General features: G+C 38.0%; 2 protein-coding genes across 8 annotated transcripts; both read left to right on the top strand.

Moving 5' to 3' along the window:
• The first annotated feature begins 19,407 nt into the window (after window positions 1-19,407).
• On the top strand, window positions 19,408-50,681 carry LOC107785912 (3-dehydrosphinganine reductase TSC10A). Of its 7 annotated transcripts, none has more exons than XM_075256297.1 (6): window positions 19,408-29,574; window positions 45,235-45,382; window positions 46,608-46,860; window positions 47,619-47,982; window positions 49,065-49,184; window positions 50,190-50,681. In XM_075256297.1, the coding sequence occupies exons 1-4, from the start codon at window positions 29,311-29,313 to the stop codon at window positions 47,734-47,736; spliced, it is 783 nt and encodes a 260-aa protein (XP_075112398.1). In that variant the 5' UTR covers window positions 19,408-29,310; the 3' UTR covers window positions 47,737-47,982; window positions 49,065-49,184; window positions 50,190-50,681. The 7 variants fall into 7 exon arrangements, with proteins under 7 accessions (XP_075112398.1, XP_075112399.1, XP_075112397.1 ...); XM_075256296.1 differs by having other exon boundaries at window positions 19,423-19,916; window positions 22,969-29,574; window positions 47,619-49,184; XM_075256298.1 differs by having other exon boundaries at window positions 46,608-46,979; window positions 47,619-49,184.
• A 6,778-nt stretch (window positions 50,682-57,459) lies between these two features.
• Window positions 57,460-59,183, top strand: LOC142181532 (uncharacterized). The gene is made up of 4 exons (XM_075254448.1): window positions 57,460-57,534; window positions 58,072-58,259; window positions 58,367-58,469; window positions 58,944-59,183. Exons 1-4 carry the CDS (start codon window positions 57,475-57,477, stop codon window positions 59,166-59,168), a joined length of 576 nt encoding a protein of 191 aa, XP_075110549.1. The 5' UTR covers window positions 57,460-57,474; the 3' UTR covers window positions 59,169-59,183.
• Window positions 59,184-72,089: the final 12,906 nt, after the last annotated feature.

The raw sequence follows: 72,089 nt of genomic DNA, 5'->3' as shown, positions 1-72,089 counted from the left end.
ACGGGCACAAATCCTGAAATTACCAAAAACCCGAGCCCCCTGGCCCACTTCTCGAAACTCAGATATTTTTACATCAACGGGTTCCTTATCCTTCCACGAGTTTATACATATTACATCAAAATCGGAGTTCAAATGACCCCTCAAATCCTCCATTAAAGGCCTCTTAAACTCAAACCCTAATCCTCCATTTTTAGCCCTTTAAACCCATTAGTTACAGCCCTAAATTCATGAAATTCTACTATATGAATGTGTTTTAAGTCCAAAATCCTTACTTCAACGAAGTCTCTTTGATTCCTCTCTTCAAAATCATCCAAAGCCCCAAATTCCGAGTGCAAAAATGGTTAAACCCTTCAAAAATCGCGAAGGAAGACATATATACATTCTGCCCAGACATGACCGCTTTTGCGGTACCGTATATGCGATCAACACATCCGCTTCTACGGAGTTCATTAAACCGGCCTAAGCCACATCTGCGAACCACCTCCGCATCTGCGCTTCCGCAGATGCGATCCCTTTAGCCGCTTCTGCGGTCCAGCTCGCTTGACCCATTTTCGCTTCTGCGATGATACACCTGCATCTGAGGCGCCGCATCTACGGTCCACAAATCGCATATGCAGAAATACCAGAAGTAGCAAATCTAAAGGTGCAACACAAATTCCAATTTCCCTGCCAACCATCCAAAATCACCCCGAGGCCCCCGGGGCCTCAACCAAAAGCACGAACATGACCCAATACCTTATTCAAACTTGTTCTAATCATCAAAACACTTCAAACAACATCAAATCCATCAATTCACATCGAATTCAAGACTAAGTTTTCTAAAAACTTCTGAAATACCTTTTCGATCAAAAACTCAACCAAACCACGTCCGAATGACCTGAAATTTTGCACACACATCACAAATGACATAACGAAGCTATAACAACTCTCGGAATTCCATTCCGATCCTCGGATAAAAATCTCACCTATCAACCAGAAATCGCCAAAATACTAACTTTGCCAATTCAAGCCTATTTCTACTTCGGACCTCCAAAACCAATTCCGATCACACTCCTAAGTCATAAATCACCCAACAAAGCTAACCAAATCATAAAAACTCCGATCCGAGCTCATATACAAATAAGTCAACTCTTGGTCAAACCTTTCAAATTCAAAGCTTTCAACTGAGACTGTTCTTTCGAATTCATACTGATTTCCGTGAAAACCAAAATCAACGATTTACATCAGCCATAATATATCATACGGGGGAAGTCATGCTCGAGAACTGGCGATCAAAGTGCAAAATCTTGAAATGACTGGTCGGGTCGTTACATCCTCCCCCACTTAAACACATGTTCGTCCTCGAACGTACCCATAGTTGTTCTAAAAGCCAATCCGTAGCTGAATAATTTTACCATGCATATACCCGGGGGTGATCCCACGTCACCCTATCTCATATAGGTCCGATAACACATTGCAACTGAAATAGCACAATCCAATCTGGCCCATAAGCCATAGAACCACATTTCTACTTCTGAAACCATCAATACGATCAAAACCTCACACCTATACTCTGAATAGACCCGAACCAGCTGTAATAACCCATGCCTGCAACCTCGGGAGCAATCCCATAATATACCACATAACTCAAACACTCATAGCGATAACTTTTATTCACAACAGCTGCCCACAACAACTGAATACTGGTAGAAAACCTCTTATCAACTAAAGTCTCATTCCAACACTTTCATATACTGCCAACGATAAATGAAATACGCACTGAACCATAACCATTTCTGAGATCGACTATTCATGTAGACACTTCTCCTTTGGCAAATACCATAGCAAATTTCCGAGCCGAACCTCGACATTATCCTCCCAACATGCTGAAATCGAATCCGTTCGTATTCATTAATGATCCCAACGATCTCCTCTAATCCAACACATCACTCTGGTAATATGACGCCTCAATAGAGGCCTAAGCCACAACTGGCATAATACGCGCGCCAATAAGCAACGGTCCTAAAATGACTCAATGAAGAAGTTGTACCTTAAGCTCACCCGTACCACCACAACACAAGATTGAGGACCTATCTCACATCATAGAAATAGAACACCCGAATCTAACCCACAAGGTCATATCTCTACCTAGCTTTACTGCAAAAATGCGCGATTCTATCCAAACACTGTTCCACATAAAACACCTCAAGTCACTATGCTCGAAATTGACAACCACGTACAATTTGACGCCTGTAACTAAAGCAAATCACTACACCCATGGTGAAACAAGGAACACATACCACGCAGACTCGATACGACGTAACCGATACGCCATCCACCGAGCAACACCCAATTACTTTTCTCGCTCGACTTCCACTATGAATCCCAATAGAACCGCACCATATGTGCCCATAACCAACAAATCATAACGTCTCGCAACACAGAAAGGCAACTCATAGATCTCCCAGATCACTAGTAAGCTCAATAATGGTCGAATCAACCTGTCCCTCAACAATATAGCTTGGGGCCAACTAAGCCGACTCAGCTAGAACACGCATCCACATTGGCCTGCCAACGAACTCCTTATCAAAGAAGCCCGAAGGTGCTCCTTCCACTACTATAACTCCTGCCGGAGCCATACGATACGGTGCCCGGTGCCAAATCAATACCGAAATCAACAACCCTGCCCAGCGATATGCCCGGCCACAAGGAACACATCCGGAGAGTTCCTCAACACCGGAACTGAATCAGTGGTAGAATCCTCTGCACTGACATCCATCACGAAGGCTCAATTAAGAAAGGTAATCTTTCCCAGCCATTCGCTGGGTCTTTGAAATATAAACCACCCTACTAGAACATAATTTGTTGCCCCTCGCCACTCAACCTGTGGCATTTCTGGCATAGCCCATAGCGTAATAGCCCAGAATAACCCAACATTGAGACGACCAGTCTGAACTTTAACATCACATCCAACATCTAACATACCAACAAAGAAAAATCCACTCGAAACTCCAAATCCCGATAGTTGCTAAACAGTGCTGATACACACGATCCACAACCACGGCATAGCCTGAATATGAGAAATTCTGTCTCCAAATCCACACGGCCCATGAATCACCACATCCAATCCCAATTTCGCTGTCCGAATACATGCTACGCCTCAAATACCCAATCATTCCACGATAGATACTCAAAAATTTCCATGTGCCCCCAAGCAAACTCGAATATCACCAGTCAATCTAACAAGAAAGTGCCACAATACTACTGAAGTACCATCAACTTAATCACATTGTCTTTTCTGAAACACATACCCTCGTCAAATCACCCCAATTAGCACTACCTCTCCCTTAATCATCTGAAACTACTCGTGCTGCCTAAGAATTCATGACTTCCATTCAGAACTGAACCGTAACCTTCCACACGCAATTGTCAAACCTCCACAACCCACCGCATATACCATACCATCTCAGGATAACATGAGAACTTCACCTTCCTTCCGAGCCACAAACATCTACGTACTCAATTGGTCAAGAACTTTCCATTGGTCCCAATCTAGAAGTTAAAACACTATACATCCCATGCTCTGCATGCCCACAGAAAATATACATCTCCAAACCGTGGTAAACCATCAAGAACTCTCCGAGTTCCCTTTGCACAAATCAGACATGTCAGGACTGAATCCTTCTAACTCGATCAAGCAAAGCAAGCCATCAAAACCTAAGAGCCTCACCGTAAAATACCTGAAAGAACTCATTACCTCGAGCACACACAAGGAATTAATCATATCCTTATCATACCGATTCAGTCTACTATCAAACTATTCCATCTATCTAAATTTCTTCTGATTCATTTTCAACTTGATATTCTCTCTTGCTGTAGTACCACAATTCCTCAACCCAGGCTCACCACACGAGACCCAAGCACAAGACCACACTATCTAAGACCTATAAGCCGTTGAATACTCACTCGATTACTCCCAAAAACACCACATTCCAGAACACTTTACTCTGAGGAACTTCCTGCGAATCTAAATCCGTTACTTTTGCTTTCCTGATACTGATACATAGAGTCCTATATTCAATATAGAAATATCACAAGTCTTGACCATCTTCCCATGAAAACACAGTTTCTAACCCCATATAGAACTTTAAGATACCCAATTGTTACATGTAGAACCTCGAACACATTAGAACCATTCTCGAGAGTCACTCACTCTATTGAAACTACAATTAGCCTGATCAAACGAACAGAACCACCCGTGCCTCATTAGCACTCTGACACCGCAAAATGAAATCCTCATCCCAACACATCTAGGCAACTTCCTGCTCTATGCACCGAGCATTCCTTACCAACAACAACTTAATACATCCCGTGATTTTTCTTACTCTATGAATCATAAGATAACCTTTGTCAAAATTTTGTCCTCTACTCGAATCATCCTCGGTCTCAATTTCCGCAAGCCATAACTGATTCGCCCGTACGCCTCAAACTGGAGCCAATATAGTGCCTAACCGTGCAACCAACTACTCACAGCAGACTCCCCCACTTGGCTCGGTGCCATAGATCAAAATACACTCGATAACTCATAACACTTATACTCTATTGATGCCACAATACCATAGTGAGATTAAGCTCAAATCCTTTTGTAAGCTTGTGAAAACACAGATCATCTAGTATTTTAAATCTTCTGCAAATCTCGTATTCATCCCCGCAATAGTTAAGCCCACTCTCTTAAGCGACCCAAAATTTCAAATTTGAACACGCACTTTTCACTTACACATGAGATCTTCTAACATACACATAAGGATCACACCACTTCAGAACACTCCGCAGGAGATAACCCACCTGCTTCGCCTCAATCTAACATTTCTGTATACCTTCCACCGTCATACACATTACACAGTCGCTTGGTCTTGCTAAGTCTGAAATCGTACCGCAACATAAAATTTACTTCACTCTCAACTGGAAAACATGAAAAAATCCTTCATGCGCCCATAACTTAGGGCTATACTTCGAATCAAGATGGAATTCAAGCACCTAATAGTTCTTTTATCCTCCAGCCGACCTTCCTCGTTACTTCCAAATCGCATAGATACATCTCGCAGTACTAACATACTCACCACACAGTTATCTAGCCGTCACTTCCAATAATAGGGGCAATACTGAATATATAAGTACAACATACTTGTTCACACAATCAGCACCTCGGTGCTCAAGCCACAGGCAAAGATCCGACCTCAAGTTCTCCAGACTGGCCCAACATCAAACTCACAGAGATCACATCTCGCCCCTCGATCAGGGAATCACCAGCCATCAAGGCACGTCTGATACTGAGCGCTCATGCGTGCATGCGAGCGCGTAGAAGGAATTTCAAGAGTTACTTTTCAAGCTAGATCAAAGACGCACGATAAGAATTCAAGAATGTGAAGTTTTTCCTAAAGGTTCTGCAGCCTCTCGAGAACAAATACAGACGTCTCAGTACCGATCCGCGAGACTCTACTAAATCTGCTCATGACTCGTGAGACCTATGTAACCTAGGATCTGATACCAACTTGTCACGACCCAATCCCCGATCCGGTCGTGATAGCGCCTCTCGTGAAGACAAGGCCAGCCAACTAAACTCAATACATCATATTTAAAGCGGTTAAACAGTTCATAAGCAGTTTAAATGTGATTAAATGATAATAATTAGCGGAAGTACAACCCGACATGCCCAAACCAGGGTTTCACAAGTCACGAACATCTATTAGAGTATAAATACAACTGCAAGGCCTGAAACATATAAAATAGGACTGATAAACAAAAGGAAGAGATGCGATGCTGTGAACGCTGGTACTCACCTCACTAAACTCCGATAACTTAGCCTCCGACCAGCTCAAAACCCGCTACTGGGTGAACACCTGCATCTGTACACGAGGTGCAGGGAGTAAAATGAGTACTCCAACTCAGTGAGTAATAAAGGTAAATAATAACTGAGCAGTAAGAAATCACAAAAAATGCATCAACATGCTGTATAGAGCAGTCTAAAACCCTTTGAATAAAAGCAGTGAAACTATGAAATCCTTGGAAAAACATCTTAGCTCAGGTTAAACCTCTTTTAAAAATGACTTTTTCAACTGTTATGCAAATGAATGCAAACAAATAGTGCAGATAAGCACGAAAATCTGCCCCTGGGGCACAACCCTCAATTAACAGATAAATGCTAGGCGATCAGATAGATATCACATGAAGTAGCACAAACAACAGATAATGGCAGACAGATGAAGTAAAGTAAACACGTAGAACAGTACCAACACCACTGTGGCGTGCAGCCCGATCCATATATCGCTGCGGCGTGCAGCCCGATCCATATATCTCGTCGACGGCGCTCACTAGGGGTGTGCAGACTCTAGGTGGGTCCCCTTACGGCCCAAGCGCAATATCAAGCAATCTTGTGGCATCAAATCTAGGCCATCGACCTCATATCAATATCGGTATAACACTGTTGCGACACGCAGCCCGATCCCATAGTATCCTCACATCTGGCCCTCGGCCATACTCAGTTCAGAAATCACATAAGCCCCTCAGGCGTTAGTAAAAACAGTAGTTCTCATCCTTAAAACATCATTTAATATATCATTTTAGTTTCAAAATCGAGTAAAAGTGGCTGAGTTGTACAACAGTGGAAAACAATACGACTGAGTTCAATTAGTAGGTCAAGACAGTGAGGAAATAGTGATAAAAATCCTCGGAGGATTCAAATAGTTGACAAGAAGCCAAAATATGGCAATCAGTCCAAATAATGATGATAACAAATAAGTTTCAATCAAATACGCGATAAAAGCGTCAATCGGGACAGACCAAGTCACAATCCCCTACAGTAAACGACCCCACACTCATCATCAAGCGTGTGTCTCACCTTAATATAGCACTACGATGTGCAAATTCGGGGTTTGAAACCCTCAGGATATCATTTACAATCATTACTCACCTAGAACCGGTGACAACTCTAGCTCACGACACCTTTGCCCCTCAAATCGGCCTCCACACACGTCGAATCTATCCAAAATCAGAACGAATGCATCACATTATGCTAAGGGAATAAAGCCCAAGCGAAAACAATCAATAACGGGCACAAATCCCGAAATTACCAAAAACCCGAGCCCCGATCCCACTTCTCGAAACTCAGAAATTTTTACATCAACGAGTTCCTATCCTTCCACGAGTTTATACATATCAACAACATCAACATCGGAGTTCAAATGACCCCTCAAATCCTCCATTAAAGGCCTCTTAAACTCAAGCCCTAATCCTCCATTTTTAGCCCTTTAAACCCATTAGTTGCAGCCCTAAATTCATGAAATTCTACTATATGAATGTGTTTTAATTCCAAAATCCTTACCTCAATGAAGTCTCTTTGATTCCTCTCTTCAAAATTGCCCAAAGCCCCAAATTCCGAGTGCAAAAATGGTTAAACCCTTCAAAAATCGCGAAGGAAGACATATATACATTCTGCCCAGACATGACCGCATCTATGGTCCAAAATCTGCTTTTGCGGTACCGCATATGCGGCCAACACATCCGCTTCTGCGGAGTTCATTAAACAGGCCTAAGCCGCATCCGTGAACCACTTCCGCAGATGCGATCCCTTTAGCCGCTTCTGCGGTCCAGCTCGCCTGACCCATTTTTGCTTCTGCGATGATACACCCGCATTTGCAGCGCCGCATCTGAGGTCCACAAACCGCAGATGCGGATATACCAGAAGCAGCAAATCAAAAGCTGCAACACAAATTCCAATTTCCCCGCCAACCATCCGAAATCACCCTGAGGCCCCCGGGGCCTCAACCAAAAGCACGAATATGACCCAATACCTTATTCAAACTTGTTCTAATCATCAAAACACTTCAAACAACATCAAATCCATCAATTCACATCGAATTCAAGTCTAAGTTTCCTAAAAACTTCTGAAATACGCTTTGATTCAAAAACCCAACCAAACCACGTCCGAATGACCTGAAATTTTGCATACACATCACAAATGACATAACGAAGCTACAACAACTCTCGGAATTCCATTCCGACCCTCAGATCAAAATCTCACCTATCAACCAGAAATCGCCAAAATACTAACTTCGCCAATTCAAGCCTATTTCTACTCCGGACATCCAAAACCAATTCCGATCACACTCATAAGTCATAAATCACCCAACAAAGCTAACCAAATCATAAAAATTCTGATCCGAGCTCATATACAAATAAGTCAACTCTTGGTCAAACCTTTCAAATTCAAAGCTTTCAACTGAGACTGTTCTTTCGAATTCACACCGATTTCCGTGAAAACCAAAATCAACGATTACATCAGTCATAATACATCATACGGGGCAAGTCATGCCCGAGAACTGGCGATCAAAGTGCAAAATCTCGAAACGACCGGTCGGGTCATTACATAGTATTTGAATGATAACTGTGAAATTTGGTGAAAATGGAGTTTATTTGACGTAAGTTGGACTTCCGGTTGAAGAGTTATGAACTTTGAGAGTTCTTGATGAAAATGTTGAGTTTTGAGGTTTAATTCATGATTTTACATGATGTGATCTCAGAGTAAGTCCATATGATATTTTTGAGTTAGAATGCACACTTGGTTTGGAGTTCCGAGGGCTCGGGTGAATTTCGGGTAGGTTTCGGGATGTCTTAGGCTTAAAAATATAGTTGTTGCAGGTTCAGAGAAGTGGAAGGCCTTTGAACAGACCAGTGCGGTCCGTACAAAAAGGAATGCTGCCGCGGAGGGGCTTGTATGGCCGCACTGGATTTTTTGCGGACCGCGGTGAGGGCTGTGCAGCCGCACTAGATTCTGTGCAGTCTGCGGTGAAGAACATTTCACTGGTCCGACTTTGGAAGCTTATATCATTTGATCTACAAGGAATTTTGAGATGATTCAAAAACTAAAGTTATAGCCCTTCGTGTCTAGTTTCCAGAAAGGTAAAGAAATCACACTTTGGACATCTGTAGAGAAAGTTATGGCCAAAATACTAAAGCATATCACTGCAGTCCACAGGAAGGGTTGTGCTGCCGCAGTCGATTTTGTGCAGTCCGCATAGGAGGTCTGATAGGGATATATTTAGGCGAGATTTTCAGTTATTTTTCCTTTTTCAAAACCCCAAAAACATAAGAGACGATTTTTCAAACAACCTTTCTTCTCCAAAACGTTGGTAAGTGATTTCTAACTCATTTTCTTTACTCCTTAACATTTTTTAACATGATTTCAACTCAAAATCAATGATTTTCATGGGGGAAATTGGGTGTTTTGGGTAGAACCTAGGTTTTTCAAATATTGGGGATTTGAACCTCGATTTGAGGTCAGATTTAAAAACAAATTATATATTTGAGTTCGTGGGGGAATGGGTAATCGGGTTTTGATTCGAACCTCGGGTTTTGACCATGTGGGCCCAGGAGTGATTCCGACTTTTTGGGTAAAACTTTAGAAAACTCATTTTCATGCATTCAAATTGATTCATTTAGTGTTTATTGATGTAATGAAGTAACTTGTGACTAGATACGAGCGAATTGGTGATGGAATCAAGGGGTAAAGCTATAATTGAATCGTGAATTGTGTTTGTGGCATCGAGGTAAGTGTTTGGTCTAACCTTAGCTTGAGGGATTAGGAGTCGAGTCCTATTTGCTATATGGTAATTGTTGAGTACGACGTATAGGCATGGTGACGAGTTTCTATATGTTGGTGTCTAGCATGTCCGTGAGTCTTATATTTTGATTTTCATGACTTCGTTGTATTTTTCATGCCTTAATAATGGTTTCTACTTGTTGTGTAAAGTTTGTGGAAGGAATTGTGACCTATGAACATTGAGGAGCGTTGGCTCAAGTTGTATAATGAATTGTGAAAGTATAAGTGATAATTGAACCTCTAGAGCATTGGCTCGAGTTGTGAAGAGAATTGTGAAGTAAAAGTGAGAAAGAGAAGAGATCATTATGTTGTCGCCCTTGCCGGGCTATTGTTGATTTATTCGTTATCTCCCTTGTCGGGATGTTGAGGTTATTGATGATGTTCCTTTATCGGGATTTATTTGTTGAATTGTTGTTCCTTTGCCGAGATCTTTATTGCAATTTCATTTATTCCCTTGCCCTATTGTTTGTGATTGTTGTTTGGGTGAGGAAGAGAGTTAAAGCATGAAGGGTGATGTCGTGCATTGTTTGTTTTTGTGAGGAAGGAGTGTAAAGCACGAAGGGTGATGTCGTGCCACATGATGTACTATTCCGTGCTGATTTTATTGATTATATGGTGAGGAAATTGAGTAAAAGCATGAAAGGTGATGCTTTGCACCTTTTTATTATATGATTGCTTTGGTGAGGACGAGAGTAAAAGCACGAAGGGTGATGTCATGCACTTGTTGATTTCTGATTCTTTGTTGATATCCGAGTTGTATTATTTCTTTTATTACTTGATGTTTTTTTCTATTAGGAATTGTTATCTCCCCCACAGCGTGCTCCCCCTCCCATATTGATTGGTTATTTATGTATTTCTTTCCGATATATATGTATTTGAACTGCACAGGTTATTTGGTAGTCTGGTCCTAGTCTTGTTACTACTTCGTCGAGGTTAGGCTATACACTTACCAGCACATGGGGTTGGTTATGCTGGTACTACACTCTGCACTATGTGCAGATCTCGGAGCAGCTTTTGGACCGTAGTGCGGAGGCTACCTTCAGTCCATGCGGAGATCCAAGGTAGACCTACAGGCGTCCGCAGGCCCTGGCGTCTTCCTCTATCCCTATTTCCTATTTCATTTTCCTTTTATTCAGAAACAGTATACTGTTATTTCTTCAGACTTTGAATGTAGCAATCTTAGACAGTCTGTGACACTATGACACCAGGTTTTGGGTACTTTAGGTTTTAAGAGTTATAATAGATGCAGATTTCAGATATTTAGTTGTTATCTTCCGCTTGATTATTTAAAGTTCTGTTGTTTTCATGTTATCAACTTATATTTGTTTTAAAGAAATAATTGGTTAATGAAGTAATTAGATTAAGGGTTTGGCTTGCCTAGCTCACATTAGTAGGCGCCATCACGACTCTCTAGGGTGGGAAATCCGGGTCGTGACATAAACCATTCCCATAATCAAGATAAATTACATCTAATCTTGTGCTACAATCATTCCTTATAGGTTGTCCAATTCCATCATTAGATTGTGACCTCAAACTTTATACTTATAAGAACCGATGATTTAATCTTTTGTGTATAAGCTAAACTCTATACACTAAATCATCTACTATATAAGCAAAGGATACAGACTAATATACGATCTACTTAAAACTTTATTAAAATCGAATAAACAATTATTCCATAATAAATACTATATCTAAACCAAACCCATGGTTAATAGTATATATCCCAACAATCTCCCACTTAGACTCATAACCATGCATCTACAACTTTTTTCAGGCATTCTTTTACATGACTATTAAAAGTATTCACCAAATAAGGTTTTGTTAAAGAACCTTGCCAAGTTATATTTGATGCAATATTTTTCCAGTAGTACTTTGTCGTAACTATCTAGTTCGGTATTAAACTCTTCAGGGATCCTGTTGCCGAAACTATCCCAAGAGTGTGCACCGAACTATGATTTTCTTTAGCATTCTCCCACTATGACGAAGTACTACTAATATTACCTTCATTACCTTACGACATTGAAATATTAGTGACTTCTACCATAATGTTCATTATTCAAACATCACTCCCACTCGATAAAGGCATATCATGTCTATTAACGTTCTCCCGCTACTTAAATGCAATGGAACGTCAATTCTGACGTGTGTGTTTTGATGTTCTTGAGCATCTAGTTATTTCTTTGCCCAGTTCCTGTAAAAAATAGTTTACTTCTAGGAACATATTTTATTAGACAATCCTTATCTAGAAAAATGCATTTGTTTTAACAATTGCCTTATTTTCTTTAGGACAATAAAATAAAACTCCATTTGCTTTTTTGGATATTCAATAAACATGCACCTATCCATTCTTAGTTCCAACTTACATACCCGCTTTCCCTTTTAGTACATATGTGAGACAATCCTATATCTGAACATGCCACTGACTGGGCTTACATTCAGTCCACTGTTCTATAGATGTCCCAGGTACTAACTTAGAAGGAACTAAATTCAGAATATTATTTGCAGTTTTCAAGAAATATTCCAAAAACAAATAAGGCAAATTTGAATAACACGTTGTTAATATATCCATGTCCAAAAGAGACTTATTTCTTCTTTTTACTACACCACTCTATTATGACGTTTATGGTGTAGTCAATTGAGATGTAATCCTTTATTCTGATAAGTAACAAAAGAACTCTTTAGAGAGGTGCTTGCCACTACAATCAAATTACAAGAACTTAATATATTTCCTTGGTGCTTCTCCATTTCAAGTCTTAAAATCTTGAATTACTTAATTCATTAAGACTTACGGTGCATCAAATAAATATATTAATATTTTGAGTAATCATTTATGAACGTCACAAAAATACTCAAAACTATCTCTTACCAGTATGTTCATTTAACCATACAAATCAGAAGGGACTCATTCTAACTTATCACTAGCTTTATTTCCTTTTGAAGGGAAACAACCTTTAGTCAAATTTCCTTCCAAACAGGATCTACAAGTTGATAGTGCATCTACTTTCAATGAACCTTAAGGTCCATCCTTGACCAACTTGAAATCCTATCCAGATTAATATGACTTAGACAAAGGTGCATAGATAAGTTTTACTCAATTTTGAAGAACATATTCTCTTATGAGGTAGACTAGTATTATTCTGTTCAGGAGAGACATTAATATACAATAACAAGGTCATGCATTCATGTACCACAGGAGATAAAATATTTATCAAGCTCAATAACTCAAGAGTTATTCGAAATATAAAACAAATATCCATCTCTTATTTTGCCCAAACACCGAAATTAAATTCCATCTAACAAAAAGTACATATATTGCATCCTTTAAATTAATGTCTTATCACTAAAAGAAAATTTTAACAAGTAATACGATAAATTGCATAAAGTCATCGTAGAGTTGAGATGAAAACATTAAATAGATCATAATAAGTCAAAACACTGAATATTAAAATTCAGACTGCATTCAATATTTATATACATACATGCATCTCGAATAATAAATTTTGATGGAAAAAGAATCATTCATGCAAAGTATATTATATAATTCAAGAATTATACAATCCAAAAATAAATAGAACCAACTCAGATAGAGAGTATACTATTATTTTCAGTCAATTATATTGTCACGATCTGGAATTCCCACTCTCAGGAGTCGTGATGGCTCCTACTAATGTGAGTTAGGCAAGTCAATCCTTAACAGCTTACTTCATTAACAAATCACTTCTTTTAACAATTATCAATGATAGCATGAAAACAACGGAATTTAATAAATATACAGAAGACTTAAATTAAAGAAACTTTAACAATAATACGGAAATCAACATATGTCTCTACCCAAGAAATGGTGTCACATTACTCACGAACTTCTAAGAGTACTAAATACAACCGTTTGAAAGAAAAATATAAATTGTTTGTCTCGAATACATGAGATAACAGACTAAAAAAAAGATAGAGGAGACGCCGGGCCTGCATACGCTTGCAAGGCTACCTCGGTGTCTCACTGGACTGAAAGCTGGCTCCTGCGCTACTGCTGTTGTCCAAGACCTAGAGCTGCACAAAAGAGCACAGAGTGTAGTATCAGCACAACCGACCCCATGTGCTGGTAAGTGTCTGGCTTAACCCCGGCGAAGTAGTGATGAGGCTAGACAGGACCTACCACATAAACCTGTACAGTTACATACTATATGGCAGAAAAGTAAACAGGTAATAAGCAATCAAAGCTGGGAAAGGGGAAACATACTCCGGGGATAGCAGATAAAACAGAATATCAAAGAATAGTAAGGAAACTACAGCTTAGCTTCTAACACGGATAAAGAGAAATAAGGCAACTTTCACTTTCAGTTTCATCTTATTGCAGGCATGAAACCCGATCCCATTTCTCATATCTTGTGGTAGGCGTACCACCCGCTCCCATTTTAGTATATCTTCTGGTAGGCATACCACCCACTCCCATTTCATCATATCTCGTGGTAGGCGTACCACCCGCTCCCATTTCATTATATCTCGTGGTAGGAGTACCACCCGCTCCAATTTCATTATATCTCGTGGTAGGCGTACCACCCGCTCCCATTTCATTATATCTCGTGGTAGGTGTACCACCCACTCCCATTTCATTATATCTCATGGTAGGCGTACCACCCGCTCCCATTTCATTATATCTTATGGTAGGCGTACCACCTGCTCCCTTTTACATTTCATCACACAATCACAAGAAATCCCGGCAAGGGAACATAAATAATATAATAAGTTCCCAGCAAGCGAACACAACAATATTATAATTTTTCTGGCAAGGGAACAACAATATTGAATTAGTCATCCCGGCAAGGGAGAATCAGCTATAAAAATCTCAATTCAACTTGTACTCAGTTCAATTATTGAAAATGCTCAGTCATCGAAGATCATTAAGTAAATCACCCAAGTGTCATATAAGAACACAAAAACTTTCAATTTAAGACTCACGATCATGCTTGACACCAATGTATAGATACTCGTCACCATGCCTATACGTCGTACTCAACAAGAAGCAAGTAGCAAGTATGACTCAACTCCTAATCCCTCAAGCTAGGGTTAGACCAAACACTTACCTCGATGCCTTGATCACCACTCAAGTCTCAACTATAGCTTTACCCCTTGATTCCACCACCAATCCGCTCGAATCTAGTCACAAGTTACTTAATTACATCAATAAGTGCTAATGAATCAACCCCAATGCATGAAAATGAGTTTTCTAAAGTTTTACCCAAAAGTCAGAACATCTAATGCAAGCGGCCTCTCACCGACCGGAATATAAGCAAGACTGCCCATGCTGGCTGACTTTCTACTCAGAGCATCGGCCACCACGTTGGCCTTTCCCGGGTGATATAAGATAGTGATGTCATAATCTTTCAACAACTCCAACCACCTCCTCTGCCTCAAATTCAACTTCTTTTGCTTGAACAAATACTGAAGACTCTTATGATCCGTGAACACCTCACACGCCACACCATACAGATAATGCCTCCAAATTTTCAATGCATGAACAATGGCTGCCAACTCTAAATCATGGACCGGATAGTTCTTCTGATGAATCTTTAACTGCCTCGAAGCATAGGCAATGACCTTTCCATCCTGCATCAACACTGCACCAAGCCCAATACGAGAAGCATCGCAATAAACTGTGTAAGGCCCTGAACCTGAGGGCAAAACCAACAGCGGTGCGGTAGTCATAGTTGTCTTGAACTTCTGAAAGCTCGCCTTACACTCGTCCGACCATCTGAACTGGGCACCCTTCTGGGTCAACCTAGTCATCGGGGCTGCAATAGATGAGAACCCCTCCACAAAACGATGATAGTAGCCTGCCAATCCCAAGAAACTCTAAATCTCTGTAGCTGATGTTGGTCTAGGCCAGTTCCTGACTGCCTCAATCTTCTTCGGATCAACTTGAATACCCTCTGCTGATACAACATGACCCAGAAATGCAACTGAACTCAGCCAGAACTCACACTACGAGAACTTAGCATATAACTGACTATCCTTCAGAGTCTGAAGAACCACTCTGAGATGCTGCTCGTGCTCCTCCTGGCTGTGGGAATATATCAAAATATCATCAATGAAGACTATCACGAATTAGTCCAAATAAGGCCTGAACACTCGGTTCATCAAATCCATAAAAGCCGTTGGGGCATTTGTCAACCCAAATGACATGACCAAGAACTCAAAATGCCCATACCGAGTGTGGAAAGCTGTCTTTGGGACATCGGATGCCCTAATCCTCAACTGATGGTAGCTAGATCTCAAGTCGATCTTTGAAAATACCTTGTCACCCTGAAGCTGATCGAACAAATCATCGATCCTTGGCAGTGGATACTTATTCTTGATGGTGACCTTCTTCAACTACCAGTAATCAATGCACATTCTCATTGAACCATCCTTTTTCTTAACAAACAATATTGGCGCACCCTAAGGCAAAACACTAGGTCTAATGAAACAATTCTCAAGCAAGTCCTGCAACTGCTCCTTCAACTCTTTCAACTCAGACGGGGTCATGCGATATGGCGGAATAGAAATGGGCTGAGTGCCCGGAGTCAAATCAATGCAAAAGTCAATATCCCTGTCGGGCGGCATACCCGGCAGGTCTGAAGGGAATACCTCAGGAAACTCACGAACCATGGGCACAAAATCAATAGAGGAAACCTCCGCACTAGAATCACGAACATAAGCTAAATAGGCCAAGCACCCCTTCTCGACCATACGTCGAGCCTTCACATAAGAAATGACGCTACGGGTAGAATGATCAGGAGTCCCTCTCTACTCTAAATGAGGCATACCCGGTAAAACTAAGTTCACAGTCTTGGCATGACAGTCTAAGATAGCGTGGTAAGGTGATAGCCAGTCCATCCCCAATATGACATCGAAATCGATCATGTCTAGAAGCAACAAATCCACACGAGTCTCAAGACCCCCAATCACAACTACACAAGAGCGATGGACTCGATCTACCATAATAGAATCACCCACCGGTGTAGACACATAAACAAGAATACTCAACGAATCACTAGGCATAACCAGATACGGTGAAAAATAAGAAGACATATATGAGTATGTAGACGCTGGATCAAATAACACTGAAGCATCTCTATCACAAACCAGAACCGTACATGTAATAACTGCATCTGAAGCCTCAGCCTCGGGCCTGGCTGGAAGAGCATAACATCGGGGCTGGGCCCCACCACCCTGAACTACCTCTTTGGGACGGCCTGCAACTGGCTGGCCTCCATCTCTGGCGGCCAGAGCTCCACCTTTAGGACCTCCACCTCTAGCACCTCTACCCCCACCTCTAGCTGGTTGGGTAGGCTGTGGAACATTTGGTGCCTGAACCATAGCACGGGAACCCTGATACGGAGAACTGTTCGAAGCCCGAGGACAGTACCTAGCAATGTGCCTCGTGTCACCACAAGTAAAACAAGCCTTCGGCTGCTGGGGATGACGAACCTGAAAACTCTGAAGTGGCGGTACACTAATAGGTGCTGGTGGTGCACTGAAGGACTGTTGATCAGAAAACTAAATCGGAGGACCACGGCTACATAAAGCACTGTGAAAAGCCTGAAGAGCTGACTGAAAGGGCCTAGGAGGATGGCCTCTACCATATGAATCTCTACCTCTAGATGAGGTACCACTAAATCTGCCTGAATGACGGGGCCTCTTATCCGACCCCTGACCACCTTCCTTCAACAGAACCATCTCAACTCTGCGGGCCACATTGGCCGCCTCCTAAAAAGTGATCTCACTCCCAGCCTCTTTGGCCATATAAAGACGAATCGGCTGAATAAAATCGTCGATAAACCTCCTCACCCTCTCTCTCTCTATAGGAAGTATGACAAGAGCATGGCAAGCTAAGTCGATGAACCTGGTCTCATACTGGGTGACCGTCATAGAACCCTACTAGAGGCGCTCGAACTGCCTCCGATAGGCCTCTCTCTGAGTAACGGGGAGAAACTTCTCCAGAAACAATACTGTAAACTGCGCCCAAGTCAAAGATGGCGACCCGACTGGACTAGCTAAGCAATAATCCCTCCACCAAGTCTTGGCGGATCCAGACAAGTGGAATGTAGCAAAATCGACCCCATTGGTCTCAACAATACCCATGTTCCTTAGAACCTCGTGACAACTATATAGAAAATCTTGGGGAACCTTAGAAGAAGCGCCGCTGAAAGTAGTAGTGAAGAGCTTGGTGAACCTATCCAGCCTCCACAAAGCATCGGCAAACATAGCCGCTCCATCACCGGTCTGAGCTACAACATCCGGCTGAACTGCTCCAATTGGCTTAACCGCTTGAGTTTGAATCTGAGGAGCTACCTGCTCCAGAATGCGTGTAGCAGGAGTCTGAGCCCCTCCTCCAGCCTAAGAAGTGGTTGGTGCTACAGGAAGCAAACCTACTCGGGTGACACTCTCCATGAGGCCCACCAATCGGACCAGAGCATCCTGAAGAATTGGGGTAGCAATAAACCCCTCTGGGACCTGAGTTGGGCCCACCGGAACTACTGGGCCGGAACCTCCTTCTCAAAATCAACCTGAGGCTCCGCCACTAGTGCTGCTGCTCTGGGCTGAACTCTGCCCCTACCTCGGCCTCTAGCACGGCCTTGGCCTATGCCCCTAGTGGGAGCTACTGCTGAGCGGTAAATGAGGAAGCGTGTGTTCTCACCATCTGCGAAAGAATAGAGTAGAAATCCAATTAGCATTTGAGGAAAAAATCCGCACGACAAGAAAGAACAAATATGAGATTTTCCTAACTCTCTAGCCTCTGGGGGATAAATACAAACGTCTCTGTACCGATCCCTCAGACTCTACTGAGCTTGTCCGTGAGTTGTGAGACCTATGTAATCTAGAGCTCTGATACCAACTTGTCACGACCCGGAATTCCCACCCTCGGGAGTCGTGATGGCGCCTACTAATGTGAGCTAGGCAAGCCAATCCTTAACAGCTTACTTCATTAACAAATCACTTTTTTTAACGATTATCAGTGATAGCATAAAAACAACGGAATTTAATGAATATATGGAAGACTTAAATTAAAGAAACTGAACAATAATACTGAAATCAACATATGCCTCTACCCAAGAACTGGTGTCACATTACTCACGAACTTCTAAAAGTACTAAATACAATAGTTTGAAAGAAAAATATAAATTGTTTGTCTCGAATACATAAGATAACAGACTGAAATAAAGATAGAGGAGACGAAGGGCCTAGAAACGCTTGCAAGGCTACCTCGGTGTCTCACTGGACTGAAAGCTGGCTCCCGCGCTACTGCTGTTGTCCAAGACCTGGATCTGTGCAAAAGAGCACAGAGTGTAGTTGTAGACATGTAATTTTTGACCCTCCCCAATATTTTTCATATTTTAGCATGTAAATATTTATTTTAGGCCTAATATAGCTATTTCAAATCACTTTTACTCTTTTACTTTATTTTATTACAAGAAAAATCAAAATTACAAAAATTAGTCCATTAATGTTTTGTAGTCATTTTTAATTTTGAAAATACCAAAAAAAATAATAATAGTTTATTTTAACGGTTAGTATTATTTTAACATTGATTTTATTTAAGTAGGATTAATTAATAAATGAGATCGTATTTTAATCTCGTTCGCGAGGAAAGAATAAAACTTGGGCTCGAGCAACCCATCTTTAGGCCTAATTTTTGGACCTAGTCCATAATTACCAAGCTCATAATTCCTAGGCCCACACCCCTAACCTAATCCCTACCCCTATATAATAGTACTTAATCCCTACATAGAAAAGAGAGACCTAGCGAGTTCCCCCGCCGTTCCCATCTGCTAGACACCCAAAACCAAAAAGATTCAACACACAGAGGGAACGGATGCCGAAAAGAAAAGAAGCAATAGCCGCAAGAGATAAAAATAGACGAGAAGGCATATTGTGTTTTTGTTCTGAAATTTCACCCAAAAGCGGCCGAATTTCTCCTGTTCTCCGTTCAAATTGTTCATTGCTTAATTACCTGGAGAAAAGTGGAATGATAAATGTTTGGCTCTAAGCTATCCAATGACCGTCACATTTGGCAATTATAGCCAATACTTTTGATTCTCGTTCACTCCTCTTCTTTAGTCTTCACCGGAAAAACTTAACCTCTTATCTTTCGATCTCAAACGCTTTCAGTATTTCGCCGGTGAAATTACCTCTCTTCTCCCAAATCTCTTTCAGGTGCCGATTTGAGTTCTCGTCCGCGGTTCGTCATATTTTTGAGTTCAAAGCAAGGAAACGATCAAATTTCAGCTATATTGAGGTTCAATTTCTCTTCCTTCCAGTAATTTATTTTATATATATTTATCTGTCTTTCTTAAATTTGCTGCTTGTTGAACGACTTCACGAAATGCTGTCATGGTTGATATTATCTTTTGCGTATTAATTTATTCTCAATTGAGCAATTGCTATGTTTGAATCACTGTCTTTTCAATTTGGAACATGAAAAATGAACTGGTTTTGAGTTGCTGGGATATAATATTATTCTTAAATCTCATGCTAAATTTTCGATGTATGCCTATCATTGTTTATTCTGAACTAACATGCTAAATGGTTGTTTTAAATTATACTTTTTCGTCTCTTGTGTTTCCATGGTTCACTGCGAGAAATTTTGTAATGAATGTGTTTGGTCTTTTGTCATTTCGTTATTAGTTTAGTATATTGGAATAGTGAGAGTAATTAATAAATTAATGAAAGGTTGGCTTGGTTGAATTGGTCCTTTTACTTGGTTGTTGAATCCGCACATGTTAGGTAGGAAAAATTGGATTATAATTTTGGGTGAGAATTATTTTCCTATAGGCCCATATAGTAATTTTTCAGAATGGAAATAAATAATTTGGGCCATGAGGCTGCACGAAGCTGAAACGCAGGCCTCTCGTGTTGGGCCTGTCCATTTCGACCTTTGGTTTTATTGTTGGATATGACACGAGCCATTTTTCTTTAAATAGCCAAATATGTTTTCTTTCTTCAATGCAAATTTTCTTTTTGTTAAATTAGCCTAAACGTTGGATTTAAAAGCAAGAGGGTAAAATCCCTATTCATCTATTTGTAATTAGACTTTGTTAATAGTTGAGTTAAGCCCTAGTAGATAGCAAGACATACTTTATGGCCCTCAAAAGCTTAGTTTTACATTCCTTTTAAAAATTGGAATCGAGGTGTGCTGTGCCGAACAAAATATCAAAATGCACGGCCCTCACTTAAATAATTTTAATCCTTAGAAATCGAGGTGAGCCATTTATTTGAATTTTTCATGGCCCTCGTAAAGATTGAAGGTGCGTAGTTGCTTCAGACGCGCTATTTTAAAAATTACCTTCCTAAACTCGGGTGTGCATTTATGTGACCCAAATCCAAATCCCAACAATGTTAAATAAAATGTGTCATGGACCGCGGGTTCATTTATGTGACGTGGTTCAAGACGTGTTTTAGATGACGTTGAATCTTTCTAAAAATAATAAATAAAAGCGGATTTTAAAGTTAAAATTGCACCATAGGCTAAAACATGTATTAAAATCAAATAAATAGGCCAAATATAACAGTTGAGCGACCGTGCTAGAACCACGGAATTTGGGAATGCCTAACACCTTCTCCCGAGTTAACAGAATTCCTTACCCAGATTTCTGTGTTCGCGGACTGAATAACAGAGTCAATCTTTCCTCGATTCGGGATTTTAAATCGGTGACTTGGGACACCATAAATTATCCCAAGTGGCGACTCTGAATTTAATATAAATAATCTCATTTCGATTGTCACTTAAATTGGAAAAACTCCCTTATACCCCATTTCGGGTGTGAAAAAGGAGGTGTGACAGCTCTGGCGACTCTGCTGGGGAAAAGAACCCAGAACTTCTGGTTCAGGGTTCAGAATTCGAGCTTAGAGTAATTGTTATATTTGGCTTTATTTATTGTCTTATTTTATTTACATGTTTGGGCCTAATGTGCTAAATGTTGCTTTTTACTGTTTTGATGTTACCTGAACTGTATATAAACTGCTACAAAACCCTTCTCTTCTCATCTTTGGGGATGTGCACGCTGGTGTGAGTCCTCTTCTGTTAGTGTCATACCTGGAAATAAGAAAGAGGCTCGGACAAGTTACAAAACCGGATGGCCTTTTAGTTCCCGGTACGTAGCCCCCTCATCGGCTTGAGTTGTCCGTTCGGGTACACAAATCTAGAACAATATACCTAGGTTTTTAGCTTAGAATAACTCAGCCTCATACCGGATCCCTAGTAGGAATGTTTGTTTGTATCATGTGCATTTGACTTTGGGGACTCAACACAGGGGTTGAGTCCGTCTAGGACAGGTGCACCCAAATTAAAAGACCATCCTGATACATCTTACGTGTTACTTGTGTATCTGTTTATTTCGGCTTGCATGCTGACTGGCTTCTAGAATAGGGAAAGAAAATGAAAAAAAATGAAAATCGAAAAAAAAAAGAGTGAGAGGTAGGTATTTGAATTACCCTGAAATTCTGTTGAAATTTAAAAAAAAAAAAAAGTCATTTCAAAATAAGTCATATTTTCTTTTGTTCCGTCAAAACTAGGCGAACTACGCGGGTCTGATTCTCACCGGATGTGAGATACGTATGAAAACCTCATCGGTTCTGACCCATAATTTTCAAAAAATCCAAAAATATTTTCCTTTACCTCATCTCTAGAAAAGTCTTTTTTTGAGACCCCAATTTCCAAAAAATCCAAAAATATTTTTCATTACTTGCTTCTTTAGAAAGCCTTTCTTTTAGACCCTAACTGATTTTTTAAAAAATATATATACAAAAATATTTTATTTTAATTTCTTCCAAAAATCCAAAAATATTTTCATTCTTCTTTCAAAATTGAAAAGAAAATTCAAAATTTAAAAATATTTTCTTTTTTTAGAAGCATTTCTTTCATAAATTCAAAAAAAAATTCCAAAAAGTATTTTTTTTCTTCTTTAGAAGTTTTTCTTTCGAAATTCCAGAAAAGAATTCAAAAAAAATCTTTCTTCTTTAAAAGTCTTTCTTTGCAAAAATGCTGAAGAAAAATAAAAATCCAAAAATATTCCCTTTCTTCTTTATAAGTCTTTCTTTCGAAAAAATAAAATAAAAAATTCAAAAAAAAGTTAGTTTATTTACTTTATTCATGATCTTCCCGAACTACGCAAAATCTGATTCATGTTCCCACATGATACGTAGGCAACCCACATCAGGTTCGATCAACCATTGAAAAGAAAAATGAAAAAAAGGAAAAAAAGGAAAAAATGAAAAACAAAATGAAAAATATTGATAATAATAAGGACCGACTGAGTCCATTCTAACATGTTTCCTTTTGAATTGTGAAGAAAGTTGAGGTGGTCGGTTTGTGGTAAGCTGGAAACACAAGATCCAAGGAAAAATGATAACTGACATCGAAGCTGTTACAAGTGCTCAAGAGACTCAGGGTCAGAGGGTTTAATAAGAGTCTACCGTGTTTGAGAAAAATAGAATACTAAAACAGCAAATGACCGAAATGTGTCAAGCATGAGCCAGTGGTCAAGGACAGTCTCATCATGAGTCTCAATTTGCTACACAGCAAGAGCAGTACCACTCTCTTGAGTACCACTCGTACTCGTTTGATCTTCCTGCAAACATTAAGAAGTTTGCCCGAAAAATGGTACAGGAAGAAATGACCCAAAGAGTGAAAAGCTTAGAACAACAGTTAAAAAACATGCAAGGCTTGGAAAGTCAAAAGAGTGTTGTCTTCAAAGATCTATGTATGTTCCCCGATGTCCACTTGCTGCCTGGTTTCAAGAATCCCAAATTTGAAAAGTATGGTGGACATGGAGATCCCATAGCCCACCTGAAAAGGTATTGCAATCTACTAAGAGGTGTGGGAAGAAATAAAGAATTGTTGATGGCTTATTTTGGGGAAAGCCTTACGGGAGTAGCCTCCGAATGGTTTATGGATCAAGACACGTCTTGCTGGTATGTTTGGGATGACATGGCACATGCCTTTGTCAAATAGTTCCAATACAACATCGACATTGCCCCAGACCGCATTTCCCTTTCAAACCTGAAGAAGAAACCAACTGAAAGTTTCAGGGAATATGCCATAAAATGGAGAGAACAAGCAGCCAGAGTTAAGCCACCCATGGACGACCACGAGCTAATCACTGTCTTTATTCAAGCTCAAGAGCCAGATTATTTTCAAAATATGATGTCCGCAGTGGGTAAATCCTTCTCGGAACAATCAAAATGGGGGAAATGGTTGAGTGGTTTTAAGACAGGCAAAATTATAAGTCAAGCAGTTCTCAAAGCCGCAACTCAGGCTGTCCAGATCAAATCTGATAATTTTAGTTACACGAATGAGAAGGTTGAAGAAATTATGATGACATCAGGGTCGAGAAGAGGTCCTAGGAGAGCGTCTCGAAGGTATGACCAACCTCGTCTGTTTTCTAATAACTCCCTTAAGCATTACTATCCCCCTCAGAACCCACAACACTATGTTGTTCCACCTCAGTATGTTGTCCAGCCACCAAAACACGCCAGAAGGCGAGCACGAGCATCACAAAATCTCTACCAGCCTCCACAAAATTTTCAAGTGCCCTATAACCCACATCCCTGCCAAGGGTATAAAAGGGGACAAACATTGAAAGACAATTTTACACCAATAGGAGAGTCCTATGCAGGCTTATTTGAGAAGTTAAAGAATCATGATATGATTGCACCCATTCCTCCAAATCGTGTGGACCCACGTGCATGGAGCTTTGACACATCTAAAAGGTGTGAATACCATTCCAATGCCCAAGGGCACAATATTGAAATTTGTCGGGATTTGAAAAGAGAAATAGAAGGGATGATCCAGGAAAATCTGATTGTGATCCAAGACAGTGACACCTAGAATATCGCGCAGGATCCTTTACCTACACATCATGATGCACACTTTGTGGGGATGATGCCGGGTGACATGGAGTATGAGAATCCTCTTGGGAACTTGCTAACTGAAGTTAATGATGTTGAAATTGGATAAGGCTCTGCTGATTCTGATGAGCAAATTTGTAGCTAAATGTCAAGCCTAGCAATTGAAAAGTCATTCCCTCCTCACTAGGAAGGAATCTTGGTAGCTTGTTTTGATATTTTTTCTATTATCTGGGTTATTTCAGGAGTGTGATCCATATTTTATTTATTTTATTGAGTCAAACCCTTCTATCCCTCCATTCTGTTTGTGTGAGCCTTGTTTGTCTGTTCTGTTGCTATTTTCATTATTCGGGTTATTTTAGGCCTGTAACTCGTATTTTAGGTTGCTTGTTTAGTTGTAAAACCCTTTCATCCTTTACTCAATAAAATAAAGTTTGTCTTTTTGTGTCATTTTGTTCCTAGTTCTTTTCTCGCTAGTTCTAATGACATGACATGCATGCGAAAATTTTGGCCGGATCTTAGGAACTGATTTTATCTGGAATCCGATAACTAAAAAAAATACGTTTGAGGATGAATAAAGGGTTGGAATACTTTGAAACTAAGGTCGAGTAAAATTCATCTTCAAATCATTGTGAAGATCGGGCTTGAGGATGTTTAATCAATTGATGTTTGTTGGAAAGTTTGTCACTAAGGGATGAAAAAATGTCTTGTAACCACGGCACACCAAGAAGACAGATATGTTTGTCAATGCTGTGATCGCGAAAAGATACCACGTTTGACGTTCTTGAGGTTGGGGGCCCTTTTTCTACTATCCAAACACTTTATATCATTTGCTACCCCTTTTGAGCCTTTGTTATTTTCTTTGACTACCCCCTTTTGGAATCAAGTTTAGAGTCAAAAAAAAAAAAGAAAAAAATTCATGTCCCAAGAGTACAAACTGGGGCAATTCTTAGAAAGTTCAAAAAAAGAAAAAAGGAAGAAAATATTTGTCAAAGGTCCATGCCCTAAAAAATAGGAGTTGGGGCAACTTGTTTTGAAAACAAAAGAAAAAGAAAGAAAAAGAAAAGAAAAAACAACATAAAGAAAAATGAAAAAAAATAGTTAGGTCAGATGTTTGAACTACGTTCGACCTGATTCCTTAAAAAATAAGGATACGTAGGCAGCCTCACGGTTCGGTCCAACCAAATAAGAATTTAGAAGAAAAAAGAAAAAAAATAAAAAATCCAAAAATTCCCAGCATCTGAAACTGGAGCAAAGATTTTATTTCATTTTTGAAAGAGTCGATTCCAAGAGTTGTAAGTCTACAACCCCTCATTTTGAGTTTATTTTGAGCCTTCATGCTGACCTTTATTTCCAACCCTATCCAAAAACCTTCCAAATAAAGACCTCCCAATATGCCTTCAAGAATGCCAAGAGAAGCATGTGATGAGCAACAGTTGTCACACGACGTAGAACATCGTCGAGTTGCTCACAAAAAGAGGAAAAGAAAAAGAAAAAGAAAAATGAGAGAGTCTTATTAGTGAAAACCCTCACGGGCACAGTAAGATGACGGTAAGTAGAGATGAATAAATGAGAGAGGTTTGTTGGTGAAAATTCCTCGGGGCACCATTAGTCGAAAGTGAGTCGTGAAGCTGATGCAAAGGATTGGCACGGATAGGCCCGACTTCAAAGATCATAAGAATGGTAAAAGAGAAGATTTGGTCAGTTTGATAGATCGGCTGTTAAGTCCAAAATGCATGTCATGATTATTAAGGCTAGTTATTGAAGAAAAAAAAATTTCTTCCTTCTGTCCTTCCGACATGGGCATTTCTTGTTAATATTTGTTTCTTTGCGTCATTGTGTCCTTCACCCTGAGTCAGTCCTTCTTAAAACAAGCAAGAAAAGATTTCAAAATATGCTACCAGCTTTTCAGTTGTACAAAGTAAATTTGGCCAGCAAACTCAGTTGTTAATGTCAACATGCCTTGAGGATTCATACAAAGGCTCCCCCAAAGACTCTTGTCAGCCTGCTTGGCGCAAACAAAGATAACTTGTGATTTTCTCTGACAGACAAATTGCTCAGATATCAGAAAAGATCATCTAAGAAAAGATCTTCAGTTGGGATAATGCTGATTGAGCCAGAAATACAAATGGTACCGGGTGTGAAACAGTCAGAGTTGGTGCAGAACAAAAGTTTCTTGAGACTGACTCAAGATGATTGAGCAAAAGCCAAGCTGCTCAAGACTCAAGGCCACAAACCGACCACCATTTTCAAAACTGACAATTTTTTTTCTTTGTATGAAACAGGAACAAAGTGGTGCAAGAAAAGTGATTCAAAAAAAGAAAAATGAAAAAAAGAAAAAAAAACAAAAAACAACAAAAAAAGAGAAGAAAAAGAAAAGACGAGAAGAGCCGACAAAGGGAAGTTTCTCAAATCTTTGCCTTTACTTGTCTTGCTATTGTGCATAAAATCTTGTCATTGATCTTCACATTTTTCCTCCTAGGATAAAAAGTCCTAGTCTGATGGATTTTCCTCCCAATATAAATCTTAGTCTGATGAATTTTTCTCTTAAGATAGAAAACCTAGTCTGATGAACTTTCTCCTAGGATCACAATCTTAGTCTGATAAATATTTCTCCTAAGATAAAGGACCTAGTCTGATGAATTTTCTCCTAGGATCGAAGTCTTAGTGGGATGAATCTTTCTCCTAAGATAATAAATTAGAAAACCTAGTCTGATGAATTTTCTCCTAGGATCAAAATCTTAGTCGGATGAATCTTTCTCCTAGATACCAAAAAAAAAATAGACCTAGTCTGATGAATTTTCTCCTAGGATCAAAATCTTAGTCTAATGATTTTTTCTCCTAAGATAGAAGACCTAGTCTAATGAAATTTCTTCTAGGATCAAAATCTTAGTCTGATGAATTTTTCTCCTAAGATAGAAGACCTAGTCTGATGAACTTTCTCTTAGGATAAACGTCTTAGTCGGATGAATCTTTCTCCTAAGATACCAAAAAAACAAAAAAAAAAATGACCTAGTCTGAAGAATTTTCTCCTAGGATATTTTGAAAAAAATAAAGAAGTCTAAATTTGAAAAAAAGGGGTCTTTTTTTAGTTTTCTTAAGATTATCAATGATTAGTTTTCCTGAAATTAGGGGGCCCCGCCTGGAGAATAGGGTCAGTTTTTACTTTAGTCAAGCTTAGTTTATAGTTTTCCTAGTCTATTTTTTAGTTTACTCTCATCATTGCATCAATAGTACAAAAGGTTTACAATTTTGCTAACAACTCACAAATCTTCCTAGTGCAAACTGGGGCAGAAAAAATTTCTTTTGTTTTGTCTGTTTTGTTGTAATCAGGCACCCACCTGGAGAACAAGGGAAGACAACTCAAGTTTCAAGAGAAAACAGTGTCAAGTAACAAGAGAAGACGGTTCAAGTTCAGCAATCAGGCGTCCGCCTGGAAAATAAGAGAATTCAATTCAGAATGAAATTCAGGTCAGCAACAAAAGAAGCTCGCGTCAAGAATGCGAGTCAGCGGTCCGAGATGATCAACAAAAGTTTGTTACAATCCAGAATAAAAATAAAATAAAAACAACAAAAAGAAAGACAAGAAGTGAATCCAAATGCAGAATTTAATGAAAGATATGAGCTGCTCAAGACAGGGCTGAGGTCACAAGCTCTGCATGTCCCGTCTTGGTTTGAAAAGCCGAAGAAGATTGAACCAACACCTGCAGCTAATAAGCATCAAGATTCAGATCAGGGTTCGCATGAAGAACCAACCAAGACTCAAGATCAAGCTTCAGAAGACTCATAGATAGGAATCTTGTAACTTGTAATTGATAGGCTTAGTTAGTCTTTTTCATTTTTGGTTTTGATGTAATAACAGGACCGCTGACCGGAACCTCAGCGGAACGACACGTCGCTCGGCTCTCCACCTCGGCACTCTCTATCATCTCACTCACCTCTGAACTACACGTGGCCTGATTCCTTTATAGCCAAGGATATGTAGGCATCTCAGATACCAGGGCTCGGTCACATTCCCCTCTCTCTCTTAGTTTTAGTCTCTCCAAATAAGGGTCGGGTCAAAAAATCTGTCTAGTCGTTCTTTGTCTGAAAATACTTCATCTTTCCAGTCAAAGAGGGGCAGCTGTAGACATGTGATTTTTGACCCTCCCCAAGATTTTTCATATTTTAGCACGTATATATTTATTTTAGGCCTAATATAGCTATTTCAACTCATTTTTACTCTTTTACTTTATTTTATTACAAGAAAAATCAAAATTACAAAAATTGTTCCATTAATGTTTTGTAGTCATTTTTAATTTTGAAAATACCAAAAAAAAAAATAATAGTTTATTTTAACGGTCAGTCTTATTTTAACATTTATTTTATTTAAGTAGGATTAATTAATAAATGAGATCGTATTTTAATCTTGTTCGCGAGGAAAGAATAAAATTTGGGTTCGAGCAACCCATCTTTAGGCCTAATTTTTGGACCTAGTCCATAATTACCAAGCCCATAATTCCTAGGCCCACACCCCTAACCTAATACTTAATCCCTACATAGAAAAGAGAGACCTAGCGAGTTCCCCCTGCCGTCCCCATCTGCTAGACACCCAAAATCAAAAAGATTCAACACACAGAGGAAACGGACGCTGAAAAGAAAAGAAGCAATAGCCGCAAGAGATAAAAATAGACGAGAAGGCATATTGTGTTTTTGTTCTGAAATTTCAGCCAAAAGCGGTCGAATTTCTCCTTTTCTCCGTTCAAATTGTTCATTGCTTAATTACCTGGAGAAAAGTGGAATGATAAATGTTTGGCTCTAAGCTATCCAACGACCGTCACCATTTGGCAATTGTAGCCAATGCTTTTGATTCTCGTTCACTCCTCTTCTTTAGTCTTCACCGGAAAAACTTAACCTCTTATCTTTCGATCTCAAAAGCTTTCAGTATTTCGCCGGTGAAATTACCTCTCTTCTCCCAAATCTCTTTTCGGTGCCGATTCGAGTTCCCGTCCGCAGTTCGTCATATTTTTGAGTTCAAAGCAGTGAAACGATCAAATTTCAGCTATATTGAGGTCCAATTATTTTATATATATTTATCTGTCTTTCTTAAATTTGCTGCTTGTTGAACGACTTCACGAAATGCTATCATGGTTGATATTATCTTTTGCGTATTAATTTATTCTCAATTGAGCAATTGCTATGTTTGAATCAGTGCCTTTTCAATTTGGAACATGAAAAATGAACTGGTTTTGAGTTGCTGGGATATAATATTATTCTTAAATCTCATGCTAAATTTTCGATGTATGCCTATCATTGTTTATTCTGAACTAACATGCTAAATGGTTGTTTTAAATTATACTTTTTCTTCTCTTGTGTTTACATGGTTCACTGCGAGAAATTTTGTAATGAATGTGTTTGGTCTTTTGTCATTTCGTTATTAGTTTAGTATACTGGAATAGTGAGAGTGATTAATAAATGAATGAAAGGTTGGCTTGGTTGAATTTGTTGTTTTACTTGATTGTTGAATCCGTACATGTTAGGTAGGAAAAATTGGATTATAATTTTGTGGTGAGAATTAATTTCTTATAGGCCCATATAGTAATTTTTCAGAATGGAAATAAATAATTGGGCCATGAGGCTGCATGAAGCTGAAACGCAGGCCTCTCGTGTTGGGCCTGTCCATTTCGACCTTTGGTTTTATTGTTGGATATGACACGAGCCATTTTTCTTTAAATAGCCAAATATGTTTTCTTTCTTCAATGCAAATTTTCTTTTTGTTAAATTAGCCTAAACGTTGGATTTAAAAGCAAGAGGGTAAAATCCCTATTCATCTATTGTTATTAATTAGACTTTGTTAATAGTTGAGTTGAGCCCTAGTAGATAGCAAGACATAGTTTATGGCCCTCAAAAGCTTAGTTTTACATTTCCTTTAAAAATTGGAATCGAGGTGTGCCGTGCCGAACAAAATATCAAAATGCACGACCTTCACTTAAATAATTTTAATCCTTAGAAAACGAGGTGCGCCATTTAGTTGAATTTTCCATGACTCTTGTAAAGATTGAAGGTGCGTAGTTGCTTCAGGCGCGCTATTTTAAAAATTACCTTTGCGAAACTTGGGTGTGCATTTATGTGACCCAAATTCAAACCCCAACAATGTTAAATAAAATGTGTAGTGGACCGCGGGTGCATTTATGTGACGTGGTTCAAGACGTGTTTTAGATGACGTTGAATCTTTCTATAAATAATAAATAAAAGAGGTTTTTAAAGTTAAAATTGCACCATAGGCTAAAACATGTGTTAAAATCAAGTAAATAGGCCAAATATAAGAGCTGAGTGACCATGCTAGAACCACGGAATTCGGGAATACCTAACACCTTCTCCCGAGTTAACAGAATTCCTTACTCGGATTTCTGTGTTTGCGGACTGAATAACAGAGTCAATCTTTCCTCGATTCGGGATTTTAAACGGGTGACTTGGGACACCATAAATTATCCCAAGTGGAGACTCTGAATTTAATATAAATAATCTCATTTCGATTGTCACTTAAATTGGAAAAACTCCCTTATACCCCATTTCGGGTGTGAAAAAGGAGGTGTGACAGTAGTATCAGCAGAACCGACCCCATGTGCTGGTAAGTGTCTAGACTAACTTCGGCGAGGTAGTGACGAGGTTAGGACCAGACTCCAGATAAATCTGTGCAGTTACATACTATATGGTGGAAAAGTAAACAGGTAATAAGCAATCAAAGCTGGGAAAGGGGAAACATGCTCCGGGGATAGCAGATAAAACAGAATATCAAAGAATAGTAAGGAAACTACAGTTTAACTTCTAACACGGATAAAGAGAAATAAGGCAACTTTCACTTTCAGTTTCATTTTGTTGCAGGCGTGCAACCCGATCCCATTTCTCATATCTTGTGGTAGGCGTACCACCCGCTCCCATTTTATCATATCTCGTGGTAGGCGTACCACACTCTCCCATTTCATTATATCTCGTGGTAGGCGTACCACTCGCTCCCATTTCATTATATCCCGTGGTAGGCGTACCACCCGTTCCCATTTCATTATATCTTGTGGTAGGCGTACCACCCGCTCCCTTTTACATTTCATCACACAATCACAAAAAATCCCGACAATGGAACATAAATAATATAATAACTTCCCGGCAAGGGAACACAACAATATTATAATTTTTCCGACAAGGGAACAATAATATTGAATTAGTCATCCCGGCAAGGGAGAATCAGCTATAACCAATCTCAACTCAACTTGTACTCAGTTCAATTATTGAAAATGCTCAGTCATCGAAGATCATTAAGTAAAGCACCCAAGTGTCATTTAAGAACACAACAACTTTCAATTTAAGACTCACGGTCATGCTTGACACCAACGTATAGATACTCGTCACCATGCCTATACGTCGTACTCAACAAGAAGCAAGTAGCAAGTATGACTCAACTCATAATCCCTCAAGCTAGGGTTAGACCAAACACTTACCTCGATTCCTTGATCACCACTCAAGTCTCAACTATAGCTTTACCCCTTGATTCCACCACCAATCCGCTCGAATCTAGTCACAAGTTACTTAACTACATCAATAAGTGCTAATGAATCAACCCCAATGTATAAAAATGAGTTTTCTAAAGTTTTACCCAAAAGTCAGAAATCACCCCCCGGGCCCACGTGGTCGAAACTCGATGTCCGTACCGAAACCCGATTACCCATTCCCCCACGAATCCAAATTTATAATTTGTTTTGTAATCGGACCTCAAATTGAGGTCCAAATCTCCAATTTTAGAAAAACCTAGGTTCTACCCAAAACACTCAATTTCTCCCATGAAAATCTTTGATTTGAAGTTGAAATTATGTTAAAAGATGTCAAGGAGTGAAGAAAATGAGTTAGGAATCACTTGCCAATGTTTTGGAGAAGAAAAGTTGTTTGAAAATCGCCTCTTATGTTTTTGGGGTTTTGAAAAGTGAAAAATAGCTGAAATTCCCGTTTATTTATACCCCTCTCAGACCCCCAGTGCAGACCGCATCAAATGGACCGTGGCCTCACAGCCTCCACCGGGACCGCGTTAAGGCGATCGCGGCCGCGCTGACCCCTCCGTGGTCGTTAGAGGTGTTCATGGTTCGGTTTCGATCGGTTTTTTCCTAAAAAGAAACCAAACCAAGTAAGTCGGTTTTTCAAATATTAGAACCAAACCAAACCAATTAAGTCGATTTTTTCTCGATTCAGTTTATGTCGATTTTTCGGGTTTTCCGGTTATTTGTCGGTTTTCTCTTAAATATAAGACATACACTACCAAACACATATTTTGGCGACCACATTTTTAACGTAACACTATCAAATCAATTGCCCTTTGAGAAATCTATTATTCACCAAGATATATTGATGATAATTAAATCAAATAGTGATGAATAATTTAAGAACTCAATTAAAAATATATTATTTTTAACATGAATAGATTCTTACACTTAACAAAAGAAAACTACCAATCAAACTAGAATGTAAAGGTAAAGAACTGTACTAAAAGTGCGAACGATTAACATATACTATAAAAATGTTGAAACTTTGTATAAAAGTATACATATATATAGGTGTAATAATGAATTTAAAATAGCTACTCGTATATTCGAAATAGCTACTCCTATATTCGGTTTGGTTCGCTTTTTTTATTAAAATCAAAACCAAACCAAATTTGATCAGTTTTTAAATTTCAAAACTAAAACCAAACCAAACCAAAAAGTATCGGTTTTTTTGGTCTGTTTGGTTTGGTTTTTGGTTTGGTTCGGTTTTCTGGATTTTTATGAACACCCCTAGCAGCCGTATGTGATTTCTCGCGGACCACACTAGAGGGTTCAGAGACTGTAACTTCCTGAACCTGCAACATCTGACTTTCTAAGCCTAAGGCATTCCGGAGCCCACTGGAAACTCACCTAAGCCCTCGAAACTCCAACCCAAGTATACACACAACCTCAAAAATATCCTACAGACATATTCGTGTACTCAAATTACCAAAATAACATCACGAGCATCGAATTAAACCTCGAGATCAATAAATTTTCTCAAAACTCTTTTAAACATCAAATTTCTCAATTAAGGTTCGGATCACGTCAAACGACGTCTGCTTTTAACCAAATTTCACAGGAATGACTCAAGTCATATATAAGACCTGTACCGGGCGGCGGAACCAAAATACGGGCCCGATACCATTGCTTTCTAATCAGTTTTCACTTCAAATTTCCTTAAACAATTTCTGAAAATAATTTCACTTAAAATTTATTTCTCGGGCTAGGGAGCTCGGATTTCGATTCCGGGCATACGCTCAAGTCCCATATTTTCCTAAGGACCCTCCGGGACCGTCAAATCACGGGTCTGGGTCCATTTACCCAAAATATTGACCAAAGTCAAATTTATTCATTTTAAATCAAGACTTAACATTTTCCACATAATTTCATATTTAAGCTTTCTAGCTACGCGCCCGGACTGCGCACGCAAATTGAAGCGACTCTAAACGAGGTTTTCAAGGTCTCAAAAGCATATAATGGGTAAGAAAACAGGTGATGACCCTTTAGGTCGTCACATGTATATAACTTTTTAGTACAAAAATTTTAAACACACTACACATATATGTCATGCATCTTGAATAACAATTTCGATGGGAAAAGAACTACTCATGCAACATATATATGTAATGCTAGATTATTCACTCCAATAATTACAACAGACCCAACTCAGATGGAGAGCATACTGTTAATTTAAGTCAAGTGAACGTCATAATTAATAGCTCTAGTTCCATTGATCCAACATGTATACTCAGATGGAGAGTAAGTACACGATATCAATTACTAGTATTTCACCTAGTGAGCTTACAATAAATTTATCCGATATGGAGGAAGACTTAAAGTCAACACGTAAAATTATTACTCACTTGAAATTAATAGTGGAAGACCATAGAAATATATTTCTATCACCACTTAATATGATTGTATTTTAGTTACAAAATTGATTCAACCCTTTAAACTCAGATAGAGAGTTAATACAGGTTATAATAACTAGTAACTATATCCAGTGAGTTCATAATAAATTTATCCGATATGGAGGAAGACCCAACGTCAACGCGTAAATTTATTATCTCACTATAAATAAAAATGGAGACTATAGGGGTTAATTCCGATCATCACTTTATCACAACCAAGAATTTTTCTCTGAGGATTAAGTTCTATATTAAAAAAAATGGTCAATACCCCATTTAAGCAGTCTTAAAACGCTGAAATTAACATTTTTCACTGCATAGCATTGAGTATTGTTCACTGTGCTATTTCAAATAAACCTACCAAATTTCAAATCAATCGGAGATCGTTAAAATCACAATCTCCAAAAATTGCGACCAAATTTGGAAAATTACCATTTTAAGCATTTTTTAAGAATTTAAAATATGACTTACATTCTTATCATATACCAATTCATGTTAAATAAACATGTGTTATGATGTTTCAGATTAGACATAAATAAAATGATAGAAATAATTACTTTTCGTATGTAAATCACATTTTAATCCGCCAAACCTCCAAAAAACTCAGCTAAACGATTCCGAATCGTCAAAATAAGATGTGATTCACTGCATAGCAGTGAGTCCTTCTTAACTGATCGTTTCCGATGATCTTACCGAATTTCAGGTCATTCGAAGATCGTGAAATTCACGATCGCCAGAAACTTGACCAAATTCGAATAAATTATTTTTGGCGTATTTAGGATTAAATCCATGTGATTTGCATTCTTGCTGTATATCATATCAAGTTAAATCATCATGTTTCAGATTTAACACAAATATATCTGATATATAAAGAATAATTTTTCATATTTATAACAAATTCAATTTAATAAACTGCTTGAAAACCCATCTAAACGATCTCAAAATGCCGAAAACCAACATGATTCACTGCATAGCAGCGAGTTATTCTCACTAGATCGTTTTCGATGAACCTACCAAGTTTCAGGTCAATCTGAGTCTGTCAAATTCATGACCACCAGCCTGTAACCAAACTCGGAGAATAACCGTTTTAAGTAGTTTCATGAATTAAAATAAATATGATATTGATTTCCATTCTCCTTATAATTATACTATGAGCTCAAAGCATATATTATGTTCTTCCTATTTCTAGGTTACATAATATCTCCTTTTGCAATAAATTATCCTTTTATTAAATACACAAGAACCTAAGATATTATATTTTCTCCCGTTCGGCGAAAAACTTAATATCTCTTCTCATGGGTGGAATTGGTATCACTAGTACCCAAAAATAAAACTCTTTTTCTAGTTAAAAATCTCCACCACTAATGTAAATTTATCAAGGATAATTTTCACATGGTACATTAAGCAGATTTCAATGACTCAAATAAACAGACAATTTTGTGGATCCTACTTATTAATTATAATGCTCAATCCATGAATAGACACAATTTCACATGTACAAATTTATTAAGAATTTTTCATGAGTTCAAATAAACAAACCACTTTAGTGGTAACTATTTATTACTCACAAAATTCTCAATTTACAAGTAAAGATACATGTAGCTCATAAAATTATTTTATGGCAGACTATGGACCACAGCTTAAAAGCAATGCCTATAATATAAAATTCATACAAAATACCATCATATTTCACTTAATTACAACCTCCAACCAGAGAATAAAATTCTTCATCGAAAATCCAAGGCTAGTAATCACGTAGGGCATGAAAACATAAAATAAAATTTGAGAAAATTTTTTTATGCACAAATATGCCAAACGCTCCAATCATTAGTCATCCAGGATATCAAACAGAGGATTTCACTTTCTTACAAAATAATTATATTATCACACAATATCAATTATATCTTGTAAGACTTAGTCAATAAAATCCTACACCTCTATTATTGAATTTAATACAACAACACGTTTATTTACTAATAGCCAATGTGTAAACCTATTATATCACCAATATTTAATCATGGAGACCATGGGGAGTCACCCCCACCACCATTGAATTAAAAACGAATTAAATTATTAAAAAATAATTTTCAAAAAATAAAAAAAGTCCAAAACACAGTCCAAACGGCCTCAAAACAACCCACCCAATTTCAGCTCAACCGGAGTCCGTCAAGTTTGCTGACCTCCGAAAATATCGGCTATTCGGTCAAAATCAGGTTTTACGTTTTTCTAGGGTTTACTCCAAAAAATTCAGATAATCTCAATCAAATATCAATAAGAAAACAAATATCTCGTGATTACAAGAATAATCCAAAATTTTTGCAAAGTTAATTCACTAAACAGTAGTGTAGTTTTTCAGGCAATCACAAATACATGTAATTCCAAAACGCACATAAACACGATATTCTTGTTTCATGAAAAGCTCAGTTATCGAATCAGATGTGAGTGGGCTCTGATACCAATTGATGGATTATTCTATTCAGCGAAAGCAATCTCAGTATCAAAATCACATGTAATCTAGACAACTAGTGTATACGGGGTTTCACGGGTTACCTCTTGAAGCGTGAACATATCTCTTCTATCACGTGAGCCTTCAGTTCCAAAACTTCTCAATGAAATCTCCATCACCCGCACAATCGTGATCTCCAAACGTTCCACGGTCTTCTACTGTGTTACCCAAATAATATCCAGAAATAGTAATTTCGTGTGGGCTAAATTTTTCTAGGAAATTCGGCCACCATGTACTACTCCTCCAAGTAGAAAACCTTATGTATTTATAGCACATGTTTTAAGAGTTAAAACCCTTTTCCAAAACCTGTTGGGTTTTCTTTTCCACCGGAAAAAGGATTTCTTTATTTCCTATTATTCAGGCACAGTAGGGACCACAAAATTTAATTAACAAAGCTCTAATTATGGAATTAATTTCTAATTTTCGAAATTAATATCTACCATAATTAATTACGAATTATTCCACTAAAAATTCGTAATTGCACTCCTTATTCAATTTCGAAATTCATTCATTAAATCTTATATAACTCCTCATGTTAAGATTCAGATACTAATCAATCAAATTAAATTAATGACGATTTAATTTATCGATTATTTCCTTTAAACTTTCGCTTAACTTATTTCATGTGCCGGATAAAAAATCCACCGGCCGGGTTTACACATGAAAACTTATAAGCTTTCATAAAGGTGTATCACCAATCTCTAAACCGAGACATGGATTCTATCAACTAACTATTACTTCGCCAATGTACATTATTATTATCCAATTAACCAAGCATATTGACCCACGAAAGAATCTCGCCTTTTAATAAATCAAAATAATAATAATGTACACAGTTAATAATAATTATATCAAGATTAAGAGTATAAGTACATTTAATAGCTAGAGAGTTTATTTTATTAGGTCAGTATAAAATACTTATCTCTACTCGGTCCGTTCAATACATACAAAATGTACTAGCACAAAAAGTTGGAATTAAACCATTCCCATAATCAGGATAAATTACATCTAATCTTGTGCTACAATCATCCCTCATGGGTTGTCCAATTCCATCATTAGATTGTGAACTCAAACTTTATACTTATAAGAACCGATGATTTAATCTTCCGTGTATAAGCTAAACTATATACACTAAATCATCTACTATATAAGCAAAGGACACAGACTATTATATGATCTATTTAAAACTTTATTAAAACTGAATAAACAATTATTTCATAATAAATACTATATCTAAACCAAACTCATGGTTAATAGTATATATCCCAACTATATGAACATGCTTGATTGCATTATACTCTTTTGCCTTAATTTGTGTTGTCAAACTTCTCTTCGACCATTTCTGCAGTTTGTCGTGTAAGAATTGAGGATAAGATTTGATATTTATGGCAAAAGTCCAAGTAAAATGCTTGGTGACAGCTATACTAATTCACAAAGTGTGGGCAATCTTAAGATTTTGCATTATGCTAGTTAGTACACAATTTTTGAATCTGAATCTTATTTCATCTTCTGTTCTAATTGATATCTAATCTCTATTGCAATTTTTATTTGTTATTTCGTCTTGGAATTTTTGGACAAAAAGAAAGAAAAATAAGTTAGAGATGATCATCGCAATCGTCCAATACAACCAATTTTGTTTCCCTTGTGTTCACATGTATGTGTGTATTCATGGTTAAAAGTTTAACCGAAAGATCCGCCTCTGCAAATGCTTCCTCAAATAGTACTGGAGATTGATCCAGGGGTGGCTCAAGAGGTAGGCTAGTAAAGCATCTGCTTTAGGCTCCCTAAATTTTGAGGCCCCAAAAATAATTATGAATTTTCTATCTTATTTTTGCTTAGACATTATTGAAGTTCATACAAACTCCTTATAAAAGTAGAAATAAAGACTGTCTATTTTTAACAATAGAAATAATTTAGAACTTTGAATTAAGATACTCAAATCTTCATATTGGTAAATAATATTTTTTACAATAAGATCCATGGTAACACATTGTAAATACGTGGCTAACATCTTAGTAACTTGAATTTTCTTACCAATATAAATATTTGTACTACGTATTATATTTTTTAAGATAACTAAATTACAGACAAAAAGAAAGTAAAAAACCAAAGTAAATATTAGTATTGCATTTTGTAAAATAACTACAATATAAAAAGACAGATATAGAGTAACTCTGCCCCAAAAGCTTAAGCAAATGGGAAAAATTAGTTCTTTTGCTTACTCCTTTCTGCCAAACAAATTTAGCGGGAGATAGAGAACACCAAAGTTTAGCGTGTTTTCACATTCTATTCCATCCATCTTTCATTCTTTTGCTGGTGCAGAGAAAGTCTTAGAGTAATAGTTTTTGATACTCCAGTATGGCCCATTAGTTATAGTCCCTTTAAAAGCCAGGTTTACATGTTTCAATTCTTATAAAATCTACACTGATGTTCTCTGAATGATTTGTCATTACCTAATCTTCTATCCTGAATGGTAACCATACAATAATAAACTTGACTAAGGCCTTATTAATCTTTAATGTTTAGAGTGGAGGATAAGTTTGTGAAGTAGTGTGCTTCTAATTGATCATGTTGTAAACACCAGGATTTCTGTTCTTCTCTCTTCAGTTTAGTAACTGACTCAATCCGTGTAAAGCTTTTACCATTATTGACTGCCTTTTCATGATGCAACTTCTTGTTTCTGATTCTTGATGGCAGTTTACATTACGTGCTTGATTGAGGCTAACGACACTTTTATGTCTAAAAGTAGATGTGGAGCCCTAAATTTGTCATGGGTCATGGGTTCTTTTTTTCTCTCTCTTGGGAGATGTGCTAACTATATTTCTCTTTCCTCTTCTCTAATCCAATTAACTTTTCCGGCGAGATTCTAAAGCTATTTCTGGTCTCCTTACTTCAATTATTCTTTCTTTCTTTTCTACTTCTTCTCTTGCCATTAGTTTCTTTCCCTTCTTTCAGTCTTATTGCAATCACTGAGTAACTTAAGCCTAGCTATACGACGACGAGAAAGGTGATTGTTATAAAGCTGATTGAGTCTTCATGGCAAGGAATGCTTTCTTTTTTTGTGGGAGGTAAATCTTTTGAAATTAGGGGAAATGGAGACAATTGGTACGGGATTATTGAGAGAAGGAGAAATTTTGTTAACAGATTAACTGTTGATAGGATTAATCTTCTGGAGGTTTGCAAATACCTTAAACTTGCTTCAATTGGGAAAGGAAATATTGTTAGAAAGTGAAAGATTGAGGATCAATTGTATTTGTACTCTATCTTTCAAAATTTTAATGTGTATGAAAGATTAATCAGAATAGTGTCACAAAAAGAAAAGAAGAAGTCAACCATAATCATTCCAGAAATTGACATTTATGCAGGATGGGCTGATGTTGCTGAGAAGATGATAAAGTTTTTGGAGAAATAAGTAAGCCAAAACAAAAATTGCAATCAGGTGCCGCAAAAGAATGAAAGCTATGTAGAGATTGCTAAAATCAAAAGCTGGCCCAAGGATGAAGTTAAAGTAGTAGAAGGTGTCAGAAAAGAACAGAATGTGATCGTCATTGACAAAAGTTCCTTGAAGTCTAGGGTGGAGTATCTGCAAAGATGCCTGGTTGGGTATTTTGGAAGTGTAAACTCGACCATTCCCAGTAAGAGTGAGGTCTTAATGTGGGCTGAAAAATCATGGAAGATTCCGGCAGGGGTTAAAGTTAAAGAGTTAAATGGAGTCCTCTTTTTATTTGAATTTCCTTCAAGAAAGGAAGCTGAAAGAATTAAAATGGGTGGATGGTCTCTTAATCACTGCAAACTACATTTGGAATGGTGGTCGCTGGTAAGTCTGTGTCATCGGAAAATTGGTGCCCCAATTATATCTGGATTAAACTTCTGGGCTTCCCAACCCATCTATGGTCAGATAATATCTTTCGAACTATATGGGAGAAGCTGGGTGAATTCATTGAAATGGATGAAGATACCAGATAAAGAAAGCACATGAGATGGGCCAGAATCTGTGTTCGATATTCAGATGTCAGAGTACCAAAAAATATAAAATTAGTAGTGGATGATTTAGTGTTCATTGTCCCAGTACTGGTGGAATCTAATGCTTGGGTTGAAAAAATTGATCGGAAAATTGTTGGAAATCGCCAGCGAGACTGGGAATATAAATAGGCAGCGCAATTATAACAGCAGAAGAAGCCGCAGGTTCCCAATGGAGAATTTTCATTAATAGCAGACACGCGTGGCAAGCGTGACAGCTGATATAATAAGCAAGATGTTGGAAATTTGCAAAGGGACCAAAGAATAAATAGAGATCCTCGTAGAGCAAACCCTAGAATAAATAGGAAGAAGTCTGATAGTGAACATGTTGTTCCAAGTCATAATATGAAAAAGGATTTTAAAGGAAAAGGCTCATATATTGATAAAATACAGAGGCCCAAAAAAGTTGCTTAGATTTATAGGCCCATTAAGAAGCCTATCCTGGAAATGATGATAAAATAGGAGATGTTGGACAAAAGGAGGGTCCAGTTAAAATAGGTGGTGCATCTGAATTCTGAATTATCTGTGGGCCCTATTAATACAAGCCCATTGAGTGTATTAAGTCCAAGTGTTCCGACAGGACTGATTAATCAGAAAGAACAGGAGACCCGACCCAGTTGCTCTTATAAAGTGAATATATGTCTTCCTGATCCCCGCTCTTGAGGAACCGCTTCTCTCTTCTGAGCCCTAATCAATTTGCAATTGTACCAGTAGAGTGCAGCAAATTCTTTGAAGAGATCGAAGAGATGACAGAAAACATAAAGGTGAGTGCAACAACAAAAGAACATCCAATAGAGCCAAACTTGGAGATGATTGTTCAAGAGTCTTCTGGTCCTGTAAATAATTTTTTTGATGAGGATGAAATTCCATATAATGAAGTGGAAAATATACATGCAGTTGATTCTCCTTCTCAGATATTAATGCTTCCTTGGTACGAAAATGGCCCATGCAATATCCAGGAGAGACTAAACTTTATTGATGCTTCTCGCTGGGTGAAATCGAACATGCTAAAGTTATGTCGTCAATTGGGTGTCAAGGCGGATGATCAGGAGAATGATTTGCGGAACCTTCTCATGAGAATTGAAAGGAGTAGATTAGCAAGACCTAAGCCAAAACAAAAGCCCATCTCCACATAAGAGGAATCAACGGGAAATAGAGGGTTTGAAGAATTTTGGGGTTAATTATGGGGATGAGCCAAAAAGCAGAGATCGAGGAAGGAAGGCCATTACAAATAGAAGATGAAGATTAAAATCTTATGCTGGAATGTCAGAGGGTTGAACGAGGCAGAAAAAAGGAGGCTAGTGAAGTCACTGATAAAAAAGTGGAACACTGATATTGTTTGTTTGAGCGAGACAAAACTAAAGCAGTGCAATTGTTCTTTGATGAGGCAGGCTGTGGGAGGTAGATGGACAGACTGGTTAGAGCTTAAAGCAAGAGGAAATAGTGGTGGAATCTTACTTATGTGGGATAAAAGGAGATGGAGTTATAATGAGAAATTGGTGGGGGAGTATTCAGCAAGTGTTTTTTTGGAAGATAAAAATTCTGATTTTAAATTTTCTTTCTCTGGGGGTATATGGGCCTTGTGATAGAAAGAGGAGGAGAGAACTATGGAAAGAACTTGGGGCAGTTGCAGGTTTAGAAGATTGGCCTTGGGTAGTTGGAGGCGATTTTAATATCACAAGGTTTGAGGATAAAAGAGCCGGAAGGGCAAAAAATACTATGGCTATGAGAGATTTCTCAAGGTTCATTGATGATATGGAGCTAATTGATCTTCCTTTACATGGTGGGCAGTACACGTGGTTCAGAGGCAATAATGAACATTCAGCCTCAAGAATAGATAGATTTTTAATTTCAAGTCAACGGGATAATTCCTTCAAAGCTATTAAACAAAGCGTGCTACCTAGGGTGGAATCAGACCATTGTCCAATACTATTGGAGTGTGGGGAATGGGAGAGAAGTAAAGGGTATTTCAAGTTCGAAAATATGTGGTTTGAACATGTTAATTTTATAAGCACAGTGGAGAAATGGTGGAATTCGTATGATTTTCAAGGAAGACCAGATGTGGTTCTAGCAAAAAAGCTTAGAAAGTTAAAAGAAGATTTAAAGAAGTGGAACAAAGAAACTTTTGGGCACCTGGGAACAAGAAAAGACCAGATCTTGCATCAATTGGAGATGGAGCAGCAAAATGATAATCATGATAGTAACACATAGGAAGAAGAACCTGCTAAAAATGCATTAATAAATGAGTTGCATCACATAGCTAAGGTAGAAGAGATACATTGGAGGCAAAAATCCAGATTTTTATGGATTAAGCAAGGGGATAAGAACACCAATTTTTTTCACAAAATAGCAAATTCAAATAGGAGATGTAATTGGATTGATAAGCTAGAAATAGATGGGGACTTCACAGATGACAAAAATTTGATTAGAAACAACATACTTGAGTTCTATAAAGATCTTTTTTCAGAAAAAGAGAGCTGGAGACCTTCATGGAATTGTTCAGAACTTGCTAGCATCAGTGACCAAGAGAAAGAGTGGTTGGAGAGACCTTTTGATGAAATAGAGGTAACAAGAGTAGTTAAAATGGTAGAAGGGGATAAGGCTCCTGATCCAGACGGCTTTAATATGTGTTTCTTCAAAAGATGCTGGCATATTGTGAAAGAAGATGTTCTGAAGACATTTGAGGTGTTTCACAGAGAAGGAGAATTTGTCAGAAGTTTTAACTCAACCTTCATTGCTTTGATGCCAAAGAAGAAAGGGGCTGCAAACATCAAGGAATTCAGACCTATTAGTTTGCTTGGGAGTATATACAAGTTGATAGCTAAAGTCCTTACTGAGAGAATGAAGTTGGTGATTAACAAGTTGGTCTCTGAGAATCAGAATGCCTTTTTGAAAGGTAGACAAATTGCAGATGCATCACTGTTGGCAAATGAATGTATAGACTACTACTGGAAAAGAAAATTGCCTGGTGTGGTGTTCAAATTGGACTTAGAAAAGGCCTATGATCATGTCAATTGGCCTTGTCTGCTGAAGTTGCTGTAAAAGATGCATTTTGGGGTAAGTGGATTCAATGGATAAAATTTTGTGTCTCCACTACAAAGTTCTCAATACTAATCAATGGTAGTCCAGTAGGTTATTTTAGTTCTCGAAGAGGTTTAAGGCAAGGAGACCCTCTGTCTCCCTACTTGTTTCTTCTAGTAATGGAGGTGTTGAGTCAGATGATTAAAACTGCTGTGAGAAGTGGATGGATAAAAGGCTTTAAAATGAAGGGTCATTCAAGAAATAGTATAGAAATTTCTCATAGTCTTTATGCTGATGATACCTTGTTGATGTGTGAGGCTGATAGAAATCAAGTGTTGCACTTGAGGGTGGTTCTGCTGGCATTTGAAGCAGTGACAGGATTAAAAATAAACCTGGCCAAGAGTTCAATGTTTTCTTTGAATGCTGACAGTGATATTAATATGTTAGCTGATATCATGGGTTGCAAGGTTGAAAAGTTTCCTACTACCTATTTGGGATTGCCTTTAGGTGCAAAATTCAAGGACAAATCAGTGTGGAATGGTGTAATTGACAAGTGTGAAAAATAATTGGCTCCTTGGAAGCAACAATACTTATCACTTGGGGGCAGATTGACATTAGTAAACAGTGTTCTTGATGGAATATCAACCTATCTAATGTCTCTAACTCCTATACCAGCTAGTGTGGAGAAGAAAATTGATAAAATTAGGAAGAAATTTTTGTGGGAAGGTGATACAAAAAGGAGAAAATATCATTTAGTAAAGTGGAGCATTGTGACAAAACATAAGAAAGAAGGGGGTCTGGGAGTTAGAAATCTTAGAGCTCACAATCAAAGCTTGCTATGCAAATGGCTATGGAGGTTAAACGATGGGATAAAAGCTCCCTGGAAAGCAGTGGTGGAGGTGATATATGGAAAAGAGGGTTTCTTTGCACCTAAAAAAGTAAAAACTCCGTATGGGGTAGCAGTATGGCATAATTAAGGGAGAACTTGTGTCTTTAGCCGGCAACATTTCTTCAAATAGTAGTTTATAACCTGAAAGAGTGGAGCTTGGTCTGTGATGCTAAAATATGATAGAATCAACAGAATTTCTTTCCCCATACAATTGTACTAATGAACTTTAACCATGTTTCTGTCTCTTCCTAGCTTATTTGGTTTTCTTTCTCTTCCTAGCTTATTTGGTTTTCGTTTGGTATTTTATTTTGTCTTAGGTTGGCATATATGGTTATACAGCTTATTCAACCAGTAAGTTTGGCCTCAAAGGACTGGCAGAAGCATTGCAGCAGGAGGTTATTGGTGAAAATATTCACGTATCACTAATATTTCCCTCGGACACTGAAACTCCTGGATTTGCTGAAGGTTTGACATGAGAATGGATCCCACTCTGTTTCTTCTGGTTGTTATTGCCGCATGTCACATTGCACGAACTAAAATGATACGCTACATGTTTAAATATTAAAAATTGGTTTTATCTTATTTCTTATGAACAAATCATCATGCCGGAAGGATTGTAGGTTAGTGGTTCTTTAATAGAGTTACATCTATAAACCTTTGCATTGGGATTTCTTTCAACAAAGTAAACAAGTCTAACTTTACCTTATCAAAAAAAGATAATAAAAAAGAACTGTGTTATTCTAGCGCTGTTTCTAAACTGAGGCAGATCTAGCCCTTCAGTTGGGTTGGGGGTGGGTCAACCAAAGCCATTTCTTTCTGCTTGCTTCATGTTTTTCTATGTAAAAATTTTAAAATGTAATATGACCATATCCACTCCGAAACCACTAATTCTAAATGCTAGATCTACCTCTGAATCTAAATTGATATGTTAGTTATATATCCTTTTCTTTAGTCTCTGTCGCACATATTAAATGGAGTACATTTTATCATGATTCCATTGGCTATGCAAAATCTGTTTCTGCCTTTTATCTTCTTGAAAGGGCATGAGGATTCCTAGAACCTGACAGGATGTTAAATGCTTCATTGGAGTGTCGTTTGATCTATTTGGATAGTACAGCTCTAGAACATTTTGAAGCTTAATGTGTATTGCATCTGCTTCTTTTTGGTAAGAAGAATGTGGTCAAGGTGTTGACATGCTTATGCGAGCTCAGGAGTTCCATTATTATGACTTTTAGATTGTTATACTTTTCTTATTTGCATATTTCAGTCTTACCTCATTTAACCATTGTAAACTGTTGCTGCATTTTTTTGTGTGAACCTCCTTGGTGCTCTCTTTATTTTATGTAATAGTTTACTATTTACCAATCCGAAAGAAGAGAGAAGAAGAAAAAATGTGAAGAGTGCGCATGGAGATAATGCAAGCACTAATATTGCACCTTGGGATACATCATCATCACTGTCGGTGTTGCACCCATCTCATTCCAAGCATTTGAAATAAAATCTTAGATACTCCTAGTGCCCTTGCTTCTGAGGCATGCACACATTGTTTAATGTACTTGATAGGGGCTTAAGCTTACCTGACTGATAATCAGCTTAAGTCTGCATAAATTTGGTTATACTCTTTTACCATCTATTTTTCAGTATTTCACCTGTTTGAACAACAATTATGAAAGTCTCATTGTTATTGCAGAGAACAAAAGAAGGCCACGGGTGACTAGTATAATAGCATCTTCTTCTGGTGCCATGAAAGCTGACGAAGTTGCCAAGATAGCTTTGAATGGCATTAAATCAGGAAATTTTACTGTCCCCTGTAACTTTGAGGGATTCTTGCTTTCCATAGCAACTGCTGGTCTATCTCCTCAAAGATCATTCCTAATGGCATTTGTCGAAGTGATAGCTGCTGGAATATTACGTGTTGCTGGCCTATGTTTCCAGTGGAATTGGTACGGAAGCATAGAGAAATGCCTGGAGAAAGGAAATAGCAAATGACTACTTAGCACAGTCTAACAAATGTTTTTTGCAACTTCCTTAAAAAATTAGTTTGAAGTAGTTTGATCTACGGGTATGCTAAGACTAAAACTATGTAGTCCTCGTCCCTATTAGATTTTGTCCATTACCAATTTTCGCTGGCTAATTTGACCAGTTTTTTCTATCTACTGTGCTTGAAGTGCAATAGATTTTTAGTTAACTGGTAAGGTTATACTATTAGTTTTGCATTTAAGCTTAATATTCTTGAGCTGTCACAACCTTCATTCCTGTGTTTATGGTTAGCTGCGTAGCAAAGGTAGTAGAAATGAAGAGAAGTGAAAGAGAAAAAAAGGAATAAATTTCAAGTGCATGTCCAATTAATACATGGAGACAGGAAGGTTAACCAAATAATATGCAGTAATGGAGGAATAAGTGGACAGATCATTGAAATGTTGGGAAGAATAACTGCACTTTGCTTTCTTTGTGGTTTAGTCAATCGCAAGCCATCAATACCACCACCAAGCATTTGTTGTTTCTGCCCTCATCAGCAACTTTTCCTCATGTACAGATCCTAGGCGATTAGTAACCAGTGCAGTTAAATTTACTAGTTTCGGTTCGAATTATGTATAGAAGTAAAAGAACTAAATGTTATAAATGTAAGTAAATTGTATCCATTCTGAATATCCACTGTTTCTATCTTAACCTTCTCTTCTTTCTCTTTGATTTTTTTCAGGGGAAGGCTGTTTGTGTGGGTACCAAAAGGAGGCAGCTTGAACTTTTCTGTTGGACCATTTTTCTCAACATTCAATTTTCTTCGAAAGAATTGGAGAGTCCAAGGGTTGGACCACTAGCTGAGCAACACAAACCGGATAAAGAGAAGGAACATATAGAATGTTCTTTAAAAAAATTGGTTTAGAATTATTAGGGAAAGGAGAAGATTAATTGAAAGAGATAGGGAGAAGATTAACTTAACAAATGACACATAATCTTGTAAATTTACGAATAGAACTTTTCGATTAAAAGAAGACAATAATTTAGAACATGCAGCAAGTATCAACGGAGAGTATCCAGAAAGAATAGGACAACTAGAATGCCAGGTATTGTTGCCAGGTCGATATGTCTTATATCTGCTTGTCATAGAGGAAAGTGCAAAAAGCAATTAATAGGCACAATCTCTTGCAGAAATGCAGGGTAAGACTGCATACAATAGACCTTTGTGGTCCGGCCCTTCCCCGGATCCCGCGCATAGCGGGAGCTTAGTGCATCGGGCTGCCCTTAACAATATTGACCCTTGTGGCTCATCATTCAAAAGATTGAACTTATGAATGGAAGTACTTCAATAAACATATCTATATTATGGATGAGAGTACTTAAATAAACATGTATGATTTGATGCTAATTGTTGTCCCCATTTAACTTTTAGGGTGCCTATTCCATTATGGTTTGATCTACTGCCTTATTTGCTTCTTCCCATTGTTCTTGTGGAAGCTGATAATTGAATCTTGATTCTAGTCGGGATAGTTGGCAAATTTGTGGTTTAATTAATATCTCTGGAAAGTCCTTATAAAATAAGTTAATATCTCTGGAAATTACCTAGCATCTTTGAAATCGCTTATTTCTTTTGTAATACACTGGTTGAGGCATGTGATGCGAGATTTGATTACATCGTCCTTTAATTTTCAAAAATTTAAGTTCTTTCATTAATTTTTTTTTCCCATTAGATATGAGCTGTTGTTTTTATGTCTTTGGCTCAATTATTGTAAAATACTCACACCTGTTGGTTTCTTTATTGAAAATCTGGCCGTACTATGTGATGCTTGCTCAGACTTTGAAGGTTTTCACCTTCTGGGATATGTTGAGAATCACAGCTAAACCCACTGTTAGAAGATTCATATATCTGACTGTGTTATTTGACCTTTTTTCACTTTCTAAGTTTTTTTTTTCACTTCTTATCTGCTTCACTATCTTTAAATATGAAAATCTTAGTATCTGTAGTTTTATCGAGATGCACGAATTATTAAATTAATTGAATCTGCTTGTCTTAAATTGGGTGTCTATTTTTATAGTTGTTGATGTTCCTATTTCGTGTGATAATTTGTTTCTTATGACTTTCCGTTCTTTCCTTTAATCCCCTCTAACCTATTTCGCTCACAATTTGAATTATTGAACTATTTTCCAGTACTACTTGAAGATTGGAACTTGCAAGTTTGGAGCCACATGCAAGTTTCACCATCCTAGAGACAAGGCTAGAATTGCTGGAAGAGTTACCCTAAATGTCTTGGGCTATCCACTTCGCCCGGTTTGACCTCATTACCTCTTTGTTTGTCAAAATTTGTTTTTGTTACTATGCAAAAAAGTCTTTCTATTGATATCAAGACGGTGTCAACTTTACAAAAGATACAAAAGGATAGAAATTAAGCCCTCCAAAAGATCCAATTAGCAATTTATACAAAACATTGTATTCTTTTTACACCAAAATACATACAAAGGACAACTTCTAATTCTCCATAGTGAAATTCAATTCCTTCAAAAGCTCTAATCTTTTTTTTCTCCAAATCATCCAAAATATGCAATAAGGAGCTGTATTCCATATCTCTTTCTTTTTGACGTCCATCTTTCTTGCCCTCATCTCACCATCACTTCCACCACTATAATAGGTGGTACCTATGAGAGGCGGATCCAGGATTTAAATTCTATGGGTTCAACTTTTAAGGTTTTTAGCATTGAACCTATTATATTTTTAAAGTTATGGGTTCATCATATCCACTATTTTTGTAATTTTAATGAATTTTTACATATAAATTTTTACACCGCGTCGAAAGTTATGAGTTCAATCGAACCCGTTAGTTGTTCACTACATCCGCCTCTGGTACCCGTCATACTAAATGGGGAATATACTAAGGACCAAAACTCTGTTGGTAGCCCGAAATGTAGTAACAGATGGTGCACATCCTCCCCGTGATTGTGACACATACCTGTTCTACTAGTCAATTTAACTGAAACAGTTACCCAAATGTAGGCAATGGGTTCTAAGCTGATGGTGAATTTTTGTGATCCTCAACCTTCATTTTAGTTCCGCTTGTTCCTTTTCTTTAAAAATGTTATTTTGGTTAGATGTTGCTTTACTTGCAAAGATGAACACTTAAATACAGCCAAAATTTTTGTGTGTGTGTGTGTGTTGGGGGGAGAGCTTGCAGTGACCTTTCATACTTGTGAGTCTTTTTAATGGACATGGACAAAAGAATAGCTAAGCTTAATTCAGAGGAGACATCTAACAAATGGATTTTTTGTCCTTACATTCTAGATGTGCAATTGCTTCTCTGGATGTTCTAAGTGTGTTATGGTCATGATAAGGCTCGACGCAGCTGACAGTTTGCCTTTCTTTGCTCCCGAACCTTCTAACATGATGGTCTCTTCACGTGGTTCTACTGTTTATCCTCCCGGTCCTTCTTCTACAACTCCTGGTGAGATGTCCTATCCCTTGTGCAGAGCTTCTTGGTGCACACTGGCAAGGTTCTTCAAGTTATGCGCCACTACCAGTGCTTCAGGGAGTGGTATCTTTTCCAGGATTTACATAGAATGTAAGGTTTGCCATGTTTCCTAGCATTTGGTTGTCATGTCTAATTGGAATTTTGGAATATCCTGCTTCAGTCTTGAAGAGTTTTTAGTCTGGATGTGTGTTTGGTATGGGTTCGATGTTCTCTTTGTTGCCTTGTCTTTTCGCTGTTATCTAGTTGTATAAATTTTGTACTTAAAAGTCTTTTAGATGTACTGTAATTCCAAATCCATTATCCTACCACTTTCGTCTCCTAAACCTTCTTATTTTTCTCTAAAAGTTCTGTTCTCAACTTCAATCTGCTCCAAAATCGTCCAACCTCAACAGAGAATTGTGATGCCATCTTTGTTAGGTAGTAGAGCACTTACATGTATTAATATATAAATAATTGTAATTCCTGGGATTAGATCTGCTGTGTTGGTCTTGGGGATGCTGTTTGTCTAATCTTACTAGTGAGTGAGCTCATTCTTCCTTGAGTGAAAAACTTTTAGGGTCATTTAGCTAGCCTTTCTATCCTTTTTATTCCATTTGAGTGAACAAATTCTGTTCTTGTTTACAAATTTGAGTTTGAAGAAGATTCTGCCTACCTTTATAAATTTATTAGAAATACTAAAAGGTTCCTTCTTACAGTTTTATGGTTTTAAATATATCTTGTGGATTGACTTATCAAATACTCTCAAATAATATTTATATTTATGTTTGTATTTATATTTATCTTTTTCTGGATTATATTTTGCACTAATCGGAATGAAAATGGGAATGTGTTTGGAATATATAATGGGAATATGTCGCTCTTTAGCAATATCTGACCATCGAAGCATTAAAGTAAATTATCAATTTTCTCATGTTGTTAGTAAGTATCCTTACTAATGGCAATGCCAAAACAGTGATATCATACATTCGCTCCCTCAATTATGGAAATGCGAGTTTATGTTTCGCTGGATCTTCAATTGTAATTTACAATCGTTAGAAATGGGAATATTCATATTCATAAATATATAAAGAACAGGTAAACATTTTGGAAGATCACCAGAAAAAATTCTTTAAATTGATAACTAATTTTATATGGCTTTTCTTAATACTTTAAAAGGTCAGTACAAACCTAACTAATGCACCATAATCTAAAAATAAAAAGAAGGAACAAAGGTCCAATGAAAGTATGCAACTTGCGAGTTGGAAGATATGCTCCCAATTCCGTTTTTCACTTTTTAAGATCGTCATGAACAATCAAGATTAAGTTATGTTTCAAAGTCAAGAATCCTTTTATAAGGTCAAGGATTCTATGATTAGAATAAAGGCTTCACACATTTAAACAAGTTAATTGGGTAGAAGTACAGTATAGAACCAAAATAGATCGGAGCCAATACCATGATTGCTTGCATTAGGAGGATATACTGTGTCCCCTCTTTTTGGGCACTGAAATTAAATCCCCTTATTGGATCAAACTCCACCCATTGGATAATTCATAAATATGGTCCTCAATGTGAAATCGCCAATCCATTTGAGAAGCTACCACAGAGAGTTCTAATGTTGCTGCATTTTTTTAAATTTTTAAGGATAGCTATTCTTTCTTCTAATCATTAGCATTCAATTTGCATCATCGTTAAATGTTTTCTCCGAGGTCATACAATCTCCTTCTCTACTCAAAACTGTATAGTGTCCGAACTACATTTTCGGAATCGTTAACAATCATTTTTGCATAAATTTGATCTTGCGAACTCCCAAAAATTCAAGAAAGTAGCCACACAGTCCAGAATTTATTGAATTGCATAAAACAACATCGTGTATTAAGAAAATAAAATAGAAATACCTACTCATGTACAGGACAAATCGACAAAGAGTACATACATTTCAGATTCACATAGACTTGATGAAACTAAATAAGAAGGCGTAATTCACAAAATATATATTTAAAAAAAAAAAGAGAAACAAGAAACAATGAGGCAGTGCAAGGAAAGTTAGTTATTTTGTCTTTGGGAAAATGCATAAGTACCCCCTGATCTGTACCCGGATTTTCAACTACACACTTTTTCTTTGCGGGAATCCTATTACCTCCCTAAACTTATTTTAAATGGAATTATTTGCACCCTAAAACTAGACAACCAAACTCTTGGCAAGTGGTGAGCTACACTAGACAACCAAACTCTTGGCAAGTGGTGAACTACACGCGCGGCCACATGTATATTTAGTACTTTTTTTATTCTTATCCTTTTTTCTTATTTCTTATTATTCTCTTTCTTTTTGTTTTGGTCACCGGCGGCATAAAATGCTGGTCGTCGGAATTTCAAGTGACACCATTTTTTTCAGCGAAATATTTTTTTCAGCGATAGATTTTTATCCCGACAGATTTTTATCCCGATCTAAGTGTGTTTTGTTTTATATATATATATATATAAATTTTTCTTGAAAGTGTAATTTATGAGTGGGAGGAAGAGCAAAAGAAATAAAAACGAATATAAGCTGAGAAAACTTTTTCCAGTTAAAATTTCAATACATCATTTTTTTCCGGCGTGGGAAGGTTTTCTGATGATGAATTTTCTGAGTGTATTTTGCTTTGTATATATATATATTTTTTTTTCTTGAAAGTGTAATTTATGAGTGGGAGGAAGAGCAAAAGAAATAAAAACAAATATAAGCTGAGAAAATTTTTTCCAGTTAAAATTTCAATACATTATTTTTTTCCGGCGTGAGAAGGTTTTCCGATGATGAATTTTCCCCCAAATCTGAGTGTATTTTTCTTTGGCTCATGAATGGATTTTTTTGAGAGTTTAATTTGTGTGTGAAAAGAAAAATGGAAGAAAATGGACAAAGCCTCCGGTGAATGAATATCCGCCGGAATTAGAGAAGAAACGAAAAAAAAGTAAAAGAAAAAAGACAACTAAAACGGAAAAGGAAAAGGAAAAAAAAGTAAGCCAAAATGGTAAAAAATAATAAAAAATAATCTGACTATCACTAAATAATACTATTCTATTTGATATGGACACAAAAAGTTCAATTATCGAACACAATATAGTAAAACGCAAGGATGTTGAGCATAGTTTATTCTATAAACTTCATTTGAAATTGGGAACATTCAATATTACTATTAACAATTTCAATTGGCACAAACCCTCAAATTACGAAATTACTACCCATAAGGCCACAACTATCATCTTCTTCCCTATTGAGGCGGGGGTGGTGGTGGTGGTGGTGGTGGTGGTGGGGGGGGGGGGGTTCTTTAATTGAGTTACCTCAAATGAATTAGCAAAGACTATGATGATTCCTTTGTAGCAATTAGCATGACTTAGCAGCAACCGAAGTTGTCTCATTCAAATCAAGTGAAGTGCAATCTTTCTCCTTCTTTGTCGCACGACCTGGTAGTAAGTAGAAGCTTTAATTAAGCCTTAAAACCTAAACTTTGAGACTTAAAAATTAGACCGCTTGGTTGCAACCAAAAGCTTTGAGAGTTGAAGCCCGACTCTTAAATAAACAAAAAGATTGAAGAGCATGAACGGTGGCCCTTCAATTTTGAAGCAACATCACAGAGAGAACGACGAAGTAGAACGAAGGAGGAGAGCATGAATCAGTCTTTTGGTGATTAGGGCTAAGCTCAAAAACACACCTAAGGTGATACGTGTTTGTTACACATTGATTTGGGCGGAAGAACTGATACGGTGACCGTTCAATTTTTGAGATTAGAGAACACGTTTCATTAGATTCTGTCAAAGGTGTAATATGTCAGGTATAAAGTTGATGCTAAATGATTGAATTGCTTTTTTCAATCAAAATTTATTCAGGCTGGACGTGTTAGCGGGACTTTTAAATCTTTTACGTCGCGGTGAGAGAGAAGGCTCACAGGTAGGTAAGAATAAAATACTTCCACTTAGCTTCACAGGAGGACCAAGAAATATGCGTTGTCGATATATGAACGCTATTGCATTAGTGCAGTGTTTTGGAATACCTGATATATTTCTAACTATGACATGCAATCCTTCTTGGCCTGAAATTCAAAAATACTTGTTGTCGACAGATGAGGCCCAAAATAGACCCGACTTAATTAGCTGAATATTTCGAGCAAAACTAGAAGAACTTAAAAAGGATATACTAAAAAGATAAATATTTGGTAAAGTTGCAGCATTTATGTACACATTAGAATTCCAGAAACGGGGACTTCCGCATGCTCATTTTCTTATTATACTCGATGAAAAATACAAACTACTGACTCCTGAGGCATATGATAAATTTGTTTGTGCTGAATTACCGGATCCTAAAAGAAACTCTGATTTATTTAAGCTTGTTACACAACATATGCTACATGGTCCTTGCGGTTAATTAAATCCAACTAGCCCCTATATGAAGAAAAAAAGCGGCAATTGTAAATTTAAGTTTCCAAAAGAATTTGCTGAACAAACAACTAAAGGAAAAAATTCATACCCTATTTATAGAAGACGAAATACAGGAAAATTTGTGGAAATTAGAGGACAACTTTTTGATAATTCATGGGTTATTTCTTGCAATCCATACTTACTTAGTAAATTTAATTGTCATATAAATGTGGAGATTTGCTCTGATATTAAAGTTGTTAAGTACATTTACAAGTATATTTGCAAAGGACATGATAAAATGCATTTCGTATACATCCTAATGATACGAATATAGAAGTAGATGAAATAAAAGAATATCAATCTGCTAGGTGAGTGTCACCACCTGAGGCTGCGTGGCGCATATTTGCTTTTCCTATCAGTGAAATGATTCCAAATGTATACCATCTTCAACTCCATCTTGATGGACAACAAATTGTTTCCTTCAAAAATACAGACAATATTAGTAGAATTGTAAATAATCCTATGATTAAAAAAACAATGTTAACTGAATTTTTTAGAATGAATAGCGAAAACGAAAATGCTATGATTTTGAATTTATTATATTGGGAATTTCCAGAATATTTTGTATGGTCCATAACATACAAAATGTGGTCGCGTCGCCAACAAGGATATGCTATTGGTAGAGTTGTGATATGTCATCCAACCGAAGGAGAAAGATACTATCTTGGATTGCTCTTAATGAACGTAAAGGGGGCCAAAATCATATAAAGATTTGCGAACTGTAAACGGAATAACTTGTCACACGTTTAGAGAAGCTGCCGAAAAAAGAGGATTACTACTTTGCGATAATAATTTAATAGAATGCATGTCAGAAGCAGTAAGTTACCAAATGCCACACAGTTTAAGACACTTATTTGCTGTACTATTAGTTTATTACAATCCCGCTAATCCAAGAGAGTTGTGGGAAAAATTTGAAAGCCCGATGTCTGAAAATTTCAAAAAATACCCAAACATGCATACAAGAGAAATTCGTCACAAAGTACTAAATCATATTAATGATATTCTTCATTCAATGGGTCGTGATATCAACGAATTTGAACTAACTCAAGGCAAAAATTCAACCATCTGCAACAACCAAAGAAGCTAAAGATGTACATTTTGAAAGTAATATTATCGTTAATTACAAGATTTACTATTGCCATATAAGCTAAACATTGCACAAAGAAGAGCTTACAATATAATCATTGATACAATATTTTCAAATAAATCCGAAGCATTCTTCATTGATGGTCCAGGCGGAACTGGAAAAAGCTTTTTATATCGTGCCTTATTAGCTACAGTGAGGCATAGAGGATTTATAGCATTAGAGACTGCGAGTTTAGGTGTTGCTGCTTCAATTCTTCCTGGAGGCCGAACTGCTCATTCCCGATTTAAAATATCTATTGATGTTGATGGAAATTTTAGTTGCAATATTAGTAAACAAAGTTCACTGGCATCATTGATTCGAGATGCAAAACTAATAGTATGGGACGAAATTTCAATGGCGAAAAAAGAAATGATTGAAGCACTAGATTTGCTTCTTAGAGATTTAATGGGAACAACTATGCTATTCAGCGGAAAAGTTGTTGTATTCAGTGTCGACTTTAGACAAACTCTTCCCATTGTTCGTGGTGGACAAAAGAAAGATTTTGTTCGTGAAAGCTTATTATGTTCTGAAATTTGGCATCAACTTGAAAAATTACAATTGTCCGAAAATATGTGTGCGAAAACAGACCCAACTTTTTGTCAATTTATTGGAACATGCCATTCGATTGCTCACTTCATTTTCATTATCATAAAAATATAATTGTAGATTTTTTCCTTTTTCATTACTTGGTATCAAGTCATTTATGAAATGATACATTTGTCCCTGAACTCGAAATGTATAAATACCTTTATTCCTTTTTGCCAGCTCTTTGTCATAGCTTACTCCCAGGGATGTGAACGCAAATATGTTATTGTATGTTCTTATGTAGGTTCAAAAATGCTTTGATTCTTCAGTATTTCCTAGTTACAGATTTCTTAATTCTTGTGGTACTTGATGTGAAATCAGCTTAACAGTGCCTTTGCAACAACAGAATGCGGGTGGTTCGTATTCAAATTTTTTGGCTCCGCAAAATTTGCATTTGGGAACAAACTTTAATATAACATAATCAGTTGATGGTTGAATTGTTATTGACTCTTCAATATATTGTTTATGATTTGTGTTAGATGTAGATCTTGGGATACAACAATAACAAGTGTAAATATATAATTTTGATAGTTATAAAGGCATATACGTATTTATAATTGCGTATACCATCAAGAAAGGACAATTTAACTCTCTAACTTGTTTCATATATTGAATATCCCACAAAAAGAGGACATTGTTCGCTTGAAATATTATCGGAAAATGTTGCCGGCTATGTGTCGGATCCTCCAAAAGTAGCATATTTGGAGGATGCGACAGGGGTGGGGCAGCATTTTGGATAGTCCATGCAACATAGGGAACTTGTGACCTATATTTTTGTTTGACTTGTGGTTATGGCATCAATTTTCCACTGTAGCTCCTTGCTTGTGCTGTTTCTAGTATCCAGTTGTCAGTGTCGTGAGAGATTGTGTTCTGCTTGTTGTGAAGACCATATTGAACTTTCCTGATTTAGAAATTTTTTGAACTACAGTATTATTTAAATATCTGGTTGAATGCTCATATGGAAGTGGTTTCTCTTTTGCAGGAAGCCTTCTCTCTCTGCAACCAGAAACTCATCGAGGTATGTTACATTTCTTTCTTCCAAAATATATTATTCCTTTCCTTTCAAATTGAGTGCTGTTATTTTGCGCAATATTGTTATTAAGATGAGAGCTCTGAATGTTTGTTATTCAGTGATTAATTAACTGGGGAGGTATGACTCGCAATTTAAATTCCTCCAAGAATTGATGTGAAAAAGTGACCTCAGACTTTTGAGTGATATATTATGAAAAACTATAGAAAATGAATAAAAGAAGATGATATAGTTTTTTACTGCAATAAAGTCACAGAACTTCCTTACTTACTCTTCTCCTCCATTCATTTGATCTGTGTCTTTGTTGTCAGTCCTTGAATGGGTAGATTATCTTGTGAATAGTGCTCAGCGTTTCAGCAGATATAAATGTATGTTTAGGCGGATAAGTTACAGGCAACTCATACAAGTTGTTTTTCTAATGATATGTGAAAACATTTTGTGGCGTATCTCTTTATTCACTGATATGCTTAAATTTGCTTTATAGCTGTCATCTGATGATTCCGTCCTTCCTCTTTGGCTTTTCAGATGGTTGACAATGTGCCCATTCTGCAAATAGACATGGTGTGGTGCTACCTTATGCTACGAGATATCAGCTGGCTCTCAGTTGCTGGAGTCCACCTTGCAAAAGCTAGAGAAGGGCTTGAGCGTTCTCATGGGAAGGAAGCTAGTCGTCTCAGACTGCTTCAAAAAGGACGATACCCGGAGATTGCTCTGTGAGTAATCCCTTAAACACAGATTGATACTGCTTGTGTACAATGCTGGAAACAGTTCCTTGCAACATTATTTTAAAATTATTTGCTTCTATATCTACTTTATATAGACATTTGAGGTTGGAGCTGCTAGAAGGAGTAGTGGCATATCATAGCGGTCAGATTGAAAAATCTAGAAAGTCCTTGACATCTGCTCAAGCCAAGTTTTTGCAGGTTAGCCTGTCTTTTTTTTTCCTTTGGTAAAGCTGATGACGGTTGTCTATTGCTCTTTGTACTGATAGGAGATAATATATTCTTCTCCAGTGTCTGCTTTTGCTTCCATTTCTCTCTGGTCTTCTTGCATGCGTACATGTGTTCATGTGCTTTGGTTTTGTTGGCTTAATTAGCGCTTTGCTCGTGTTGCCGACTTATTGGTTTATACGGCTTACATACACATCTTGTTAAGTCCCACATTTGGTTGAGAAAATGAGTTGTGGTCTCCTTATAGGTCTAGGGAAATCCGCCTCGTGAGCTATTAGCTTTTAAGGTTGAGGCAGGCCGAATGGTTCTTCACACATCTATTGCTTCTCTTCTTTTGGAATACCAGCTCCTGTTGTCTCTCTCTTGGTTAATTCGTCATACTTATTTTCTCAGTAATGATAAACAGTTAATCCATTTTTTGTCTTTTTTTATTTATTTAAAAAACAGCTTCAAATTCCAGATGAAGCTTTGTCCTTACTTTTGAGTATGGGCTACAAGGAACGGGATGCCAAGAGAGCCCTGCGCATGAACAATCAAGTAGTAGAAAGCGCTGTTGATTTTCTTGTTGAGGAGAAAGAAAAGAAAGCAAGGCAAAGGGAGGACGACATCAGGCGGCGGAAGGAGATCATTTCACTGAGTGAAAATATAATATCGAAAGCAATGGAGAAATAATATCAAGAAAGGATCGAAATACCAGGCTTTTAATTTAGCTCATTAGTGAAGAGTAATGCAAAATTCTGAAGCAAATGACCCATTCATTGAAACATTCTCCCTCCACTTTCTAACTCATTGAGATGAATAATATATTGGTATATATAATATACATGAGTTCCATATGTCCCCTTAATTAGAAGTCTAATTAGTTATGATAAAGTTGTTGACATGAAAAAAAACCCTGTGTTGCGCGGACTCTCCAAAATGTAGCCGCACCCGTATCGGATCCTTCAAAACTGCATTACTATTGGAGGATCCGACAAGTATTCTGCCACACTTTCGAAGAGTCTGAGCAACATAGAAAAAACCTCTACTCCATGCGAGCAAAATATAAATTTAATTATCATGTAACGATACCAACAAATAATAAACTTTGAAGCATCTCATTTAAAATAGATCTTAGACAAATGCTATAATGGTAGATCAGTCTGAGATTCTTCTTTCAATATTTGTGGTGGAAGGATGCAAGTGAAACGGGAGAAACAGATAGGGTTCTACTATTTGAGAGTGACAACTATCTTTAGTGATTGAGCATTGAAAAAAGAGTCTCAGTTGCATCAATCCAAACAGAGTACACAAAGAAAGTGTATGAACAAAAGGACAGCATCTGCGCTGACAACTGTTGCGGAAGCCAAATGTATATAGTGTGAATAAGTCACAACTACTATACCAAAAATTATGACAGCCACCAAATAATAAATAAGACAATAAAGCAACAATAAAAGGAACACCAGAATTTACGAGGTTCGGCTAATTTTGCCTACTCCTCGGACACAACCAATATTTTATTTCACTCCAAAAATACAAGTGAAATAATACTAAAGAGAGAAGATACAAATGCCTTAAACAGATGAGAAGGCAAATGAGAGGTGTATTTAAATCCTAAACATTAAGCCTTCTTTTATAGGGGAAAACCCCCCAACTATTCATTTCCCACCGATGTGGGACAAACATTTCTGCCAACTACTTTAACAAATCTCCACCTTGGCAAAATTCCACATCTTCAATTTTCTCTCAATAACAAATTTTGATTGTGTCTTCATCTTCAATCTTCAGTTTTCAACAATGTTGATCAAATCCAAACAATGTTGAAACTTGACCGCAGTCACCACCTTTGTCAGCATATAAGCAGGATTCTCCGTAGTATGAATTTTCTTCACCGTGACTCCACCTTCTTCTATGATTTCTCGTACGAAATGATACCGAACATCAATGTGCTTCGTCCTTGCATGATAAACTTGGTTCTTCGCTAATTGAATAACACTTTGACTATCACAAAAATTGTGATACCTTTTTGTTCAACACCAAGCTCCTTTAGCAATCCTTGAAGCCAAATTGCCTCTTTCACAGCCTCTGTAATAGCCATGTACTCTGTCTCTGTTGTAGACAAAGCAACTGTTGACTGCAAAGTAGACTTCCAACTAACTGGTGCCTTTGCAAAAGTAAACACATAACCAGTAGTTGATCTTCGTTTGTCCAGATCACCCGCAAAATCTGAGTCACAATATCCAACTACAGACTGATTGTCTTCCTGCTCAAAAACTAACCCGACATCTACAGTATTATGAATATACCATAGAATCCACTTCACAACTTGCCAATGCTCCTTCCCTGGATTGTGCATATATCTGCTAATAACTCCAACAACTTGTGAAATGTCAGGACTTGTGCAAACCATTGCATACATCAAGCTACCAACAGCATTTGCGTATGGTACCTTTGACATATACTCTCGTTCAACTTCATCCATTGGCGACATAATAGTACTTAGCTTAAAATGGGATGCAAGTGGAGTACTAACTGGCTTAGTCTTGTCATCTATGCCAAAACGTTGAAGTACTCTCTTAAAATATTCCTTTTGAGATAAACAGAGTTTCTTTGAACGTCTATCTCTAATTATCTCCATGCCAAGAATTTTCTTTGCCTCACCCAAATCCTTCATCTCGAACTCCTTCTTCAGTTGAATCTTCAACTTATCAATTTCTTCCGAATTCTTGGAAGCTATCAACATATCATCAACATATAGGAGAAGATATACAAAGGAACCATCTTTAAGCTTGCGCAAATACACACAATGATCGTATTTGCTTCTCTTGTACCCTTACCGCAACATAAACTCGTCAAATCGCTTGTACCATTGTCTAGAAGATTGTTTCAATCCGTACAATGATTTTTCAAGTTTGCACACCATATTTTCTTTTCCAGCAACTTTGAATCCTTCTGGCTGAGTCATGTAGATTTCCTCCTCCAAGTTTCCATGTAAAAACGCAGTTTTACATCCATCTGAACTAGTTCCAAATCCAATTGTGCTACCAAAGCCAACATAATTCTAATGGAGGAATGTTTTACAACTGGAGAAAATACTTCATTGTAATCAATTCCCTCCTTTTGAACATATCCTTTGGCCACCAATCTTGCTTTGTAGCGAACATCTACTTGGTTAGGAAATCCTTCCTTCTTTGCAAATACTCATTTGCACCCAATTGCTTTCTTTCCCTTCGGGAGATTGGCCAATCTCCATGTATGATTCTGATGAAGGAACTGTATTTCATCATTCATGGCAATCCTCCACTTATCTTCTTCTGAACTTTGGCCTGCGTCTTTATAAGTGGTAGGAACATCATCAGCTACAATTGAGGTTGCACAAGCAACCGTCTCTATGAGACGAACAGGTTTCGTTATTGTTCTTTTTGGCCGGCTGGTTGCTATTGATTCAAGTTGTTGTTGAGGTTCCTGAGTTGGAATCTCCTCTACTGGCTCTCCTTCCAGAGGGTAATCTTCATTTGTTTCCTCCTCTGCTTCTTGTGTAGGAAAAATAAATTTTCCCTCAAACTCCACCTGCTTAGAAGCACCTTTATTTTGTTTGGTATCTTCTGTTACCTTATTTACCATAGCAGATTCATCAAAGGTAACATCCATGCTGAATATTACTTTCTTTGTCATAGGACACCATAAGCGATATCCTTTGACTCCAGAAGTAATTCCCATAAAAATAGCCTTCTTTGCCCTTGGATCCAATTTTGACTCCATCACATGATAATATGCAGTTGAGCCAAACACGTGCAAAGAGTCATAATCTACAGCAGGCTTTCCATACCATTTTTCAAATGGTGTCTTGCCATCAATAGCAGCAGATGGTAAGCGATTAATGAGGTGGCATGCATATGTAACTGCCTCAGCCCAAAATTCTTTGCCCAAGCCAGCATTGGACAACATACACCGTACCTTCTCCAGCAAGGTCCGGTTCATACGTTCAACCACTCCATTCTGTTGTGGTGTATGTCTGACAGTGAAGTGTCGGACGATGCCATCATTTTGACAGACCTTATTGAAATGATCATTTTTGTATTCACCTCTATTGTCTGTGCGAATACACTTGATCCTCTTGCCTGTTTGATTCTCCACCATTGTCTTCCATTTGAGAAAAATTCCCAGCACTTCATCTTTGTTTTTCATTGTATACACCCACACTCTTCGAGAAAAATTATCAACAAAGGTTACAAAATAGTGCTTCCCACCCAATGAAGGTGTTTTGGAAGGACCCCAAACATCAGAGTGTACATAATCCAAAATGCCTTTAGTATTATGGATCGCTGTACCAAATTCAACCCTTGTCTGTTTCCCTTTGACACAATGCTCACAAAACTCCAAGTTGCAAGCCTTTACTCCTTTTAACAATCCTTGATCTGATAGAGTTTTCAAGGATTTTCCTCCAGCATGTCCCAAGCGCATGTGCCATAGCTTGGTTGCTTCTGCCTCTTTGTCGTCATTGGATGTCACTGTCGCTGTCCCAATAACTGTACTGCCACGATAGCGGTACATATTATTATTCTTCCGATTAGCCTTCATTACCACTAGTGCACCAGAGCATACTCTCATCACTCCATTTTCTGCAATGATTTTGAACCCTTTTGATTCTAGGGCTCCCACAGAGATGAGATTCTTCTTCAAGTCTGGTACATATCGAACATCTGTTAATGTTCTGATCATTCCATCATGGTTCCTTAATCGTATTGAACCAATGTCATATGAGGTAAGAGGGTTATTATCCGCTGTGTGGATGACTCCATATTCTCCTTCTTGAAATACCACAAACCAGTCCCTGTTGGGACACATATGATAGCTACAAGCCGAGTCCATCAACCATATGTCTGATGATGTTAATGACTCTGTTGTAACTAATGAGAAGTCTGAATCATCACAATCAGCTACATTTGAATCCATAATGGCCTTTCCATTGTTATGTTTGGCCTTATTCTTCAACTTCGGACAGTCTTTCTTCTAGTGCCCCTTTTCTCGACAAAAGGCACATTCATCTTTGCTGGGTCTGGATCTTGACTTGGATCTTCCCTTCTTTGTCCTCATTTGACTTTGAGGACGACCCCTCACAAATAGTGCTTCTCCTTCTCCGCCCTTCTGTTTTTCTCGCTTTCTTTGTTCATAGCTGTACAAAGCCGAACAAACTTCTCTAAGAGAAATTTCGTCATTTCCATGGAGTAGAGTAGTTTCAAGGTGCTCGTACTCATCAGGAAGTGATGCCAACAACATTAAGGCCAAGTCACCATCATCATAAGTTGTATCCATATTTTGCAAATCTGTGACCAACTTATTGAAACTGGTGATATGTTCATTCATCGTGGTACCAAGAACATAGGTGAAGTGAAACAGTCTCTTCTTCATATACAATTTATTTTGACTATTTTTCTTCAAAAATTTATCCTCCAGTGCTTTCCATAATTTACTTGCAGAAGTTTCCTTTGTGTATGGATATTTCTGCTCTCTAGCAAGGTAGGATCGAATGGTACCGCAAGCAACACGGTTGATAATTCTCCAATCTTCTTCTCCAATAACATCTGGTTTCTTTTCTTCAATGGGCCAGATCTAGCCCTTGTTGAAAAAGGACATCTAGAACCTCGCCTTACCACATCCCAAAATGTCCGGACCCGTCAAATATTTCTACCGCAAATTTCGCATTTGACACAATTCTTGTCATAAGAGAAGATGCCAATGATGACGTATTGTTGACACTTGATGTAGATTCTTCTTGTTTATTGTCTCCCATCTTTAACACAAATATTATTTAATAGCTGACGACACAAATCAAGATTATTTCCTTTTTGGTGTGGAAGATCAGACTAAGCTGCAACCACAGAGCATACTCAGACAGAACCTTGACTCAGTTACCAAGATAAATCTTTTCTGATGTGGAAGATCAGACTATGCTGCAACCACAGAGCATACTTAGACAGTACCTTGACTCTGATACCAATTGTTGCGGAAGCCAAATGTATATAGTGTGAATAAGTCACAACTACTATACCAAAAATTATGACAGCCACCAAATAATAAATAAGACAATAAAGCAACAATAAAGGGAACACCAGAATTTACGAGGTTCGGCTAATTTTGCCTACTCCTCGGACACAACCAATATTTTATTTCACTCCAAAAATACAAGTGAAATAATACTAAAGAGAGAAGATACAAATGCCTTAAACAGATGAGAAGGCAAATGAGAGGTGTATTTAAATCCTAAACATTAAGCCTTCTTTTATAGGGGGAAACCCCCCCCCCCCCAACTATTCATTTCCCATCGATGTGGGACAAACATTTCTGCCAACTACTTTAACACATACCTCGAGCCATTGTTCCCAGGACATGTAGCGAGACAGTTATTGCTTGGCATTTACTTTTGGGGCCTAACCACGAAAGTCGGTCCAAACCTGAATATGTAGCAATAGGATATGTAGCGAGACAATTGTTGTGCGGCCTTTACCTTTGGGTCCTTGTCACGATCCAATCCCCGAACCCGGTCGTGACGGCGCCTCTCGTGAAGACAAGGCCAGCCAGACCAAAACGGATCACCTTCTTTAAATAGTTAATCATCATAAACAGTAATAACATATAATATAGTACTCATAAATTGGGGAATTTAACGATAATAACCGCAAGAACCATTCCGACACAGCCCTAACCGGGGTGTCACAAGTCACGAGCATCTACTAGGGTATAAATACAACTGAAAGCCTGGAGTGTACAAATACAGACTAATTAAATGAAGAGAGAGAAAAGCAGTGCTGCGAACGCTGGCAACTACCTTGCTAAACTCTGATGACTCTGCCTGCGATCAGCCAAAACATACCTGAATCTGCATACAAGGTGCAGGGAGTAATGTGAGTACTCCGACTCAGTAAGTAATAATTATAAATAATGGCTGAAAGTATGAAAATACGTAAAGGCACAAAGCAATTCCATATCAAGCAGTAAAATCACTTAAAGCAGTAAATCAGTGAAGAAATCAAATGATATTCCTTTTAAAACAAGTAAAACCTGCAATTTAACAGGTAAATAACAAGTAGAAATCTGCCCCTCGGGCACAGTATCAATCGCTCAGCATAATATCAGCCCCTCGGGCTCAGTATCAATCACTCAGAACAATATCAGCCCCTCGGGCTCACTCTCAGAATAGTATTAGCCCCTCGGGCTACCTCACAATCACTCATATCAGCCCCTCGGGCATAGCATCAATCACTCAGAACAATGGGTACCCGCGCTCACTGTAGGTGTGCAGACTCCGGAGGGGCCCCTTACGGCCCAAGCGCTATATCAAGCCACCTCGTGGCATCATCACTCAACATATCCTCACATCACTCAAGCCACCGTGTGGCATATAAAGTATCTCAGGCCCTCGACCCCATATCACTCGGCCTCACATCACTCAAGCCACCGCGTGGCATAAATAGTAATTCAGGACCTCGGCCTCATATCACTCAGCATATCCTCACATATGGCCCTCGGCCTCACTCAGTCCAGAAATCATCATAAGCCCCTTGGACATTAGTAAAATAGTAGTTCTCAGCCCAAAACATGATGTAGAAATATCATTTTAGTTTCAAATCTGTGTAAAAGTGGCTGAGCTTGTAAAAAAGTAGATATCAACAGGACTAAGTTCAAATAATAAGTCAAGCAGTGAGGAAACAGTGATAAAAATCCCCGAAGGGTTCAAATAGTTGGCACGAAGCCTAAATATGGCAATCAGCTCAAATCATGATGATAACAAATGAATTTTAGTCAAATATTCGGTAAAATCATCAATCGGGATGGACCAAGTCACAATCCCCAGTAGTGAAAGACCCCACGCTCATCATCCAGCACGTATCTTGCCTCAATATAGCATTACGATGTGCAATCCGGGGTTTCAAACCCTCAGGACATCATTTACAACCATTACTCACCCGAACTAGCTAATTCTCTAGCTCACGACGCCTTTACCCCTCGGATTGGCCTCCACGCACGTCGAATCTATCCAAAATCAGAACGAATACGTCACAATATGCTAAGGGAACAAAGCCCAAGCAAAAAAATTCGAAAATATCAAAAATCCCGAAATTAGCAAATCCCGAGCCCCGGGCCCACGTCTCGGAATCGGGTAAAATTTACATTTTCAGAATCTTCATACCCTCACAAGTCTAACCATACCAAAATTATCCAATTCCGATATCATTTGGTCCTTCAAATCATCATTTTACATTTTTGAAAGGTTTCACAATTTTCTTCCCAAATTCCATCCCAAATCACGAATTAAATGATGAATTCAGTGATAGATTCATGTATTCTAGCCAAATCTGAGTTAAAATCACTTACCCCGATGAATTTCTTAAAAAACTTTCAAACAATCGCCAAAATCCGAGCTCTCTAGGTCAAAATATTAAATAAAACCCAAAACCTCGAATTTATAAGGTACCCCTTAGGTTTCAGCCTCCGTGGGCCGCACCAAATCGACCGCGGTCCGCGTAAGCCAGTGCGGTCCGCGCAAACACAACCGCGGCCGCACAAGCCTTCTTCTGCAGTGACAGGCTTTAGTATTTTGGCCATATCTTTTTCTACAGATGTCCAAATTGTGATATCTTTATCTTTTGGGAAACTAGCCACGAAGGGATACAACTTTTATTTTTAAATTATCTCAAAATTCCTTGTGGATCAAAAGATATGAGCTTCCGAAGTTGGACCGACGATCTGCAGATCTTCATGACCGCGGCCGCGGTCACTTTTATGCACCCAGCACTAAGCCAGCGCGCCCAGCGCTAATTCTACTGCGGTCAACACTAAAAATTCTGCCCCCATACTTTTTCTAAGTTCCGAAATGTCTGTACTCGCTCAAAACTCACCCGAAACACACCCGGAGCCATCAGACCTCAACCCAAACACACCAACACCTCCCATAACATCATTAACACCTAGTCGAGTTTTCGAATCACTCCGAACAACATCAAGACACAAAATCAACTTCGGATTCAAGCCTAAGAACTCCAAGAACTCTTAAATTATGCTTTCGATAAAAAATTCTATCAAATCTCGTCCAAATGACCTGAAATTTTGCACGCACATCCCAAATGACACAATGACACTACTAGAACTCTCGAAATTCCATTTCGACCACTATATCAAAATCTCACCTATCGACCAGAAAGCGTCGAAATCTCAATTTCGCCAATCCAAGCCTAAACCTTCCACGGACTTCCAAAATGCATTCTGATCATGCTCCCAAGTCCCAAATCACCTAACGGAGCTAACCAAATCATAAAAATTCCCATCCGAGATCAAATACACATAAGTCAAATTTTGGTCAAACCTTTCAAATTTTACGCTTTCAACTGAGACTGTTCTTCTAAATTCATTCTGATTAACCTGAAACCCAACACCAATGATTTACATAAGTCATAATACACCACACGGGGCAAGTCATGCCCGAGAACTGGCGGGCTAAATGCAAAAGCTCAAAGCAACCGGTCGGGTCGTTACATCCTCCCCCACTTAAACATACGTTCGTCCTCGAACGTGCCAAGATCTGTTCCAAAAGCCAACCAATTGCTGAATAACTTCACCATGCACATGCCCGGGGGTGATCCCATGTCACCCTATCTCGCATAGGTTTGATACCACAATATAACGGAAATTTCACAATCCATCCTAGTCCATGAACTATGGAACCACATTTCCTCTTCTAAAATCATTGACACGATCAGAATTTCACATTTATACTGTGAATAAGTCTGAACAAGCGGTAACAAACCATATATGCTATCTCCGGTGCAATCACATGATATACCACATAACTCAACACTTGTAGTGATAACTTCTAACCACAACAACTGCACACAACATCCACATACCGATAGAAAAACTCTTATCAACTAGAGTCTCATCCCAACACTTTCATATACTGCAAATGATCACTAAGACATGTGGTAAGCCATAACCATTTTCCAGATCAACCAATCATGAAGCCACTTCTTCCTTGGCAAATACAACAGCAAATTTCCGAACCGAAGCTCGATACTATCCTTCCAACATGCTGGAATCACATCCGTTCGTATTTATTAATGATACCCAACGATCTCCTCTAATCCAACATATTACTCTAGTGACATGACACATCCATACAGGCCTAAGCCACAACTTGCATAATACATGCATCAATACGCAACAGTACGAACATACTCAAATCATGAAAATGACTCAAATGAAAGAGCTGTACTTCAAGCTCACCTGTACCACCACAACACAAGGCTGAGAACCCGTCTCACATCATAGGAACAAAGCACACGAGTCTAACCCGCAAGGTCATACCTCCACATAACTTCGCTACGATGTGCGATCCTATCCAATACTGCCCCATATGAACCACCTTAAGTCACTAGCTCGAAATTGACAACCATGCATAATTTGATATATGGAACCAAAGCAATTCATCATACTCACGGTGAAGTAAATAACATACACCATGCAAACTCGAAAGGACATAACCGATACGCCATTCATCGAGCAACACCCAATTACTCTTCCCGCTCGACTTCCACTACGAGACCCCAATAGAACCGCACCACATGTACCTATAACCAACAAATCATAACATCTCGCAACACAGAAAGGTAACTCATAGATCTCCCCATATTACTAATAAGCTCAATAACAATCGAATCAATACACCCTTCAACATTACAATTCAGAGCCAACCAAGCTGACTCAAATTAAAACACGCATCCATATTGACCTGCAACAAACTCCTTATCACAAAAATCATGGAGTTTCTCTTCAACTCCTTTAACTCTGTCGGTGCCATACAATATAGTGCCCGATATCAAATCAATACCGAAATCAACAACCTTGCCCGACGACATGCCCGACCACAAGAAACATATCCGAAAAGTCCCTCACCACCGAAACTAAATCAATGGTAGGAGCCTCTACACTAACATCCGTTGCGAAAGCCCAAATAAGGAAGACAATCCTTCCTAACCGTCCGCTGGGCCTTCGAAAAATAAAACCACTCCACTAGGGCATAATCCTACGGACCTCGCCACTCAATCCGTGGCATCTCTGGCATAGCCAACAATATCGCCTTAGTGTAATAGTCCAGAATGATACAATACAGAGACAACCAGTCTGAACCCAATATCACATCCAAAATCTAACATACCAAGAAACAAAAGATCCACTCAGGTCTCCAAATCCCTATAGTCACTAGACAGTGCCGATACACACGACTCACAACCTCTACATAGCCTGAATATAAGAACTTCCCGTCTCCAACTCCATATGGCCCATGAATCCACATATCTGGTTCCAATTCCGCCGTCTGAATGCATACCACACCTCGAATACTCAATCATTCCACGAGAGATAATCTAGAATTCCTCTGTGCCACCAAGCAAACACGAGTATCAGCAGTCGTTCTAACCAGAAAATGCCGCAATACTACCGATGTATCACCAACTTAATCACATTGCCCTTTCTAAAACATATGCCCTCGTCAAATCACCCCTAATTAGCAATACCATTTCCTTAATCATCCGAAGACCCTTCCTCTAATTATCTGAATCACGTTCCTCTAATTATCTGAAACTCGTTCCTCTAATTATCTGAAACTGCTCGTGCTGCCTAAGAATTATATGACTTTCCATTCAAAACTAAACTGCAACCTCACACACACACTTCCCAATCATTTATAGCATACTGCATAACCTATACCATTCTAGGATACCCATGAGAACTTCATATCCCTTCTGAACCACAAGCCACTATGCATTCCACTAGCCAAGAACTTTCCATTGATCCCATCTAGCAAAGAACCACTATACATCCCATGCTCCTCATGCCCATAGAAAATATACATCTCCAACCAAGGTAGAAACCATCAAGGACTCTCCGAGTTCCCCTTGCACAAACCAGACCTGCCAGGACTGAATCTTCTAACTCGACCAAGCTACGCAAGCCATCAAAACCTAAGAGCATTGCCGCGAAATACCTGTAGGAACTCATTACCCCGTACACACCCAAGGAACTAATCATATCCTTTCCATATTGATCCAGCCTACTATCAAGCTACCCCATCTATCTAAATTTCCTTTTGATTCATTTTCAACTTGATATTCTCTCTTAAATATTCCCAAAAGCACTACATTCGAAATACTTCGCTCTGAAGAACTTCCTGTGGATCTAAATCCGTTACCTCCTAATATTAGTACATAGAATCCCACAATTAATATGGAAAACACCACAAGTCTTGACGTCTTCCAAGGAAAGCTCAGTTCCTAACCACACATATAACTTGAAAATATCCAATTGTTACATGCAAAATTTTGAACACAATAGGACCATTCTCTAGAGGCATCCACTCTACTTAAACCGTAGTTAGATTGATTAAACGAACCGAACAACATGTGCTTCATTTGTGCTCCGACACTGCAGAATGTGACCTCATTTCGATATAACCAAGCAACTTCCTACCCTATGCACCGAGCATTCCTTACCAACCACAACTCAAGTCATTCCTCGATTCTCGTACACCCATAAGGCATAACATAACCTTTATTGGAATTTCCTTTACTCGAGCCATAACTGATTCACAAATACGCCTCAAACTGGAACCATTATAGCACATAACCGTGCAATCAACTATTCAATAGCGGACTCCCCCACTTGGCTCAAAGCCATAGATCAAAACACGCACCATAACTTATAACACATATACTTTATTGCTTCCATAATACCATAGTGAGATTAGACTCAGTCCTTCATAAGCTCTTGAAACACCGACCATCGGGTACTTTAACTTTATGTAAATCTCGCATTCACTCTCGTAACAGTTAAGCCCACTCTATCAAGTGACCCAAATTTAAATTTCAACACATATGTTTCACTTGTGAATGAGATCTTCTAACAGACAACATAAGGATCACATAATCTCAGAACACCGTAGGAGACAACCCGCCTGCTTCGCCTCAATATAACATTTATGTATACCTTCCACCGTCATACACATTACACAGTCACTTAATTTTCCTAAGTTTGAACTCATACCGCAACATGAAATTTACTTCACTCCAACTAGGAGACATGAAAAGATTCTTCATGCGCCCATAACTCGGGGCTACACATCCAACCATAATGAAAATCAAACACTTAATAGTTCATCTATCATCCATCAGACCTTCCTCGTCACTTCCAAGTCATATAGATACCTCTCGCAGTACCAACATACACATCACATAGTTGTCAGCCATCACTTCTATTAATAGGGACAATACCACACATATAAGTTCAAAACACTTGATCACACAATCAGCACCTCGGTGCTCAAGCCATAGGTAAAGATCCGGCCTCAAGTCCTCTAGACTGACCCAACATCAAACTCATAGAGATCATACCTTGCCCCTCGATCAGGGAGTCACAAGCCATCGATGTACATCTGATACTGAGCGCTCATGCGCGCATACGAACGCGTGGAAGGAATTTCAAGAGTTATTTTTCAATCTGAATCAAGGACGCACGATAAGAATTCAAGAATATGAAGTTTTCCTAAAGGTTCTGCAGCCT

The sequence above is a fragment of the Nicotiana tabacum genome, chromosome 6 (genome assembly GCF_000715075.1).
Source record: "Nicotiana tabacum cultivar K326 chromosome 6, ASM71507v2, whole genome shotgun sequence".
Lineage (NCBI taxonomy): Eukaryota > Viridiplantae > Streptophyta > Magnoliopsida > Solanales > Solanaceae > Nicotiana > Nicotiana tabacum.
Note: the sequence above shows the minus strand (reverse complement) of the source record. Positions and strands in the feature narration are given on the sequence as shown.

Coding starts and splice junctions, on each gene's coding strand:
- LOC107785912 (XM_075256297.1), top strand. CDS start 29,311: ATGTTTGGCTCTAAGCTATCCAACGACCGTCACCATTTGGCAATTGTA. Junction 29,575..45,234: donor CAAATTTCAGCTATATTGAG/GTCCAATTATTT, acceptor ATTTTGTCTTAG/GTTGGCATATATGGTTATAC. Junction 46,861..47,618: donor CTATGTTTCCAGTGGAATTG/GTACGGAAGCAT, acceptor GATTTTTTTCAG/GGGAAGGCTGTTTGTGTGGG.
- LOC142181532 (XM_075254448.1), top strand. CDS start 57,475: ATGGAAGTGGTTTCTCTTTTGCAGGAAGCCTTCTCTCTCTGCAACCAG. Junction 57,535..58,071: donor GCAACCAGAAACTCATCGAG/GTATGTTACATT, acceptor TTGGCTTTTCAG/ATGGTTGACAATGTGCCCAT. Junction 58,470..58,943: donor CTCAAGCCAAGTTTTTGCAG/GTTAGCCTGTCT, acceptor TTTAAAAAACAG/CTTCAAATTCCAGATGAAGC.